The 72,089-nt window shown below is 36.7% G+C and overlaps 4 protein-coding genes across 6 annotated transcripts in view; 2 read left to right on the top strand and 2 right to left on the bottom strand.

The window, feature by feature from the left end:
* Positions 1 to 2,711, bottom strand: part of LOC135202729 (chymotrypsin-C-like) — a 5,960-nt gene extending 3,249 nt beyond the window's left edge. The window contains exons 1-7 of one of the 3 annotated variants that reach the window (XM_064232200.1): positions 2,534 to 2,711; positions 2,251 to 2,282; positions 1,965 to 2,092; positions 1,527 to 1,618; positions 1,219 to 1,349; positions 685 to 803; positions 130 to 313 (exon numbers count right to left, since the gene is read on the bottom strand). In XM_064232200.1, the coding sequence (XP_064088270.1) occupies positions 130 to 313; positions 685 to 803; positions 1,219 to 1,349; positions 1,527 to 1,618; positions 1,965 to 2,092; positions 2,251 to 2,282; positions 2,534 to 2,572 (725 nt within the window). In that variant the 5' untranslated portion in view covers positions 2,573 to 2,711. Of the gene's footprint in view, positions 1 to 129; positions 314 to 684; positions 804 to 1,218; positions 1,350 to 1,526; positions 1,619 to 1,964; positions 2,093 to 2,250; positions 2,283 to 2,533 lie in introns of those variants that run through there. The other 2 variants (XM_064232201.1, XM_064232202.1) reach the window with 2 other exon arrangements.
* A 23,919-nt stretch (positions 2,712 to 26,630) lies between these two features.
* Positions 26,631 to 32,785, top strand: LOC135202728 (chymotrypsinogen A-like). Its single transcript, XM_064232199.1, has 12 exons — positions 26,631 to 26,828; positions 27,015 to 27,046; positions 27,205 to 27,332; positions 27,686 to 27,777; positions 27,955 to 28,085; positions 29,422 to 29,540; positions 29,907 to 30,090; positions 30,381 to 30,468; positions 31,067 to 31,250; positions 31,833 to 31,987; positions 32,299 to 32,419; positions 32,595 to 32,785. Exons 1-12 carry the CDS (start codon positions 26,790 to 26,792, stop codon positions 32,633 to 32,635), a joined length of 1,314 nt encoding a protein of 437 aa, XP_064088269.1. The 5' UTR covers positions 26,631 to 26,789; the 3' UTR covers positions 32,636 to 32,785.
* Positions 32,786 to 40,327: 7,542 nt separating this feature from the next.
* On the top strand, positions 40,328 to 46,083 carry LOC135202727 (transmembrane protease serine 3-like). Its single transcript, XM_064232198.1, has 12 exons — positions 40,328 to 40,469; positions 40,690 to 40,720; positions 40,879 to 41,006; positions 41,377 to 41,468; positions 41,646 to 41,776; positions 42,731 to 42,847; positions 43,212 to 43,395; positions 43,687 to 43,774; positions 44,373 to 44,556; positions 45,178 to 45,329; positions 45,640 to 45,760; positions 45,936 to 46,083. The coding sequence occupies exons 7-12, from the start codon at positions 43,304 to 43,306 to the stop codon at positions 45,974 to 45,976; spliced, it is 678 nt and encodes a 225-aa protein (XP_064088268.1). The 5' UTR covers positions 40,328 to 40,469; positions 40,690 to 40,720; positions 40,879 to 41,006; positions 41,377 to 41,468; positions 41,646 to 41,776; positions 42,731 to 42,847; positions 43,212 to 43,303; the 3' UTR covers positions 45,977 to 46,083.
* Positions 46,084 to 59,391: 13,308 nt separating this feature from the next.
* LOC135203095 (adenosine receptor A2b-like) lies at positions 59,392 to 65,895 on the bottom strand. The gene is made up of 2 exons (XM_064232716.1): positions 64,855 to 65,895; positions 59,392 to 59,821 (listed from the first exon to the last, which is right to left on the bottom strand). The coding sequence occupies exons 1-2, from the start codon at positions 65,743 to 65,745 to the stop codon at positions 59,531 to 59,533; spliced, it is 1,182 nt and encodes a 393-aa protein (XP_064088786.1). The 5' UTR covers positions 65,746 to 65,895; the 3' UTR covers positions 59,392 to 59,530.
* Between the last annotated feature and the right edge of the window lie 6,194 nt (positions 65,896 to 72,089).

Genomic DNA, 72,089 nt, shown 5'->3' with positions numbered 1-72,089 from the left:
ACAAATTCCTCTTATAATTGCAACTTGTAAAGGTTTCAGCCATAGAAATATTATCTCTGAATTTAAATATCCTTTCTAAATGGAAAACTTTCTTGAAGAACCAATGACTATGACATCAGATATTCTTACTATTTGTAGTTTAGTACGTGGATGCAATGTGCAGCTGTAAGGATGTGATAAGGGCCAATGATTGATCCTCCACATATTAGTTCAGGATTCTCTTTACTGAAAAGAAGTCCCACTTGCCAGGGATACTCGTGGGGCAGCGTCTCTTTTCCTCCAATAATTCTTTTCGTGTTCCTTTTCCCACAGGCTGAAGATGAAACAAGAGAGAAATGCAAATTTGACAAGGGAAGTTATAGAGATCTAATTCATACATAATTATTAAATTTATTTAGCCTCTGAGTCTTAACACTGTATGTCAAAATATTTTTTCTCTGAGTTAATAAAAGTTTTGGTATATTCTATAAATGAAAAGAATTATCTGTGGGTTACTGGAAGCCTTGTTTTTTATCATTGTATCTTCAAAATATTTTTACCATATGGTTTGTAAGAAACGTTAATACTACGAAAAAAGAGGAATATTTCACCACAGACGTACATGAAGCGAAAATAATATTGATAAGGCATTAAAACAAACAGAGAACACAAAAAGGAAACAAGTACAGAAATAACTTGACTTACAATTAGCGTAAATTCTGCAGTGGATGTTTCCATGATGAGACGGCAGTTTATTCTTAGCCAAAATCTTCAGAAAGTCTCCAGCTTGTTCATCCTTCAGGGAATGAGCTTCACTGCAAAGTCTACCAAAATAAACCTTAATTATAATAGATAATATGACCTCTAAACAACTGAGGTTGTTTAGAGGTCATATTATCTAAACAACTGAGGTTACCAATTACCCCAATTTTTCTTGGAGAACAACTACCTATTAAAATGGTAACCCCAATATACTGACATCGGTGGGTTTAAATCCTACTACGTTTGGCAGAAAGTTTCGTGAATTTTTCCGTTCCTATGGTCATCACAAGATATATATATATATATATATATATATATATATATATATATATATATATATATATATATAACATTATTCTATGATAATCGTTAGTGGTAAATGAAACACTGGCCTTAGTTACATAGGAAAAAAAGGCTCCTTCCAAACCACAATCCTCCTTGATTCAAGACCCGAATCTTTGCCGAGTTGAAAATTACCTTAAGGTCTTCTGTCCGTAACCAACCGTCACTTTTCCATTGCTGCAGTCGGACGAATTCCACAGAGACTTCATGTCACAGCTGAATACCAGAGATGAATAAGAAGAAGAAAGAGTTCTAGCACCGGAGATCTGAAATGACGAAACATCAGTGAAGGGAAGATTGAATGTTGTTCCAGATGAATTCTTAACTGAACCATCCTTTACTTTCGCTTTCCATATGAAATTCGTCTTCCTTTGGTTAAGTCAAATAAACACATTGGGACATTTTTTCAGGACTACAAGAAAAGATTCTCCTCAGAGTCTCACCTTGTATTCCACGTACTTCGAAACTTGTTGGTTCCCAAAAGTGAAGGAGAAGGTTGCAGTCTCACCAGGCTCCAATAGAACTGTTTCCTTGTCTAGGATCAGACAAGAAATGGTGTAAATCCTTGCTTTGCAAGACTCATGAGGAATATTTGTAAATATAGAACACGCCTCTATATTAAGGTAGCGTTTCTCTGTAGTACAATGATCAATAGTTTACAATACAAGTTTTATTATCACAAGTTTCCATATAAACTGAAAGATTAAACAGTTATTTGGGATACTTTTTCAATAATCAATATTGACAACTTTCTCCTTGTATCTTTACCACTAATTAATATTGTAGAGACCCAGCTTAAAAAAAATGAAAAACTTCTTCATTTCTGCTCCGCTTTTCTAACTATCCTGTGGATATAAACATAACTGTTTCTCTAGACTCACCATTATACCAAGTATCACGCCAGTTGTCCTCTGACCACGACTGATCTACAGAAGGAGCTTCTAAATTGCTCCCATATCCCACCCAATCCACATCATAGCCTTCTTCTGTCAAAGATTCCTGGTCCCATCTATTTTGTAACAAGCGAAAAGTTTAGAATCAATCTACATGCAATAAATGCTAATAGAAATATTTAAAACCTTTTGAGTTACGCTTTCAGAATTTGAACTTAATATGTTTTATGAAGTATAAGCATTTAGAATTACGGAAATGATAGAATTTACTTACCCTAAGCTCATGGATTCTGCCTGAAGTACCATCTAGAAAGTGATAGAAATGTTACTGACTTAATCTCTCTCTCTCTCTCTCTCTCTCTCTCTCTCTCTCTCTCTCTCTCTCTCTCTCTCTCTCTCTCTCTCTCTGCTTCTAAACTAGACGTTCAACGGAGAATAATTAAAATTTCCAAATAATGCGCAATGAACCAACAAAGATTTCAGATGAATTCCTGTCCACAGCAAAAGAACAGGTTGTTGTGTGTGTGTGTTGCAAAATGCATCTCTTGATAACTTACGAGGAATAGAAGACCCAGAATCTGGCTAAGGATATCCATGTTGAATGACAAAGTTGGTTCTTTCTAGACTAAACCAGTCTTGTCCTGGCACGGGCTCTTACTCTAGGGCAGCCCCTGAATGGAATGAAGACAATGGAAGAAGCGTTTCCTTAATCTGCTTTAGTTCAAGACGACTCCTCTTCTGCAGCAGCCACGGGTCTCCCAGGTCTATTTATCCGACGTCATCCATGGTGCCTTCCCTGTCCAGGTGTTCCTGTCTAATGAGGCTTCAGAGTGATGCAAAGACTGAAATGAAACTGCCACTAACTTCCATGAGTTAAGCATCCCAGTCTTTCATAGCCGAGCATTTTGTTCTCGTATTTTGCTACTAATTGACAAGGTTTTTCAATTCTGTGAATAAGGAAGTGTGAATGTTGTGAGATATGGAACTGAGAACCTCATCTCACCTGAGCAGCTTGTCACGAGGGGTCGATGACTCCACGTTAGTAAATACGTTCACACATACTGACAAGTAGCAGTCACACACATGAATATATATAAATGCAATATGTATCATCATTTTTTTGTTACAACAGTCGTCTAAATGTGACGTTTACTCGTTTAGACTTGCCATTGTCCAGCCCGGGTCGAACCACTTAATCCTAAAGTGCATTTGGAGAGTGAGGGAACCTTGCTCTGAGCTTTGAGTGGTATGGAACGCCCATTCAGTTGGGACTTGACTTCTCAACCTTTAGGTTACCATTATTTTTGACAGTATACATCAGGACAGGTGAATGTGAGAAATTATATTCAGAAAGTAGAACAGGATAGAAAATGACTAACTTGGGAAGAACAGTGCTGACTGCGTTAAATAACAATCTGTTGGATTGTGTACTCATTTGAAACTGTGAAATGTTTGAAAGCACGAGGAAAATTGTGCACGTAGTGTACGTGGGATTCAGTTGTACAAACTCTCGAGTAGTGTATCAGAGAATGATAAGACATTGACAAAGACGCTCGGAAACTCTAACCCTTTTGCTTTTACCTACCAAAATACCTTAGCCAAATCCATCATTAACGTCCAACAAAAGCCAATCCCACAAGACACAGGAGCGTATGAAATCCCTTGCCTTGACTGCATTCAATTTTGCATTGGCTTTACGGGAAAATCACTCCCACAGAGATCAATACAACATAACCGTTGAATTAGGTATGAACAACAGAGCTCGGCTATTTTTAACCACATAAATAACCATAATCACATGATAAACTGAAATTTGTCATATAATTTATAGCAGCCATTGTCGGTTCAAAAGCCAGATGGTAGAATCAGCTTTGATTGAAGAAAGAAACAATGAATATCTAAAAGGGTGTTTGGGATTAAGATATTTTAGATAAAATCTTCCTCCAACCAGCAATTAAGAAGATTAAAGAGATATTGTCAACTGGGGTGACTTAACAGCTGACCTGTGACCTGTTGATATAAATAATGCTTTTTCTGTAACTTTTCTCATTCCTCCCCTGCCTGAAGAGAGAGACGGTTTGGTCTCTGAAATATTTACTTTCTGCATTTTGGCATTTTCATGGCCTCCTTTCATTAGATGGAATTCTGTTGTAACATAATATATTTCACAGTCATGTATACATACATAGATATATATATATATATATATATATATATATATATATATATATATATATCTATATATATATTATATATTGCTACTTTCAAAACGCATATATCCCCTCTTTGACTGTATAAAATGTTATATATAATTTTGCAACATTTTTTCAGATTCCTAGATAGCTTAGAGATAGGATGTTTAAAATGTGTGTTCAGATTCTTCATAACATAATTTAAAAAGTATATATAACGTAATATGAAAAGAGAGAGATTTGCTTTGTCCATTCGAAACTAGGATTGTTTCCCTATTATGTCAACGCCTTGCAATAAGAGACCTCGAGATTAAGGGAGCTCGAGTCTTCGTTGTGTTTTTAAAAACATGTCAATCTTAATTATCGCTCGACCTCCGTCTTGATCGGGTACGTGTCTTTGTTGAACTGGTATGTACATGAATGTATACTTGTTTCATACACGTTCATCTTTGCCGAAAACCACGTACAGATTTCACATTTTGTCTGTAAAGTTGCATCACTTTCGAAGCTTCTAGAAAGAATTGTGTCCCAAAACGTTTTGTGTTATCTCCACTGTCCAGCTTTCGTAAGGCAGAGATTTCATTCGGGCTTAGATTCTCAAAGCATTTACATCTCTCTCTCTCTCTCTCTCTCTCTCTCTCTCTCTCTCTCTCTGCCTCGACATAATTGATGTTAATGTAACGTAAAATGGTCACTCGTAACTTGTAGATTTCAGATTTGATATTTCTTATAGTTTATTTAGTGTTATTTAGTGCTTTTTGTGGAATCTGAACAAACATTGTGTGTGTAACGGCGCCTGATTTTGTGAAAGTGTGAAACAAGCTGCAGCAAAGAAAGAAAATTGATATACCAAGAAGGTAAAGTGTGTTATATTTTTATTAGTTGCAACTAATATATAATGGTTACAATGGTTTGGTAAAAACTAATAACTATTGGTTAAGATGGTTTAGAGAACTAATAACTAATGGTTTCAATGGTTTGAATGAAAAGATTTACATTTTTACACATTGCAAATCTTTGTTTTGTGTTTGTTTCATTTGAAGTGCATTTATCCATTTTCTTATTGAAGTGTTTATTTTTGGTGCATTTATCCATTTTCTTATTGAAGTGTGTGTTTTTATTTTATATTCGAGTGATTAATACTTTTTGCAATTTTGGTATTTTCCACATTTTTCTGTGTTTTCATTTGCATTCACAATTTAATTAACTTCGTTATTTTCATTACTTAATCGTTGCACAGTTAATTAAATTTAACACTTGTGAATTAATTTGCATTTACTTAGAATTCTTTTCAAGTTTTATTGTTGTTTAGCACTTGTGAATTAATTTCCAAATTTCAATTATTGCCTAACACTTTTGAATTTTGATTGAATTAATTTCTTGAATTTTGTGATAAATTAATTTTGATTTAATTTTATTAAATTTAATTCAAGAATTAATTAAACTTTACTTTGTTTTCAAGTAACAATAATTTTCCCTGATATAGTGAATTTCACTTATAATTTTGAGTTTAATACTAAATTTTTGTATTTAAAATTTTTATAAGTGTTTTCTTTATTTTACACCAGTATTTAATTATATTTATGTTAGGTAGAAGCATGGAGTGGTAATTGATCTGTTTTCCTTCAATTTATTTGAAGTACTTAGACTTCTGAAGTCAGGGAAATACTTAGACTTTTAAAGTTGTTGATGGAGTGATGCCCTTTAATTAATTTAATTACTTACAAGATTACCTCACACTTGTTTTGATGAACTTAGTCTGATTTTCTGCAATACTGGTAAGTTGTTAAGGGATCACTGTTGCCTTTAGAGTATTCAGTCGTTTAGTACCTGTGATGAGGGTTCAGGTGTCTGAATGGTAAGTGTAGTAACCAGATACTTGGCACTTCGTCACATCTGCATAGGTAAAATTAGGTTCCCGGCACCACTACGCAAAGCAATCACACTTCCTTATTCGCAGACTTGAAAAACCTTGTCAATTAGTCGCAAAATAAGAGAACAAACTGCTCGGCTCTGCAAGAACGGAGTGCTTAACACTCGGAAGTTCGTAGCAGTTTTAGTTCAGTGTTTTGTATCCCTCTGAAGCCTCATTAGACAGGGACACCTGAACAGGGAAGCCATCAGGGATGACCTTTGATAGTAACCGAGAGTTACAAGTGGCTGTTGCAGAAGAGGCATCGTTCTGAACTGAAGCTGTTAAACGTAACGCTTTTTCCATCGTCTTCATTTCATCCAGGGGCTGCCCTACAGCAAGATCTCCCGCGAGCACAAGGTTGGCTTCATCTACAAACGAAAGGACTTCATCCTTCAACATGGATATCCTTAGCAAGATCCTGGGTCTACTTTTCCTCGTAAGCTATTGGAATCAAGGCATTCGTTTCTACAACCATAGAACCTGTTCATTTGTACTGAATAAGACTATATCTGAAGTCTTTTGGTAATTCTAATCGCTGATCATTGCTCGGTCTTGGAGAGAGAGAGACAGAGAGGGGGCGGCTAACCAGACTAACATTGATTAATATTTCTGAAACTTTCCAGATCGGCCGGAGGACAGATTCCATGAGTGTAGGGTGCGTAATTCTCATTATTTCCATGGTTCCAAACACTTCTATTTCATCAAGCAGATTAATTTTGAGCTCTGAAATTGTAACTTATAAGGTTTTGAACAATTTTTGTCTCTCTTTCTTACATTTAGTAAATGAATGACGTCACTTACTTTTAACTTAGTTAAATTCACTGGAATATTTACCAAAAATGTATACAAGCTTTATCCCAATGTCACGTCTTCAAGGCCGTGGGAATCTTACTTGAATTTTCAAAGTCTGATGTAACAGGCAGGAAGAAAATACTGTGGCGTCATCCTTCATCTTATATTGATTCCAAACTCTTGTCTAATTATAAAACAGATGGGGCAAGGAATCTTTGACGGAAGAGGGTCTTAATGAGGATTGGGTGGGATATGGCAGTAATCTAGAAGCTCTTTCAGCAGACCAAGAAAAGGGACTCCCTTCCAGGCCTTGGTCAGAGGGGAACTGGATTGAAACTTGGCAAAATGGTAGGTTTAGAGAAACAGTTATGTTCATATCCACAGTGAAGTTCAAAAGAGGGCAGTAGAAATGAACCAGTTTTCCACATATTGTTAAAAAGTGGGTCTGCATTCATTAAGCAAGAAATCCCACATAATCAATTTGTGGTAGAGATTCTAGGGAACTGCTTTCAATAATGATTATTGAAATGTTATCCCAAATTACTTTTTAATCTTTGAGTTTAACTGGAAGCTAGTGTATATAATACTTGTGTTATAAACGAGTGATTATTATAGGACAGAGAAACTGCCTTAATATAGAGACGTGTTCAGTATTTACAAATGTTTCTCATGAGTCTGGCAAAGCAAGAATTCACACCATTTCTTGTCTGAACCTAGACAAGGAAACAGTTCTATTGGAGCCTGGTGAGACTGCAACCTTCTCCTTCACTTTTGGGGACCAACAAGCATCAAAGTACGTGGAATACAAGGTGTGACATTGAAGAGAAATTTTTCTTACAGTCCTAAAAAGATGCTCCAATGTGTTCATTTGACTCAAGCAGAGGAAGACGAATTTCATATGGGAAGCGAAAGCTAAAGATGGATAAGTTAATAGTACATCAGGAAGAACATTCGATCTTCCTTTCACTGATGTTTTGCCATTTCAGATCTCCAGTCCTAGAACTCTCTCTTCTTCTTATTCATCTCTGGTGTTCAGCTGTGACATGAAGTCTCTGTGGAATTCGTCAGACTGCAGCAGTGGAAAAGTGACGGTTGGTTACGGACAAAAGACCTTAAGGTAATTGCCAACTCAGCCATGATTCGGGTCTTGAATCAATGATGATTGTGGTTTGGGAGGAGACTTTTTTTTCTATGTAACTAAGGACAGTATTTCATCTATCACTAACGATTATCACAGAATAATATTATATATATATATATATATAGTATATAGATATATATATATATATATATATACATATATATAAATATGTATTATATATATATATATATATATATATCATATATATATATATATATATATCTTGTCATGAAACAGAAACGGAACAAATCGCGAAACTTTCTGCCAAACATGGTTGGATTCGAACTCACCGATGTCAGTATAATGGGGTTACCATTTCATTAGGTAGTTGTTCTCCAAGACAAATTGGAGTAATTGGTAACCTCAGTCGTACTTGTGTGGATGGGTTTAAAACCCACCTATGTGGGAGAAGGATTCTTTTTTTTATTTGTAATCTGGATTCAAAGCTTGTAGGAAAGTGGTGTGAAAAAATAGACTTGTTTAGAGTTCATAGTGTCTATTGCAATTAAGGTTTATTTTGGTAGACTTTGCAATAAGACTCATTCCCTAAGGGACGAACTGGCCGGAGACTTTCTGAGGATTTTGGCTGAGAATAAACTGCCGTCTCAACCTTGGAAACATCCACTGCAGAATTTGCGCTAATTGTAAGTAAAGTTATTTCTGTACTTATATCCTTTTCGTCTTCTCTGTTTGTATTAATGCCTTCTCAATATTTGTTCTGCTGCATGCTTGTCTATGGTAAAATACTGTTCTCTTTTCATAGTATTAACGTTTCTTACAAACCATATGCTGAAAATATTTTGAAGGTACAATGATAAAAGCAACGCTTTCAGGAACCCACAGAATAATTCTTTTGATTTATAGAGTAAATCAAAACTTTTATTAACTAACAGAATAGATATTTTGACATGCAGTGTTGAGACTCAGAGGCTAAAAGAATTTAATAATTATGTATAAATTAGTTCTCCATAACTTCCCATGTCAAATTCGCATTTCTCTCTTGCTTCATCATTAGCCTGTGGCAGGAATGTGAAAAGAATTATCGGAAGAACAGAGACGCTGCCCCACAAGTATCCCTGGCAAGTGGGACTTATTTTCAGTAAAGAGAATCCTACACTATTGTGTGGAGGATCCATCATTGGCCCTTATGACATCCTTATAGCTGTGCATCTCCGTATACAACAATACATAGTATGGTATCTGATGTTGTATTTGCATATATCAGTGTTCACTCTAGAATGTTTCCGATGTAGAAAGGATATTTCAATGCAGAGATCATATTTCTATGGCTGAACCCTTTACAAGTTGAAATTATAGGAGGACTTTGTTTTTATCAAATGTGTGATTCCTAGCAGAAGCTTACTATCTAATTGTCTCTCTCTATTAAGAAAAAGGAACTCAAGAAACAGCCCAAAAATCTTGGTCTTTACTGATAGATTGGTTTATCTACACATTACTTCATTCATTGAATATTTTTATTTTTTTGACAGCAGATCAAGATTTCGCCCACTGGTGGTTGTCGGGTTGCATGACTCCAGGAAGTCATCAGCTGCAACTAAGTACCTCAACATTGCTAAGGTGATCATGATGTGTCCAGTGTCGTTCGTTCACACATAACAGTTAAATTTTTTTTTTTTGTAGGAAGCACATCGTGGATTTATCCAAGCATGAACAGATCTGAATTTTGTTCAAGTTCCCTTCTTGCCATTTGCACTTTTGTCACCTATGTAAACAGGACTGTATTTCAAGAGTGAAGAAAAATGAGTCACTCATCAAGGCAAAGAATCTCATGATTACCAGATTATTTTAATGCTGTGGTGAAAAATATTCGAAATTCGATTTTATTTTAGAGTACCAAACAGTTAAGAACAGCATTATTTTGCCTAGCTCAAACCTTAGAGGAGGCGCCTTGATAATCAACTACGTATCTCAGAATAAGTAGACACTCCAGCTGTCTTCAATTTTGTTTATTAAGAAGCAAGTGAAGTGGAAAATTTGTGTGTAGATCTAGATGAGAATTATGGAAGAAGAGAACATTGTTAATGATGATGGTGATAGTAAAAGAGCACTTGTCTCAATTCCAAAACGAACTGGGACGGGCACCCGAACATCCTTTTCTACTGCGCCTCTGGAGAAAAGAAGAAAGTACTGCATGAGAACTAAGGCTGACAGTTCAGATGAAAACACCTTTGGACTTCGAATAACCACTGTAGTGACGAGAAACACTCTTAAAAAGGTTTAAGAAAGTTACCTGACATGCACAAAGTAGAGAAGCGAACAGGAAATGTGGATGGAGAAATGCTTACACTAGTAGTACCCTGTAGTGAATCAGACCAGATTATACAAGTGACAAAAATAGTACCTTCGTTATTGGTTGCCGTCCTTGCTGGCTAAACCAAGGTGCTGCAGTTGACCAGGGGTCTCCACAGATCCAGTCGACTCCTATCAAGTGTCTGGATAGGATTCAACAATGAGCGCCAAAACTGATTGGGAATATGCATGTCCTATTTTAAAATGCTTCGACTAATTTACCAATTCATTATTGTCACTTCCATATACAAAGTGAAGCTATTCATCTCTCTAATAAACCTTGTAATGTCAAAGACGTCATTCACAGATGACACTCCACCCAGTATATGTCAATAAGACCAATGCAAATGACATTGCAATTTTCAAAACGGAACAGCGAATTCCATTCGACATCAAGAACACTGTTTCGCCAATCTGCCTTCCTGAAGACCCAAACAATAAGTACGAAAACACTGAAGTCTTCGTCTGTGGATGGGGGAAAACGATTAGAAGTAAGTTGTCTGTACTCCTGATTATCATAGATTAAGCTAATGGTAGATTAACAGTTTAGAATTCTCAAGTGAATAAGCAATATACTTAAGGGTTTTACCTGCACAGTCTTAGCCTAAACAGTGAACTAATACAGTGTTCTGATTCAGAGGTATTCATACAAGATCTGCAGAGCAAGGGACGCAGGTTCATCAATCATGGCTCAATACTGTGATTATCAGGAATAATTAGCTAAAAGTCCAAGACGTGGACACCTTGGGCATTTTATACTAAATTATTAGCTGAAAAAACAGAAATAACGAAAAACTGTTTAGTGGGAGTGAACTGTGACACGCTCATTTTTCTAGGGGACAATCAAACTCAGATATGAGTTTGATTATTCCCTCAGAAAGATCCGTGCCTTCACTTACCTGAATCAGCCAGTTTTTATGCTCACAATAAAACTTCATTTTAACAAACAGTTAAGTTTACTTGGAATGAAGTTCCCTATACATGGGGACCTTTAATGAAAAAGAAAGCTAACCAATTTTCATTTTCAATGTAATGTGCAAAAAGATGCGCGGTCCTAAGTATTTCATTCCCAATGAGAAAATTTTTTGTCCTGTTCGGTAAGTATTTTGTCGTGCACATGCAATTGCAGCCTGAGTTTCTGCATGCACAAAGTATGTTTTATTTATAACCTCAGTCAATGCAACTTTCGTAAAGCTATTTCGCATAATAATATGCTTTTTATGAGGTTAGTTGTTGGTTATTTGTATCTGGGTTTTTTTAGACTCGTAACAGATAATTTAAAACTCCCACCGGACATCTCCTGAATTTCTGCACAAAGCAAATGAAAATGTCAACCTGGTCAGAGTTATGAGTCCTAAGTGCTAATGAATGGGATCATGTGGTCCAAAAGTGTCCAAAAGTACTTCTCACTGCAGGGAGACTCAGGAGGCCCACTGATGTACCAGCATGGAAGCCACGTGGATCAGATTGGAATAGTTTCTTCGGGGCCAAGAAGATGTCCTAGAGAATTTCCAGAAATATTCACTCGAGTTACCAGTAAGATATTAACCTCCAATGATCTTCATAAATGATGTCTTCCTTGGCCTTGAATATATATATATATATATATATATATATATATATATATATATATATATATATATATATATAGATATGATATAATGTTATATCAAACCCATATCAGTAATTATTGTGGAACTAACTGACGCAGCTTGTATGTGTGAATCCAGGAATCATGTCAATTCATGACCATTTCTTTCCGCTTTCCAGGTTTCTTGGACTGGATCAGGCACGAGATGGAACAACCATGAATTCCACATTGTCCTCGCTGATGCAGTGTAACAATTTTCTCCTATGCAATGATGTAAAACCTTCCTGAATTCCAAATTGTTTTTACTGATGTACTGTAATAATTTTCTGCTATGCAATGAAGAAGTAAAATCTTCCTGAATAAATTTATCAGCATTTTGAATTGCATCATTTTCCATAATTCAGTTTGTTGGTAAAATATCTGCTTATCAAACATAAAAACGTAGCTGTTTCATTAATTAATCAATGACTTATGCAAACTAGCCAGAGGTTTCAATGAATATTCTAAGGCTGTTGTGTCTCAAATCATGACACATTTCGTAACTTGAAATTATTACATTTGCAAAGTAGTGGCAATTACATACTTGAAGAATGCCAATAATTCCAATTATGTATGTAAGATATATATATATATATATTTATATATATATATATATATATATAAAATATATACTAGACTATATATATATTATATATATATATATATATAAATATATATAATAAAAATATATAATATATAATTAATTATAATATAGATATAACCTTTTATATATCATATTAATTAATAATAAATAAATGGATACCATGCGTTGTTTGTACGCGCGAGAGAGAGAGACACTCCTCCTGGTATTGTTTACTTATTTGTATACATTTAAGCTAAACGGTTTTGGAAAATTTAATACATCATTTTAAGTTAAATAATAATACGAAAAACCATTAGTCTAAATTAGCCATTTTACCTACCCATTGACCTAAAAGGCCATTTTACTTAATGGTTACAACATATATAGATATATATAAATATGGATATATATAGATATATATATATAAATATATATATCTAAATAATATAGATATATATATATATATATATATTATATATATATATATATATATATATATATATGTATATAATATATAAATATATCTCTATATTGATATTATCACCTGGATAACATCAACGTCTGGATATGGTAAAATCAGATAACTGAATGATTACTGTAAATATATATATATATATATATAATATATATATATATATATATATATATATATATATATATGTGTGTGTGTGTGTGTGTGTGTGTGTGTGTGTATAACTGAATCACGAAAGTTTGGAACGTGATAACTCCATAAATAAAGGTATAAGCCACGAGGGAAAGATAAACAACGGAATTTCTGCAAGATCTTTCGACTCAACGTCCTTTACCTAGTAGACAAACTGACTTACATGAGAAATTGAGAGTACAGGAAAGGTCATATAAGTGACAGATAGGGATTATAAGAAGATTAGTACCTAGAATCCAACACACCTGGAGCATGAGTAGCCTTTCCAAACAAGCATAAATATGGGTACAATTTAAGAACATAAAGATTAAGTCCAATTGCTCAGACACAGGGACAAGACAATTAAAGTATTATACAGAGCAGCAGCTGACTACATTCAGATCTTTGGTAAACAAAAACTAATTCACAAAACATATCAAACATACTTATACAAAGAAAATATTTCTAAGGCAACTAATTTGTATTTAAGTCTGTAATTATATCTTTGAGGTCATTCTTAAACATGTTACAAATACAAGGGTCTAAATGAAACAGGCCACGACTATTATTAAAATTACAATGGGAAGTAAGTCGTATTATGGCAGATTCTAAAAGATTTCATGATAAGACATCTTTTGATCTTGCCATTACTGAACTACCAATCCAATTTATCTGGTGGTTGTTTTCACTTAAATGAATGAATATTGCATTAGATGTTTGCCCAGTTTTGACAAAATATTTATGCCGTTTTAATCTTACTTCTAAGCCCTTGCTCGACAGTCTGAGATAAAAGGAGGGGCAGTTTATACATGGAATTTTATACATTATGTTGTTGCTTTCCCTGGGGCCATTTTTTATTAACATTCCTTTTAGTGTGTTATTATAGGAAAAAACATGGTTGACCTTAAAGGCTTTTAACAATGATATAATGGTTTCAAATCCGTTAAAATATGGCAAACTGAGAATTTTCTTAGAATTTTCTTTCTCTGTGTTACTTACACTATAAAACTTTTTGTGGGCTTTATTACAGCAACTATCTAATATATGTGAAGGATAGCATAAATCTTTCCCTATTTTTCTTATGTATTATGTATTCAATTTCTTGATCCAAATATTGGGGACTGACAATGCGCAATGCTCGTAAAAACATAGAAGAAAAAATTGACATTTTGATGTTAAGATGGTAGCCTAAATAGAAATGAACATAAGTTAAGTTGTTGGTTGGTTTCCTATAAATACTGAATTTACATTGAAATGGTTCTCTATGTATCAAAACATCTAAGAAAGGGAGGCAATTGTCTTTTTCCAATTCTAGAGTAAACTTAATCGTTGGTACCTGGTTATTTAACTTAGAGAGTAAATCATTTACATCAGTATTAGCAGGCAGAACAGTTAAGAGAGATTTTCTTTGTATATGTATGACTAATATGCTTTGTGAATAAGTTTTTGTTTACCAAAGATCTGAATTGTGGTCAGCTGTCGCCCTGTATAATCCTTTAATTGTCTTGTCCCTGTGTCTGAGCAATTAAACTTAATCTTTTTGTTCTTAAATTGTACCTATGTTTATGCTTGTTTGGAAAGGTTACCCATTCTCCAGGTGTGTTGGATTCTAGGTACTAATCTCCTTATAATCCCTATCTGTCACTTATATGACCTTTCCTGTACTCTCAATTTCTCATGTAAGTCAGTTTGTCTGCTAAGAAAAGGACGTTGAGTCGATAGATCTTGCAGAAATTCCATTGTTTATCTTTCCTTTGTTGCTTATACCTTTATATATATATATATATATATATATATATATATATATATATATATATATATATATATATATATAACAGAATTCCATCTAATAAAAGGAGCCCATAAAAACACCAAAATACAGAGAGAGAAATACTATATTTCAGAGACTGGTGTCTCCCTCTTCAGGTAGATGAATGAGAAAAGTTACAGAAAAGGTGGTATTTATACCAAGAGGTCCATCCACAGGTAAGCCAATTTAGGTCACTCCCGCTGATAATCTTCCTTTAATCTTCTTAAGCGTCGGTTGAATGAACCCCTTGTCGATGACATCTGAGTCCCATTCTCCCTTGGAGATATTCATTACCTGCCTCTCTTTAATCAAGGCTGATTCCATCATTTGACTCTTGTACCGGCAGTTGCTGCTATACATTATGAGTGACAAATTCCAGTTTATACAATGGTTATGTTCATTTATATGGTTGAAAATAGCTGAGTTCTTTTGTCCATACCTAACTGACCGTTTGTGCTGTATTAATCTCTGGAGAAGTGATTTTTCTGTAAATCCGATGTAAGATATCGTAAACCCCTGTGTCCTTGGGGGATGTATTTTGTTGGACGTTAATCAGGGGTTTGGCTAAGGTGTTTGGGTAAGTAAATGCAAAAGGGTTAGATTTTCTGAGGGTCTGAGTCACCGTCTTAATCCTGTCCAGGTGTGGAATTTTTATTTTATTGTTGGGTGTATCTCTGGTCTTGCCTTGAGGGGGGTCAGTAGAAAATTACGTTTGTTTTGTGAATTGCTTTCTCAATTATATGGTCAGGATACTTTAAAGACGAAAGTTGCTTATGAATTAGTTCAAATTCTTTTTCCAGGAAATCTGGGGAACAAATTCGTAAGGCTCTTAAGAACAGGTTGCTGGCTACACCTATCTTGATAGCAATGTCGTGATAGCTAAAGTAGTGAATGTATGTAAGTGAGAACATTGGTTTTCTGTATATGGTAAATTTGTGTTCTGTTGTGTCTCTGATTATTAAAACATCAAGAAAAGGAATTTTTTTTGTCTGTTTCCCATTCAACTTTAAATTTGATGCTGGGCACGAATGCGTTTAATTTTGAAAGGAATTCATTAAAATTACCCCACCTATTATCCCAAAATGTTAGAATATCATCTACATATCTCATCCACAGCATGTTTTTGGGTTTTATTGCATTTATTACTGTAGTTTCAAAGTATTCCATGTACAGATTGGTTAAAACAGGACTTAAAGGACTACACATACTACACCCGAATTTTTGCTTATAGAATGATTCCCCGAATGAAAATACGTTATTAGATGCACATAATTCAACTAACTTTATTATTTTGTCAAGCGCCAATAGGAAATTATCTGAATAGGGGGATAATTTTTCCCTCAAAAACTGAAGAACGTCCTGTACTGGTACTTTTGTGAATAGCGAATCTACGTCAAGTCTTAAAAGTTTTATGTTGTGAAGTGGTATATGTGCTTCTCTGAATTTGTGACAAAAATCTTCCGAATGTTTAATCTGACTGGGAGGAAAAGTGCCTAAAAAGGGGGAAAGGAGGCCAGCTAACCATTTGGAAATTTTGTAATTGAAAGCTCCGGCACATGAAATGATGGGTCTGAATGAAAGATTTTTCTTTGTGAGTTTTGGGAAGGCCATAAAAGTAGGGAAGTTTAGGATTAATTACTTTAAATTTCTGTAATAGTTCAATACTCTTTTTTTTTTTTTGTTGTCTTGGCCAATTAATCTTACTTTCCAAAAAAAAATTCTGTGGGGACGGTTTGGAAGGGATTTTTCGTCAGTTTGTCGTAAGTGTTTGTATCGCTAAGGAGTTGGTTGATTTTATCGAGGTAGAAGTCTTTGTCCACTATTACGATTTTGCCATCTTTGTCGGATCTACTTATTATTACATCTAACTTTTTTAGCGAGCGCATGGCTATCATAAATCTACGGGGAACAGGATATTTCTTATTTAGGTCAGTTAAAGCATTTAGCAACACTCCTTTTAAACATCTCTTCACGGCTGTAGTTTTTGTCCGATATGAATTTATCAAAAGCCACTATGAAGCCTAGGTTGCTTTTACGGTCTGGTATAAGAGCAAAGGATAAGCCTAGATTTAAAACTAAATGTTGGTTTACAGTCGGGGGGTGTTTCATAAATTTAAAACTTTGTCTTGTTACTCAAGATTATTCCATGCGCTATTGTTTATTAAGTTATTTAACTTGAGTAAAAGTCTGTTGGAATGAGTCGCGCTATTATAGGCAGCAATGTCGGAACAGAATGAAATCAGATACCTGTACATGTGAATTTATATACGTCTATATAAATTCACACAGTGATCCTTCAGTTTTCTGGTTTTATCTTATCCGGACATTGATAAAAAATGCTGCACGAGCATAAGGAAGTGTTTGCAATGCTGCTTGCAAGCATAAACAGATCAAGAAAAGGTTAACGTGAGGGCATTAGACTGGCGAAAGAGTATTTTTGGTGGGAGGGGGGAAATAGAAATGCTTAGCGGGAACGGTGGGTGGATGATGTGTGTGTGTGTGTGTGTGTGTGTGTGTGTGTGTGTAGGTGGGCACTTAACCTCTTGAAAGCTTTCGTGACTACTGGCAACTCGAGTCGAGTATAAATGCTAGGGAATTATTGTAAACAGCTTCCAGATGCCAAAGAAACTATTCCGATCAGATCCATGTGGCTGTCGTGAGTCCCCCTGCAATAAGAAATAGGTACGTCTGGACACTATAGTGGGGCAGATAACAGAAAAATGGTACAAATGATGATACAAGCATCAAATTTGGCACAAGTGTCCTCCAAGGTATACTAATCAAATCTGCCCGATTGGCCGATTAAAAATCCAAGATGGCGGCCATTTTCAAGATGGCCACCAAAATAACCACCCGAACTATATTTTCTGGTTTAAAAAGCACTCTGAGACATATTTCTCAAGATGACCACCAAGATGTTTGTCTTTCTTTACATAAGATTTGTCCCGGCTAGTACATTTTCAAAGTTATGCCTGTGCTGCTGTTTCTCAATCTGCTACTGTTCACATATGCAACTGCAGAGTGATGTGCAGGGAAGCTCTGCCTGAGAGCACTTGCATCTTCCTTTGCAAACCTTCTTACAGGAGCACTGTCAATTCTAGACAGCTTGCTGCAATCAGTGATAGTGTTGTCAAATGTATCTGCCACGCTTCTCCTTTCTGTGTCCACCCCCATTCAGCTGGACTGCTCATGTGTGGATTACAGTGGGTTGCCTGGCCCCAGATGATCCCAGCCTGGTAGACTGCATGCTTTGCATGTTCTCTGAGGGCTGCCTGTGTTGGTGGAATTGAGTTGTACGGCCTCTGCTTGCGGGCAAACAGATCTAGTCTTGCTTCACCCACACTGATGGCTGTGCTTGATCTGTCATACATGAAGACAACGAATCTTTCCAGCCTCTGCATGTCAAAATCACAAATCAATGTTGGATGTTGGCTGAGATTGATGAATGTTTCAGTAATATCATCAAGTACATTCCAAGTCTGCCATGCAGATTCCTTTGCTTTCCCACGGAAGGCAGACACAATGTCACATCCAGTGAATGCATGAAAGTAGGAGATCCCTCTAGCTTTCTCAAGCCCAATTTCAGAAACTTACCTCATGGACTGGAGCCCATCGCATGTGGGCTCCTTGGCCAAAGGCAATCCACACGTCCTGAAGACCTAGTTTCTGGAAGAATGGCAGTACAGATATTGCTATGACTAGCACATCTGTGTCATTAGCCTTGATGATTATAGGCTTGCTCCCGTCAGTCGTTGCATCCCTAGCGTGAACAAATATTCGACTGTCAGCTCTACGTGACAACATGAGGACACAGCATCCAGAGACTTCATTGTGTTGCTAATGGCATCCTCTCCCTTTGTGATGATGATTGTGCTCTCTGAGGGCTGCCTGTGTTGGTGGAATTGAGTTTTACGGCCTCTGCTTGCGGGCAAACAGATCTAGTCTTGCTTCACCCACACTGATGGCTGTGCTTGATCTGTCATACATGAAGACAACGAATCTTTCCAGCCTCTGCATGTCAAAATCACAAATCAATGTTGGATGTTGGCTGAGATTGATGAATGTTTCAGTAATATCATCAAGTACATTCCAAGTCTGCCATGCAGATTCCTTTGCTTTCCCACGGAAGGCAGACACAATGTCACATCCAGTGAATGCATGAAAGTAGGAGATCCCTCTAGCTTTCTCAAGCCCAATTTCAGAAACTTACCTCATGGACTGGAGCCCATCGCATGTGGGCTCCTTGGCCAAAGGCAATCCACACGTCCTGAAGACCTAGTTTCTGGAAGAATGGCAGTACAGATATTGCTATGACTAGCACATCTGTGTCATTAGCCTTGATGATTATAGACTTGCTCCCATCAGTCGTTGCATCCCTAGCATGAACAAATATTCGACTGTCAGCTCTATGTGACAACATGAGGACACAGCATCCAGAGACTTCACTATGTTGCTAATGGCATCCTCTCCTTTTGTGATGATGATTGTGCTTCTTGTTTCTGCTTCACACATCTTTTCGGCTAGGAAGTGAAACAGTTCAGTCTTGTTGCTGGGGTCTTGCTTGTTCCTGTCACTTTTCTTCTGACTCCTTTCCCCCTTTTTGACCTCGTCTCTGATTTCAGACTTGATTTCTTGTATACATCGAAGACTATTTCCACCTGCTCATATGATATGCTGAGCCCATTCTCATGGAGCATTTCAATTATTTGTCTCCTCCTCGTCTTGGCAAACACATACAGGCCCAAGTAGACTGCAAAATGTGGCTCCTAGTCTTTGGAATGCCTCTGGACATCCTTGTATTTGGCGAAGCAGTTGTACTGTATAAGTTGTGATGAAGCAGAGTCTGATTTCTACACTCTATGATGGCGTTTGGACTTGATGTCTGCACCATGTTCGATCATGCATACAAACTGAAGCAGTGATGGTGGTACAGTCTGTTCTAAGTCTTTGTCATGAAAATAGCTGCTGAAATTCAACTTCTGATGGAGAAAATAGCTGCTGAAATTCAACTTCTGCCAGAACATGTCTTGTCTTATTATCCCAGCGGCTTTTGCTAAATGGATCGCTTCACCATAACAGGATGCTTCTGATAGGATTGAACCTACATCAGTTTCAACAGCCAACAGAACTTCTCGTCCTTAGCAATTAGCTTGCAGCTGTGGAATGTGCAAAAGCAGCTGATCCTTGAGTCAAGTAGGATGAACATCAGGCTAGTCAACACCAAGCTGTTTCAGCCTATGCTTGTAAAGCTTGGTCAAATCAGCAAGCTTTAAAATCGGTGGCCTCTCACTGGCATTTTTCATCTCGCAGATGTAGGTGACTAGTTCAGAGAAAGCAATTGGATATGCATCCTTCTAGCGTTCCTGTGCTTTTTATTGCTCCCAAACCTTTAGGTATGCCTGTTCTTGGTTATACAATGCCACCAAACTGACAGGGTGATATTTCACTTCTTGGGCTACGACATCTCCGGTACTTAGTTTGGCGAGAAGTTTTGTATCACTGAATGTTTTGGCACATTCATTCATTCTCTTATTCACTTGCATTGTCATTGCTTCTCTAAGCTCCAATCCTCCAGTTTTACAGAAGAAGCATTCTTTTGTTTTAGTTTCTTGGAGCTTTCGTAGAATCTTACTTCTACTGCCCTCATCACTAGTACTTACATGACTTGCTCTTTTTTCAGCTCAGTGTAACTTTGTGTTGTTGAACAGAAGCACGCAACTCTCATGATATTGTGCCTTATTTTTTCTCAATGGTTCCTCTATTCCAGAACCTTCGTCAAGTCTTGCAGGGTGTAGCTTGATTGGTTGCGCATTGGGAGCGCATAGGGAGATTTTTATCTTCTTTCTTAACCTCCTGACATAGGGAACACTTGGTCCAGTCTGTTTTCCATGATCATCCAGTAGAGTTCGCATCCATGATTATGATGACGTTCAGGGTCGAGGATTTATCCTTTTACCACCCTGTACATGTAATAGTATAATAGGCCTCTTATGTCCTGTAATATACAATAGGCGCTTTCCTGAATGGGATACAACTAGGTTCTTGCACTGTGCCATACACCTAGTCCAGTCATTCATTCAGTGTCATAAGTCCTGTGCGATCTGTACACCATCCACATAACTAAAACCCTGTTATCCTTGGTTCGGCTCTCCTGGGCTGGCACGTCCTGTCCATTCAGGAGCGGCTGCCTAACTAATTTGGGGTTGATTAGGCAGCATTTGGGATACTAGTAGGATGTTGAAGCATGATGCCAACATAGATTTGTACTTAGCTGACAATGAACCCCATGCTGAGTTTTACATCAGTGATGTCACCAATGTGCCTTGGTAGTGCCCAACAATCACTCCTTTAATACAGTGCCTTAACCATGTTATAAACTAGAAAATATACATCAGCACTTAGATCATGCAGTTCAGACACTACAAATATTTCTAAACAAAACATGAACCTCGGGTGGTTATTTTGGCGGCCATTTTGAATTTTCAATTAGCCAGTCAGACAAATTTGATTAGTATCCCTTGGAGAACAATTGTGCCAAATTTGATGCTTGTATCATCATATGCACGATTCTTCAAAAAAATTACTCTTATATGCCCCACTGCTAATGACTTTTTATGAACTTAGGCCCTGTCCACACAACCGGGTACTGCCCAATGGGCAAACACTGTTCCCATAACTGGCAGAGTATGGAGCCAGAACGATGAAATTGTCTGGTAACACTGCTTCAGAATTGAGAGAAAATAAAAACAGCTCGAAATACCCGATGTGCATGCCTGCTAGTGTGGACAGGTCCTCATTCATTAACTCTCGGGATTCATAACTGTTACCTACGTGACATTTCCATTCCCTTTCTGCAAGAATTCAGAAGGTACCTCTGGTGAGAATTTCACTGACTAAGTTATCTGTTATAAGTCTAATAAATCTCGGATACAGATACCCTTATCAGGGACGCTGATTATTATGCAAATTAGCTATTAGAAAGTTGCATTGACAAAGATCATCAAATATACTTAATACATGAGGAAATTCATGCTGAGTCAAGCTGCCATTTCATGTGCACAGGAAAATTCTTACCCTACAGGCCATGCTTTGGCTCTGATCAGAAGGTTGAGCACAAATCTGCTTATCATGAACGACATCAGGAGGAGGAATCAGCTTATTGCACTTGGGAATCGTCATTGTTATTATCGCAGTATGAAGAACAGGTGTCCCAGTGCTTTCAATACCTAAGAAAAATAGGACAGTGATAAGCTTCTGTTTTTATGAAATGCATCCATGTAAAGGGAACTATACTTACATATCTTTTTTTGTTTTTTATTATTTACAAACAAGAAGTTTTGATTTAAGAATAAATATTGACCCTTTATGGTATGTGAACCTCAGGATCTTTCTAATCCAATATGCTTCTAGCCAATACTATGTTTCACACAAATTTGGAGTATCTTGTACCACCTTCAGTGATAACTGATTCTTCCTTAGAAAACCAAAATGGTTGCCACAATTCCTGCCCACCAGCTGGTCTGTTAATAAAGTGATTAGGGTCCATTACTGCTGCAATGTAGAGGATGTTATGGAGGATTGGGGAAACCTGGCTAACTGGCACTGGATGTTGTCGAGGATTGAGGAAACATGGCTGACTTGAGTGGAGAACTGAAACAACCAACTTTCACTTTCGTTTTCACTTTAAGTGCTAAGCAGAAACTTGCTGGTTCCTAGTGATCAGCAGTGACCAGTCAACACTAAAATTCTGTCACCTTTCTCATTTTTTCTGCTGATAGTATAATAAAAATGGCACTATTTCTCTCGATGTTTCGGTTTTTTAGCTCATCGTTCCAGTTAATCTCTGTTTAACTCTATTGATTGATCAACCTACGTCCTCTTTCTCTGTAGATCTTGTATAAGTACCTCAGAATCACAACATTATTGATTCACTACTCAGCCTAAAACTGCACATGTTCTGAAACTTGTTATAAATTCTGTAAAACTCAAAGTATATTGTTTCCTGACTCGAGCATTCTTTACTGTTAAGTTACATTTATCTTAACACGAAACATTCAGGTGGAGAACGCCTGCTCAGTTGGGACTAGATTTCTCATTTTTTATATTACCGTTAATCTTAACAGTAATATTATTTTTATCATTATTGTTATTCAGAAGATGAACACTATGGGCTATTGATTTGAATTCAAGGTTCCAAACTATGTGGTGTCCATTTGGAAGAAGCAAGAGAAGGTGAAGGGAAATACTGAAAGAAAGAGATCTCACTTATTAAAAACAAAAAAGAAGTAAATTAATAAATAGTTAAGACTATTAAAATAAAAAGAGAACACTATTTGGGTAGCAATGAATAACATTTATGCTTGAACTTCTGAAGTTCCAATTGAATGACCTGTACTTTTAACTCAACGCAAAAGACCTTTTTCAGACTTTTTAGGCTCTTAAATACACCTTTCCTACGCCCCTAATAAGAACAACAACAACAGCAACAATAACAACGTCAACAACAACAAAGTACTGTGTAGGCAACTCCCCGAGTAAGCGAAAATAGCAGTGGACCAAGAATACTACCCTGTGGAATTTGAGATACAATAGATCTTGGTTCACTAAAGATCCCATCAACAGCAGCTCTCTGCTACCTACCGTAAGGGTATTTTGAAGTAATAATAAAACATATCCACCCACTCCACGATTCTGTGATTTACTCAATCGAGAGCAGCACTAAAATCTATTTGAACTACTCTGCACTCAAACCCCATATCAAAAGGCATGTCAAGTCTAAAAGAGCATCACAGGTACCTAACGCCTTAGCTGACAATGAACCCCATGCTGAGTTTCACAGCAGTGATGTCACCAATGTGCCTTGATAGTGCCTGACAATCACTTCTTAAATACAGTGCCCTCACCATGTTATAAACTAGAAAATATACATCAGCAGGTTTAAAAACATAGGAATCCACACTTAGATCATGCAATTCGGACAACTACAAATATTTCTAAGTAAAACATCAACTTCGGGTGGTTATTTTGGCGGCTATTTTGGATTTGCAATTGGCTAATCGGACAGATTTGATTAGTATCCCTTGTAGAACAATTGTGCCAAATTTGATGCTTGTATCATCATATGCACGATTTTTCTAAAAAATTACTCCTATCTGCCACGCTACTAACGGCTTATTCATTAACTCTTGGGATTCATAACTGTTACCTAGGTGACATTTTCATTCTCTTTCTGCAAGAATTCAAAAGGTACCTCTGGTGAGAATTTTACAGTTATCTGTTATAAGTCTAATAAATCTCGGATACAGATACCCTTATCAGGGACGATGATTATTATGCAAATTAGCTTTTAGAAAGTTGCATTGACAAAGATCATCAAATATACTTAATACATGAGGAAATTCATGCTTAGTCAAGCTGCTGTTTCATGTGCACAAGAAAATACCTAGTCTACAGGCCATGCTTTGGCTCTGATCAGAAGGTTGAACACAAATCTGCTTATCATGAACGACATCAGGAGGAGGAATCAGCTTATTGCACTTGGGAATCGTCATTGTTCTTATCGCAGTATGAAGAACAGGTGCGCCATTGCTTTCATTACCTAAGGACAGTGATCAGCTTCTATGTTTATGAAATGCATCTATGTAAAGAGAACTATACCTACATTTCTTATTTTGTTTTTTTATTATTTACAAAAACGAAAGTTTGGATTTAAGTCAAAATGCTGCCCCATTATGGTAAGTGAACCTCAGGATGTGTCTAATTCCATATGCTTCTAGCCAATACTATGGTTCACACAAATTTGGAGTATTTTTTACCATCTTAAATGAGAACTGATACTTCCTTAGAAAACAAAAATGGTTGCCACAATTCCTTCCCATCAGCTGGTATGTTAATAAAGTGATTAGGGTCAATTACTGATGTAGTGCGAAGGATATTGTGGAGGATTGGGGAAACATGGCTGACTTGAATGGAGAACTGAAACAACCAACTTTCACTTTCGTCTTCACTTTAAGTGCTAAGCAGAAACTTGCTGGTGGCTAGTGATCAGCAGTGACCAGTCAACACTAAAATTCTGTCACCTTTCTCATTTTTTCTGCTGATAGTATGATAAAAACGGCACTATTTCTCTCGATTTTTCGGTTTTTTAGCTCATCGTTCCAGTTAATCTCTGTTTAACTCCATTAATTGATCAACCTACGTCCTCTGCTCTGTAGATCTTGTATAAGTACCTCTGAATGACAACATTATTGATTCACTACTCAGCCTAAAACTGCGCATGTTCTGAAACTTGTTATAAATTCTGTAAAACTCAAAGTATATTGTTTCCTGACTCGAGTATTCTTTACTGTTGAGCTACATTTAGCTTAACACAAAACATTCAGGTGGAGAACGTCTGCTCAGTTGGGACTTGATTTCTCAGCTCTTATATTACCGTTAATCTTAACATTAATATTATTTTTATTATTATTGTTATTCAGTAGATTAACACTATCCCATATGGAACAAGCAAACGTAGGCTATTGACTTGAAATTCAAGCTTCCAAAGTATGTAATGTCCATTTGGAAGAAGTAAGAGAAGGTGAAAGAAAATACAGAAAGAAAGAGATCTCACTTATTAAAAAAAAAGTAAATTAATAAATATATAAGACTATTAAAATGAAAGGCGAACGGTATTTGGGTAGTGATGAATAACGTCTATGATTTCAAAACACTGTCTTCCATGAATCTAAACTGTACATTCTAAATTCCCTCCATATTATATCACTTTCAGTTTAGTCATAAGTTTCATGTATGGAATGTAATCAATTTTCCTCCCGCTTTCAAACGCTCCACAGTTTCAGATGTGTAGGTTATTCAACAGATTGTTATTTATCTCAGTCTGCACTGTTCTTCCCGATTCAGTCATTCTATCTCCTGTTCTACTTTCTGATTCGAATTTCTCACATTCACCTGTCCTTTCATTCTTCCAATTTCCAAATATCACTTTCACCTCATGAAGACGAACGTTCCTTCTTCAATATACAATACGTATTTATACTGTCAAAAATAATGGTAACCTAAATGTTGAGAAGTCAAGTCCCAACTGAACGGGCGTTCCATACCACTCAAAGCTCAGAGCAGGGTTCCCTCACTCTCCAGATGCACTTTAGGACAAAGCGGTTGGACTCGGGCTGGACAATGGCAAGTCTAAATGTGTAAACGTCACATTTAGACGACTGTTGTAACAAAATAAATTATGATACATATTGCATTTATATATATATATATATATATATATATATATATATATTATATATATATATATATAAATGTGTGTAACTGCTACTTGTCAGTATGTGTGAACATTATACACTAACGCGGAGTCATCGACCCCTCGTGACAAGCTGCTCAGGTGAAATGAGGTTCTTGGTTCCATATATCACAGCATTCACACTTCCTTATTCACAGAATTGAAAAATCTTGTCAATTAGTAGCAAAATACGAGAACAAACAGGTCGGCTCTGAAAGAAGCGAATGCTTAACTCGCGGAGGTTGGTGGCAGTTTCATTTCTGTCTTTGGTATCAGTCAGAAGCCTCATTAGACAGGAACACCTGGGCATGGAAGCCTTCAGGGATGACCTCGGATAAATAGACCTGGGAGACCCGTTGCTGCTGCAGAAGAGGAGTCGTCCTGAAATAAAACAGATTAAGGAAACGCTTCTTCCATCGACTTCATTCCAACCAAGAGCTGCTCTAGAGAAAGATTCCTTGCCAGGCCAAGACTAGTTTGTTCTAGAAAGAACCAACTTCATTCAGCATGGATATCCCTAGCCAATTTCTGGGTCTACTTTTCCTCGTAAGTTATCAAGACATGCATTTGTACACACAAACACACAACCTGTTCTTTTGCTGTGGACAGGAATTCATCTGAAATCTTTGTTGGTTCATTGTGCTTTATTTAGAGATTCTAATTATTGAGTGTTCATTGTCTAGTTCAGAAGTAGAGAAAGATTAACTTAGTAACATTTCCATCACTTTCCAGATGGTACTTAAGGCAGAATCCATGAGATTGGGGTAAGTAAATTCTATCATTTCCGTAATTCTAAATACTTCTACTTCACCAAACATATCAAGTTCAAGTTATGAAATCGTAATTCAAGGGTATTGAATAATTTTTAATTGCGTTTCTTGCATATAGATTGATTCTAAACTTGTCTCCTGTTATAAAATAGATGTGACCAGGAATCTTTGACAGAAGAAGGCCATGATGTGGATTGGGGGGGATATGGCAGCAATTTAGAAGCTCCTTCTGTAGATCAGTCGTGGTCAGAGGACAACTGGAGTGATACTTGGTATAATGGTGAGTTTAGAGAAACAGTTATGTTTATATCCACAGGATAGTTAGAAAAGCGGAGCAGAAATGAAGAAGTTTTTCATTTTTTTTTTAACTGGGTCTCTACGATATTAATTAGTGGTAATGGTAAAGATACAAGGAGAAAGTTGTCAATATTGATGATTGAAAAAGTATCCCAAATTACTGTTTAATCTTTCAGTTTATATGGAAACTTGTGATAATAAAACTTGTACTGTAAACTATTGATCATTGTACTACAGAGAAACTCTGCCTTAATACAGAGACGTGTTCAGTATTTACAAATGTCCCTCATGAGTCTTACAAAGCAAGGATTTACACCATTTCTTGTCTGATCCTAGACAAGGAAACAGTTCTACTGGAGCCTGGTGAGACTGCAACCTTCTCCTTCACTTTTGGGGACCAACAAGCATCGAAGTACGTGGAATACAAGGTGAGACTTTGAAGAGAATCTTTTCTTGCAGTCCTGAAAAAATGTCCGAATGTGTTCAGTTGATTTATCCAAAGGAAGATGAATTTCATATGGAAAGGGAAAGTTAAAGATGGTTCCGTGAAGAGTCCATCTGGAACAACATTCAATCTTCCCTTCACTGATGTTTCGTCGTTTCAGATCTCCAGTCCTAGAACTCTTTCTTCTTCTTATTCATCTCTGGTGTTCAGCTGTGACATGAAGTCTCTGTGGAATTCGTCAGACTGCAGCAGTGGAAAACTGACGGTTGGTTACGGACAAAAGACCTTAAGGTAATTTTCAACTCGGCAATAATACGGGTCTTGAATCAAGGAGGATTGTGGTTTGGAAGGAGCCTTTTTTTTTCTAAGTAACTAAGGCCAGTGTTTCATTTACCACTAACGATTATCATAGAATAAAGCTACACACACATTCACACACACACACACACATACACACACACAGACACACACACACACACACACATATATATATATTTATATATATATATATATTATATTTATAATGTAAACACTTTCGCCATATATATATATATATATATATATATATATATATATATATATATCTATATATATATATATATATATATATATATATATATATATATATATAAATATCTATATGATATATCTATAGATATAGATATAGATATATATATATATATATATATATATATATATATATATATATATATCTATATCTATATATATAGATATATATATATATAGATATATATATCATATATATATATATATATATATATATATATATATATATATATCTATATATATATAGAGAGAGATTATATATTAATATATATATTATAATATTATATATATATAGATATATATAATTATATATCTTATAGATATTATATAATATATTTATGTAATCTATATATATAATATAACATATATATATATATATATATAGAGATATATTATATATTATATATATAATCTATATTATATATATATATATAGATATCATATATTATTTATAATACTATAATAGATATATATATACTATATATTATATGTATAAGATATATAGATATATATCTATTATATATAGAATCTATATTATATTAATATATATATATATATATTATATCTATCTATATAAGACTTATATAAATAATAGATATATAGATAATAATCTATATTTTATATAGATATATATATGTATATATATATATATAGATATCTATATATTTATATTATAATAGTTATATATATAATATATCGTATTTATATATATATATATAGATATAGATATATATATATATATATATATATATATTCTATATATCTTGTCATGAAAACAGAAACGGAACACATGACAAAACTTTCTGCCAAACGTAGTAGGATTCGAACCCAATGATGTCGGTATATCGGGGTTACCATTTTATTGGGTAGTTCTCCAATACAAACTGGAGTAATTGATAACCTGCCGTACTCGTGTGGATGGTTCAAAACCAACCTATGTGGGAGAAGGACTCTTTATTTATTTGTAATCTGGATTCATAGCTTGTAGTGAAAGTGGAGTGAAAAAATAGACTTATTTAGAGGTCATATTGTCTATTACAATTAAGGTTTGTTTTGGTAGACTTTGCAGTGAGGCTCATTCCTTGAAGGACGAACAGGCCGGAGGCTTTCTGAAGATTTTAGCTGAGAATAAACTGCCGTCTTATCATGGAAACATCCACTGCAGAATTTACGCTAATTGTAAGTCAAGTTATTTCTGTACATATTTCCTTTTCGTCTTCTCTGTTTGTTTTAATGCCTTCTCAATATTATTGTTTACGTCTGCGGTAATATACTCTTATTTTTTTTTATAGTATTAACGTTTCTTACAAACCATATGCTGAAAATATTTTGAAGGTACAGTGATGAAAAACAACGCTTTCAGTAACCCACAGAATAATTCTTTTGACCTATAGAGTAAAACAAAACTTTTATGAACTCAGAGAATAAATATTTTGACATACAGTGTTGAGACTCAGAGGCTAAAAGAATTCAATAATTATGTATGAATTAGTTCTCCATAACTTCCCTTATCAAATTCACATTTCTCTCTTACTTCATCTTCAGCCTGTGGGAAAAGGAACACGAAAAGAATTATTGGAGGAAAAGAGACGCTGCCCCACGAGTATCCCTGGCAAGTGGGACTTTTTTCCAGTAAAATGTCGCCTAATATATTTTGTGGTGGATCCATCATTGGCCCTTATCACATCCTTACAGCTGCGCATTGCATCTACATACCAAACCAAATATAGTAAGAGTATCTGATGTCATAGTCACTGTTCCTTCTAGAAAGTATTCCATTTAGAAAGGCTATTTCAATTCAGAGATCATATTGCTATGGCTGAACCGTTTACAAGTTGCAATTATAGGAGGACTTTGTTTTGATCAGTTGTGTGATACCTTTCAGAAGCCTACTATCTAATTGTGTCTCTCTGTTGAGAAAAAGAACCCAAGACACGGCCCACAAATTTTGGTCTTTACCAATGGATTGATTTATCTGCACATTACTTCATTCACTGATTGCTTTTATTGTTTTGACAGCGGGTCAAGTTTTCGCCCAATGGCGGTTTTCGGGTTGCATGACTACAGGAAGCCATCAGCTGCAACCAAGTACCTCAACATTGCTAAGGTAATTATGATGTGTGTCCGGTGTCGTTCATGCACACATAACAGCTAGATCTGTGTTGTTTGTAGTCAGCACATTGGGAATTTATCTAAACACGCATAGATCTGCCTGGCTTAAACCTTAGAGGAGGCACCTTCATAATCAACGACAAATCTCAACTTAAGTAGACATTCCAAGTTTCTCTAGTTTTGTTTCTTAATGATCTAGCAAAGGGAATCCAGAGTTCACCACTATATTTTCAAGAACTGATCCGCTTTGGATGCAGTTTGTTGATGGAGAAGTGGTTGCAAAAGTAATGCCCTGTGGAGAGTTAGACTAGGTTATACAAGTCACATAAAAAGTGCCTTCGTTATTGGTTGCCAACCTTGCCAGCTAAACCAAGGGTTCTGCAATTGATCATGGGTCTCAATGGATCCAGTTGACTCCTATCTAGTGTCTGCATAGGATTCAATGGTGAGGGCCAAAACTGAACGGCTATATGCATGCTGTATTTTAAAATCGCTCTTCTAATTTTCCAATTCATTATTGTCACCTGCATATTCAAAACTGAAGCCATTCATCTCTCTAATAAACCTTGTAATGTCAAAGGCGTCTTTCACAGATGACACTTCACCCAGCATATGGCAACGAAACCCTTCAAAATGACATTGCAATTCTCAAAACGGAACAGCCAATCCCTTTCGATGTCAAGAACACAGTTTCACCAATATGCCTACCCGAAGACCCAAACAATAAGTACGACAACACTGAGGTCTCCATCTCTGGATGGGGAATAACGATTGGAAGTAAGTTGTCTGTACTCCTGAATATCATATATTAAGCTAATGGTATATTAATAGTTCAGAATTCTCAAGTGAAGAAACAATATACTTAGAAGATAAACAGAATTTACTTTCCATAACCTTGCACAGGCTTAGCCTAAACAGTGAACTGATACAGTGTACTGATTCAGAAAAGCAGAGCAAGGGACACGACACAAGTTCATCAGTCATGGCTCATTACTGGGATTACCTGGAATAATTAGTTAAAAATCCAAGACATGGACACCTTGGGCATTTTTTACTAAACTATTAGCTGAAACCAATAAATTACAAACAATTGATTAGGGGGAAGGACACTCAAACACATGTCTTGGGAGAACCAGAGGCTTCAATTAGTTATAAAACTTAGCACATATTTACTAATAATATAAAATCTCAGAAAGATCCGTGTCTTCACTTAGCTTAATCAGCCAGTTTTTATGCTCAGAGTAAAAATTCATATAAGCAAACAATAAACAAAGTAAGCAGTTATAAATTAAATGAAATTCCCTATATATGGGGACGTTTAATGAAAAAGATAGGTAACAATTTTCCTTTTCCTCTTAGGTAATAATACCTCTCACTCACCTGTTCTTCTTCATGCTGTGACGACAACAATCACCAATGTAATGTGCAAAAAGATGCTCGGTCCAAAGTATTTCATTTCTAATGAGAAAATTTGTACTCTAGCCTCTGGAAAAGGACAAGGTTTGTCCTGCTCGGTAAGTATTTTTTCGTGCACATGTAGTTGCAGCCTGAGTTTCTGCATGCACAGAGTAACGTTTTATTTATAACCTCAGTCAATACAACATTCGTAAAGCTAATTTGCATAATAATATGCTTCTTTTGAGGTTATTTGTATCTGTGCTTTTTTAGACTTGTAACAGATAACTTCATAAAACTCCCACCAGACGTCTCCTGAATTTCTGGACAAAGCAAATGAAAATGTTAACTTGGTCAGAGTTATGAATCCTAATTATTAATGAATGGGATCCTGTAGTCCAATAACGACCAAATGTACTTCTCACTGCAGGGAGACTCAGGAGGCCCACTGATGTACCAGCATGGAAGCCACGTGGATCTGATTGGAATAAATTCTTCGGGGCCAGGAGGATGTCCTAGAGAATTTCCAGAATTATTCACTCGAGTTACGAGTAAGATATTAACCTCCAATGATTTTCATAAATGATTTCTTCTTTATCCCATATGTGTATGATAGAATGACATATCAAACCCATGTCAGTAATTATTGTAGAACTAACTGACGCAGCTTGCATGGGTGAATCCAGGAATCGTGTCAATTCATGACCATTTCTTTCCACTTTCCAGGTTACTTGGATTGGATCAGGCACGAGATGGAACAACCATGAATTCCACATTGTCCTCACTGATGCAGTGTAACAATTTTCTGCTATGCAATGAAGATGTAAAATCTTCCTGAATTCCACATTGTTTTCACGTCTGCACTATAACAATTTTCTGCTACGCAATGAAGATTTAAAATCTTCCTGAATAAATTTATCAGCATTTTGAATTGCATCATTTTCCATGATTCAGTTTTTTGGTAAAATATCAGTTTATCAAACATAAAAACATGGCTGGTTTCATTAATTAATCAATGACTTATGCAAACTAGCCAGAGGTTTCAATGAATATTCTAAGGCTGTTGTGTCTCAAATCATGACATTTCGAAACTTTAAATCATTACGTTTCCACAGTAGTGATAATTACATACTTTAAGAATGCCAATAATTCCAATTATGTATGTATTCATATATATATATATATATATATATATATATATATATATATATATATATATATATATATATATATATATATATATATATATATATATATTGATGTCATCACCTGGATAACATCAACGTCTGGATATGGTAAAATCAGATAACTAAAAGATTACTGTGTATATATATATATATATATATATATATATATAATATATATATATATATAATATATTTGTTTATATATATATATATATATATATATATATATATATATATATATATATAATTCACACAGTGATTCTTCAGTTTTCTAGTTTTATCTTATCCAGACATCGATAGTGTCCAGAGGATCATAAAGAAATGCTGCACGAGCATAAGGAAGCATTTGCAATGCTGCTTCCAGGCATAGACAAATCAAGAAAAGGTTAATGTGAGGGTATTTGACTGACGAAAGAGTTTTATTTGGGGGAGGGGGGAAATGGAAATGCTTATGAAGTACGGTCAGGGGATGGTGTGTGTGTGTGTAGGTGGGCACTTGACCTCTTGAAAGCTTTCGTGACTACCGGCAACTCGAGTATAAATGCTAGGGAATTATTGTAAACAGCTTCCAAATGCCAAAGAAACTATTCTGATCAGATCAATATGGCTCCTGAGGGTCCCCATGCAATAATAAATACGTCTGGACATTATAATGGGGCAGATAACAGAAAAATCGTGCAAATGATGATACAAGTATCAAATTTGGCACAAGTGTCCTCCAAGGTGTACTAATCAAATCTGCCCCGGTGACCAATTCAAAATCCAAGATGGCGTCCATTTTCAAGATGGCCACAAAATTAACCACCCGAAGTAAATGTTTTGCTTAGAAACATTTGTAGTTGTCTGAGTTGCATGATATATGCATGGATTCCTGTAATTTAAAGCCTGGTGAACTATATTTCCCTATTTAAAAGGCACTCTGAGACATATTTCTCAAGATGACCAACAAGATGTTTGTCTTTTTTTACATAAGTTTTGTCCCGGCTAGTACATTTTCAAAGTTATGCCGTGCTGCTGTTTCTTGATCTGCTACTGTTCACATATGCAGCTGCAGAGTGATGTGCAGGGAAGCTCTGCCTGAGAGCACTGGTATCTTCCTTTGCAAACCTTCTTACAACAGCACTTTGTCAATTCTTGACAGCTGGCTGTAAACAGTGGTAGTGTTGTCCAATGCATCAGCTGGACTACTCATGTGTGGATTACAGTGGGTTGCCTGGCCCCAGATGATCCCAGCCTGGTAGGTTGCACGATTTGCATGTTCTCTGAGGTCTGCCTGTGTTGGTGGAATTGAGTTGTACGGCCTCTGCTTGCAGGCAAACAGATCAAGTCTTGCTTTGTCCACACCAGTGGCTGTGCTTGATCTGCCGTACATGAGGACAACGAATCTTTCCAGCCTCTGCATCTCAAGATCACGAATCATTGTTGGATGCTGGCTGAGATTCATGAATGTTTCAGTAATATCATCAAATACATTCCAAGTCTGCCATGCAGATTTCTTCGCTTAACTGCGGAAAGCAGACACAATGTCACATCCAGTGAATGTGTGAAAGTAGAGGATCCCTCTAGTTTTCTCAAGCCCAATTGCAGGAACTTACCTCATGGACTGGAATCCATCGCATATGGGTACCTTGGCCAAAGGCAATCCACATTTCCTGAAGACCTAGTTTCTGGAGGGATGGCAGTACAGATATTGCTATGACTAGCACATCTGTGTCATTAGCCTGGATGATTTTAGACTTGCTCCTATCAGTCGTTGTATCCCTAGCATGAAAACAAATATTCGACTCTCAGCTCTTCATGACATGAGGACACAGCATCCAGAGACTTCACTATGTTGCTAATGGCATCCTCTCCTTTTGTGATGAATGTGCTTGTCGTTTCTGCTTCACGAATCTTTTCGGCCAGGAATTGAAACAGTTCGGTCATGTTGCTGGAGTCATGAAGGAAGCTTTGCCTGTTTCCCGGTGTCTTGCTTGTTCCTGTTACTTTTCTTCTGATTCCTTTCCCTTTTTTGACCTCGTCTCTGATTTCAGACTTGATTTCTTGTATACATCAAAGACTATTTCCACCCACTCATATGATATGCTGAGCCCATTCTCATGAAGCATTTCAATTATGTGTCTCTTCCTTATCTTGGCAAACACATACAGGCCCATGTAGACTGCAAAATATGGCTCCCGGTCCATGGAATACCTGTGGACATCCGTTCCTTCCTTGTATTTGGCGAAGCATTTGTTCTGTATAAGTTGTGATGAAGCAAAGTCGGATTTCGATGCTGCATGATGGAGTTTAGACTTGATGTCTGCACCATGTTTGATCATGCATACAAACTGAAGCAGTGATGGTGGCACAGCCTGTTCTAAGTCTTTGTCATGCTGCTAAAATTCAACTTCTGACGGAGCATGTCTTGTCTCATTATCCCAGCAGCTTTTGCTAGATGGATTGCTTCCCATAACAGGATGTTTCTGATAGGACTGAACCTACATCAGTTTCAACAGCCAACAGAACTTCTCGTCCTTGGCAATTAGCTTGCAGCTGTGGAATGTGCAAAAGCAGCTGATCCTTGAGTCGAGTAGCATGAATATCAGGCGAGTCAACACCAAGCTGTTCCAACCTCTACTTGTAAAGCTTGGTCAAATCAGCAAGCTTGAAAATCAGTGGCCTCTCACTGGCATTTTTCATCTCACAGATGTAGGTGACTAGTTCAGAGAAAGCAATTGGATATGCATCTTTCCAGTGTTCCTGTGTTTTTTCTTGCTCCTGCACCTTTAGGTATGCCCATTCTTGGTAATACAATGCCACCAAACAGACAGGGATATTTCGCTTCTTGGGCTACGATATCTCCTGCACTTAGTTTGGCAAGAAGATTTGTATCACTGAGTGTTTTGGCACATTCATTTATTCTCCTATTCACTTGCATTTTCATTGCTTCTCTAAGCTCCCCTCCTTCAGTTTTGCAGAAAAAGCATTCTTTGTTTTAGTTTCTTGGAGCTTTCGTGGAATCTTACTTCTACTGCCCTCATCACTAGTACTTACATGACTTGCTCTTTTTTCAGCTCAGTGTAACTTTGTGTTGTTGAACAGAAGCCTGCAACTCTCATGATATTGTGCCTTAATTTTTCTCAATTTTTCCTCTATCCCAGAACCTTTGTCAAGTCTTGCAGGGTCTAGCTTGATTGGTACCGCATTGAGTGAGTGAAACAGAGGAATATTCTTTGCTAGGTTCATATATCCATCATCCCCTCTTCTGGCAGGATTTGCTTGGGGAGATTTTAGGTCTTCTTTCTTAGCCTCCTGACATAGGCAACACTTGTTCTAGTCTGTTTTCCATGATCATCCAGTGGAGTTCGCATCCATGATTACGATGACATTCAGGGTCGAGGGTTTATCCTTTTACCACCCTGTACATGTAATAGTATAATAGGCCTCTAATGGCCTGTAATATACAATGGGCACTTTCCCGTATGGGATACAGCTAGGTTCTTGCACTGTGCCATTCACCTAGTCTGATCATTCATCCAGTGTCATAAATCCTGTTTGATCTTTATACTATCCAGATAACTAAAACCCTGTTATCCTTAGTTCGGCTCTCCCGGGCTGGCACATCCTGTCCATTCAGGTGCGGCTGCCTAACTGATTTGGGGTTGATTAGGCAGTATTTGGGAAACAAGTACATTGTTGCAGTATTATGCCAACATAAATTTTGTACTTAGCTGTCAATGACCCCATGCTGAGTTTCACAGCAGTGATGTCACCAATGTGCCTTGGTAGTGCCCAACAATCACTCCTTTAATACAGTGCCCTCACCATGTTATAAACTAGAAAATATACATCAGCAGGCTTAAAAATATAGGCATCCACACTTATAGATCATGCAATTCGGAAAACTACAAATATTTCTAAGCAAAACATCAACTACGGGTGGTTATTTTGGCGGCTATTTTAGATTTTCAATTGGCCAATCGAACAGATTTGATTGATATCCCTTGGAGAACAATTGTGCCAAATTTGTTGCTTGTATCATCATTTGCACGATTCTTTTAAACAATTACTCTTATCTGCTCCACTACTAATGGCTTTTAGGATCTTAGGCCCTGTCCACACTACCGGGCACTGGCCGATGGGCAAACGCTGTTCCCATAACTGGCAGAGTATGGAGCCAGAACAATGAGATTGTCTGGTAACACTGCTTCAGAAGTGAGAGAAAATAAAAACAGCTCGAAATGCCTGATATGCATGCACGCTAGTGTGGACAGGCCCTTATTCATTAACTCTTGGGATTCATAACTGTTACCTAGGTGACTTTTCCATTCCCTTTCTGCAAGAATTCAAAAGGTACCGCTGGTGAGAATTTTACTGACAAAGTTATCTATTATTTAAATTAGGTATTAGAAAGTTGCATTGACAAAGATCATCAAATATACTTAATACATGAGGAAACTATTGCTAAGCCAGGCTGCTATTTCATGTTCACAAGAAAACACTTACCCTACAGGCCAAGCTTTGGCTCTCATCAGAAGGTTGAGCACAAATCTGCTTATCATGAACGACATAAGGAGGAATCAGTTTATTGCACTTGGGAATCGTCATTGTTGTTATTGCAGTATGAAGAAAAATAGGTGCGCCATTGTTTTCATTACTTAAGAAAAATAGGACCGTGATAAGCTTCCGTTTTTATGAAATGCATCTATGTAAAGAGAACTACCTACATATCTTATTTTGTTTTTTTATTATTTACAAACAAGAAGTTTGGATTTAAGTCTAAATGCTCCCCATTATGGTAAATGAACCCCAGGATGCTTTTACCCAATACTATGGTTCACACAGATTTGGAGTATCTTGTACCACCTTCGATGGTAACTGGTTGTTCATCAGAAAACAAAAATGGTTGCCACAATTCCTTCCCACCAGCTGGTCTGTTAATAAAGTGATTGGAGTCAATTAGTGATGCAGTGTAGAGGCCGTTGTGGAGGATTGGAGAAACCTGGCTGACTGGCACTGGATGTAGTGGAGGACTGTGGAAACCTGGCTGACTTGAGTGGCGAACTGAAACAAACAACTTTCACTTTCATTTTCACTTTCAAATGCTAAGCAGAAACTTGCTGGTGGCTAGTGATCAGCAGTGACCAGTCAACACTAAAATTCTGTCACCTTTCTCATTTTTTCTGCTGATAGTATAATAAAAACGGCACTAATTCTCCCGATGTTTCGGTTTTTTAGCTCATTGTTCCCGTTAATCCCCGTTTAATTCTACTGATTGATCAACCTACGTCCCCTGCTCAGTAGATCTTGTATAAGTACCTCAGAATCACATTATTGATAAACTACTCAGCCTAAGACTGCGCATGTTCTGAAACTTGTTTTAAATTCTGTAAAACTTAAAATATATTAGTTCCTGACTCGAGTATTGCCAACTATTAAGCTAAATTTAGCTTAGCACAAAACATTCATGTGGAGAACGCCTGCTCAGTTGGTACTTGATTTCTCAGCTTATATATTACCTTTAATCTTAACAGTAATATTTTTTTATTATTATTGTTATTCAGAAGATGAACACTATTCATATGGAACATGCCCACATGGGCTATTTACTTGAAATTCAAGCTTCCAAACTATGTGGTGTCCATTTGCAAGAAGTAAGAGAAGGTGAAGGGAAATACAGAAAGAAGAGATCTCACTTATTAAAAACAAAAAAGAAGTAAGACTATTAAAATGAAAGGAGGACAGTATTTTGGTAGTAATAAATAGCATCTATGCGTGAACTTCTGAAGTTCCAATTGAATGACCTGTACCTTTAACTCAACGCAAAACACCTTTTTCAGACTTTTTAGGCTCTTACATACCACTTTCCTATACCCCTGATAAGAACAACAACAACAGCAACAAAGTACTGTGTAGGCAACTCCCCGATTAAGCAAAAATAGCAGTGGACCAAGAATACTACCCTGTGGAATTCGAGATAAAATAGGTGTTGGTTCACTAAAGGTCCCATCATCAGCAGCTCTCTGCTACCTACCAGTAAGGGTATCTTGAAGTAATCCTAAAACATACCCACCCACTCCACGATTCTGAAGTGTATAAATAAGTACCTTGTGATTTACTCAGTCGAAAGCAGAACTAAAATTTGTTTGAACTACTCTGCACTCAAGGTTCTCTTGCAAATGGCAGTTCTAGTCTAAAATAGCATCGCAGGTGCCTAACTGCCTCCTTTATGCAGTGTTTATTATCTAACAATCCTGTAGATTCCACATACTTATAGAGCGGTTAAAAGATAATTTTTTCTGCAACTTTACACCAAACTAGCCACTCTTCAATCTACATATTCCAATATAAACCTTTAGTCCTTTAAATGATCTTAGAACACTGTCTTCCATGAATCTAAACTGTACATTTTATATTCCCACCATCTTACATCACTTTCAGTTCTATCATAAGCTTCATCATGGTCCATGTATGGAATGTAATCAATTTTCCTCCCGCTTTCAAACACTGCACAGTTTTGAATGAGTGGGTGATTCAACAGATTGTTATTTGTCACAGTGTACACTGTTCTTCCTGAGTCAGTTATTCTATTTCCTGTTCTACTTCCGAACTGAATTTCTCGCATTCATCCGTCCTGTCATTCTTCCAATTTCCAAATATTACTTATCACCTCATAAATACGAACGTTCCTTGTTCAATATACAATATATATTTATACTGTCAAAAATAATGGTAACCTAAATGTTGAGAAGTCAAGTCCCAACTGAACGGGCGTTCCATACCACTCAAAGCTCAGAGCAGGGTTCCCTCACTCTCCAGATGCACTTTAGGACTAAGTGGTTCGACCCGGGCTGGACAATGGCAAGTCTAAATGTGTAAACATCACATTTAGACGACTGTTGTAACAAAAAAATGATACATATTGCATTTAAATATATTCATGTGTATGACTGCTACTTGTCAGTCTGTGTGAACGTTATTCACTAACGTGGAGTCATCGACCCCTCGAGACAAGCTGCTCAGGTGAGATAAGGCTCTCAGTTCCATATCTCACAGCATTCTTACTTCCTGATTCACAGAATCTAAAAACCTTGTCAATTAGTCGCAAAATACGAGAACAAACTGCTCGGCTCTGAAAGAAACGAATGCTTAACTCACGGAGGTTGGTGGCAGTTTCATTTCAGTCTTTGGTATCACTCTGAAGCCTCATTAGACAGGAACACCTGGGCAAGGAAGCCATCAGGCATGACCTCGGATAAATAGACCTGGGAGACCCGTGGCTACTGCAGAAGAGGAATCGTCCTGAACTAATCAAGATTCTAGACTCTAGAGCAAGATTCTTTGCCAGGCCAAAGCTAGTTTGGTCTAGAAATAACCAACTTTGTCATTCAGCATGGATATCCTTAGCCAGGTTCTGGGTCTTCTATTCCTCGTAAGTTATCAAGACATGCATTTGTACACACACAACCTGTTCTTTTGCTGTGGACAGGAATTCATCTGAAATCTTTGTTGGTTCATTTTGCATTATTTAGAGATTCTAATTATTGAGTGTTCATTGTCTAGTTCAGAAGTAGAGAGAGAGAGAGAGAGAGAGAGAGAGAGAGAGAGAGAGAGAGAAAGATTAACTCAGTAACATTTCCATCACATTCCAGATGGTACTTAAGGCGAATCCATGAGATTGGGGTAAGTAAATTCTATCATTTCCGTAATTCTAAATACTTCCACTTCCCAAAACATATCAAGTTCATGTTATGAAATCGAAATTCAAAGGTTTTGAATAATTCTTAATTGCGTTTCTTCCATATAGATTCATTCTAAACTTTTTTCCTGTTATAAAAAAGATGGAAGGAGGAATCATTGGCAGAAGGAGGCCATGATGTGGATTGGGTGGGATATGGCAGCAATTTAGAAGCTCCTTATGTAGACCAGCAATGGTCAGAGGACAACTGGAGTGATACTTGGCATAATGGTAAGTCTAGAGAAACAGTTATGTTTATATCCACAAGGAAGTTAAAAGAGCAGAGCAGAAATAATCAATTTTACCGGTTTTTGTTAAAAACTGGATCTCTGTTCATTATGCAAGAGAGCCTACAAAATTAACTATAGGTAAAGATACAACGAGAAAGTTGTCAATATTGATTATTGAAAAATTATCCCAAATTACTGGTTCATCTTTAAGACTAAGTAGAAACTTGTGATAATAAAACTTGTATTGTAAATTATTGATCATTGTACCTGTGAGAAACTCTTTCTTAATATAGAGACGTGTTTAGTATTTACAAATGTTTCTCATGAGTCTTGCAAAACAAGGATTTACACCATTTCTTGTCTGATCCTAGACAAGGAAACAGTTCTATTGGAGCCTGGTGAGACTGCAACCTTCTCCTTCACTTTTGGGGACCAACAAGCATCGAAGTACGTGGAATACAAGGTGAGACTTTGAGGAGAATCTTTTCTTGTAGTTATGAAAAAATGCCCCAATATGTTCATTTGACTTAACCAAAGGAAGATGTATTTCATATGGAAAGCGAAAGTAAAAGATGGTTCCGTGAAGAGTCCATCTGGAACAACATTCAATCTTCCCTTCACTGATGTTTCTTCATTTCAGATCTCCAGTGCTAGAACTCTTTCTTCTTCTTATTCATCTCTGGTGTTCAGCTGTGACATGAAGTCTCTGTGGAATCCGTCAGACTGCAGCAGTGGAAAAGTGACGGTTGGTTACGGACAAAAGACCTTAAGGTAATTGCCAACTCGGCAAAGATTTGGGTCTTGAATTATTGAGGATTGTAGTTTGGAAGCAGTCTTTTTTTTCAATGTAACTAAAGCCAGTGTTTCTTTACATCTAACGATTATCATAGAATAACATTAAACACACACACACACGCACACACACACACACACACACACACACATATATAATATTACCTATATAATAATATTTAATAAAAAGTAATATAAATATATATATATAAATATTAATATATAATATTATATATTATATATTATAATCTAATAATATTATAATAATAATAATCTATTATTAATAATATATATCTATATTATATATATATATATATAAATATATATATATATATATATAACATATATATATATATAGATATATATATATATATATTATATATATATATATATATATATATATCTATATATATTATATATATATATATATATATATATATCTATATATATATATCTATCTTATTATATATACATATCTATATAATATACATATTATATATATATATATATATATATGATATATATATACATATATATATATATATATATATATATATAGTATATATTTGTATGTATTATATATATATACTATATATATACTATATATATATATATATATATATATATATATATATTATATATATCTTTTCATGAATACCGAAATGGAACAAATCACGAAACTTTTTGCCAAACGTAGTAGGATTCGAACTCACCTATGTCAGTATATCATTAGGTAGTTGTTCTCCAAGACAAACTGGAGTAAATGGTAACTTCAGTCGTACTTGTTTGGATGTGTTCCAAACCCACCTAAGTGGGAAAAGAATTCTTTATTTATTTGTAATCAGGATTCAAAGCTTGTAGTGAAAGTGGAGTGAAAAAATAGACTTGTTTAGAGGTCATATTGTCTATTACAATTAAGGTTTATTTTGGTAGACTGCAGTGAGGCTCATTCCTTGAAGGACGAACAGGCCGGAGGCTTTCTGAAGATTTTAGCTGAGAATAAACTGCCGTCTTATCATGGAAACATCAACTGCAGAATTTATGCTAATTGTAAGTCAAGTTATTTCTGTACATATTTCCTTTTCGTCTTCTCTGTTTGTTTTAATGCCTTCTCAATATTATTGTTTACGTCTGCGGTAATATACTCTTATTTTTTCAGAGTATTAACGTTTCTTACAAACCATATGCTGAAAATATTTTGAAGGTACAATGATGAAAAACAACACTTTCAGTAACCCACAGAATAATTCTTTTGACCTATAGAGTAAAACAAAACTTTTATTAACTCAAAGAATAAATATTTGGACATACAGTGTTGAGACTCAGAGGCTAAAAGAATTCAATAATTATGTATGAATTAGTTCTCCATAACTTCCCTTATCAAATTCGCATTTCTCTATTACTTCATCTTCAGCCTGTGGGAAAAGGAACACGAAAAGAATTATTGGAGGAAAAGAGACGCTGCCCCACGAGTATCCCTGGCAAGTGGGACTTTTTTCCAGTAAAATGTCTCCTAATATATTTTGTGGAGGATCCATCATTGGCCCTTATCACATCCTTACAGCTGCGCATTGCATCTACATACCAAACTACGTATAGTAAGAGTATCTGATGTCATAGTCACTGTTCCTTCTAGAAAGTATTCCATTTAGAAAGGCTATTTCAATTCAGAGATCATATTGCTATGGCTGAACCATTTACAAGTTGCAATTATAGGAGGACTTTGTTTTGATCAGTTGTGTGATACCTTTCAGAAGCCTACCATCTAATTGTGTCTCTCTGTTGAGAAAAAGGAACTCAAGACACGGCCCACAAATTTTGGTCCTTACTAATGGATTGATTTATCTGCACATTACTTCATTCACTGATTGCTTTGATTGTTTTGACAGCGGGTCAAGTTTTCGCCCACTGGCAGTTGTCGGGTTGCATGACTACAGGAAGCCATCAGCTGCAACCAAGTACCTCAACATTGCTAAGGTAATTATGATGTGTGTCCAGTGTCGTTCATGCACACATAACAGCTAGATCTTTGTTGTTTGTAGTCAGCACATCGGGATTTTATCTAAACACGAATAGATCTGCCTGGCTTAAACCTTAGAGGAGGCACCTTCATAATCAACGACAAATCTCAACTTAAGTAGACATTCCAAGTTTCTCTAGTTTTGTTTCTTAAGGATCTAGCAAAAGGAATCCAGAGTTCACCACTATATTTTCAAGAACTGATCCACTTTGGATGCAGTTTGTTGATGTAGAAGTGCTTACACAAGTAATACCCTGTGGTGAGTCAGACCAGGTTATACAAGTCACATAAAAAGTACCTTCGTTATTGGTTGCTAACCTTGCCAACTAAACCAAGGTTCTGCAATTGATCAGGGGGTCTCAATGGATCCAGTCGATTCCTATCCAGTGACTGGATTGATTTTCAATAGTGAGGACCAAAACTGAACGGCTATGTGCGTGCTCTATTTTAAAATTGCTCTTCTAATTTTCCAATTCATTATTGTCACCTGCATATACAAAGTGAAGCTATCTATCTCTCTAATAAACCTTGTAATGCCAAAGACGTCTTTCACAGATTACACTTCACCCAGCATATGTCAACGAAACCCTTCGAAATGACATTGCAATTCTCAAAACGGAACAGCCAATGCCTTTCGATGTCAAGAACACAGTTTCACCTATCTGCCTTCCCGAAGACGCAAACAATAAGTACGACAACACTGAGGTCTCCATCTGTGGATGGGGAAAAACGATTGGAAGTAAGTTGTCTGTACTCCTGATTATCATATATTAAGCTACTGGTAGGTTATCAGTTTAGAATTCCCAAGTGAAGAAGTAATAAACTAATATACTTAGGAGATTTACAGAATTTACTTTCCATAACCTGCACAGTCTTAGCCTAAACAGTGAACTGATACACTGTACTGATTCAGAGGTATTTAAACAAGAATAGCAGAGCAAGGGACACAGGTTCATCAGTCATGGCTCAATACTGCGATTATCAGGAATAATTAGCGATAAGTCCAAGACATGGACACCTTGGGCCTTCATTACTAAAGTATTAGCTGAAAAAATGAAATAAACAATTGATTAGTGGGCGGGAACTGTGACACACTCATTTTTCTAATGGACAATCAAACACAGATATGCCTTTGCAGAACCAGAGACTTCTCATAGGTATAAAATATAGTATGCACTAATGACATACAATCTCGAAAAGATCTGTGCCTTCACTTACCTTCATCAGGCAGTTTTGATATTCAGAATAAAACGTCATTTACGCAAACAATAAACAAAGCAAGTTATACATGAAATGAAATTCACTATACATGGGGACATCTTATGAAAAAGATAGCTAACCATTTGTCTTGTTCTCTTAGGTGATGATAACTCTTACTCACCTGTTCTTCTTCATGCTGTAGCAACAACAATGACCAATGTAATCTGCAAAAAGATGTTTCCTTGGTTTTTCGTTACTGATGACAGTATTTGTACTCAGGCCTCTAAAAAAAGCCAAGGTTCGACCTGTTCAGTAAGTATTTTTTCGTGCACATGAAATAGCAGCCTGGGTTTCTGTATGCATAAAGTATGTTTTATGTGCGACCTCTATCAATGCAACTTTCGTAAAATTAATTGGTATAATGATATGCTTCATATAAGGTTATTTGTATCTGGGCTTTTTTAGACTTGTAAAGGATAACTTAATAATACTCCCTCCGGAAGTCTTATGAATTTCTGGATGAAGCGAATGAAAATGTCACCTTGATCAGAATTGTGAATCCTCAGTGTTAATGCATGGGATCCTGTAGTCCAAAAGTGTCCAAAAGTACTTCCCACTGCAGGGAGACTCAGGAGGCCCACTGATGTACCAGCATGGAAGCCATATGGATCTGATCGGAATAACTTCTTTGGTGCCAGAAGGATGTTCAAGAGAAAGTCCAAGAATATTCACTCGAGTTACCAGTAAGATATTAACCTCCAATGATTTTCATAACTGATTTCTTCCTTATCCCATATGTGTATGATAGAATGCCATATCAAACCCATGTCAGTAATTATTGTTGAACTAATTAATGCAGCTGGCATGGGTGAATCCACGAATCGTGACAATTCATGACCATTTCTTTCCACTTTCCAGGTTTCTTGGATTGGATCAAGCACCAGATGGAACAACCATGAATTCCACATTGTCTCCACTGATACACTGTAACAATTTTCTCCTATGCAATGAAGATGTAAATTCTTTCTGAATACCACATTGTTTTCACAACTGCACTATAACAATTTTCTGCTATCCAATGAAGTAAAATCTTCCTGAATAAATTTATCTGCATTTTGAATTGCATCATTTTCCATCATTCAGTTTGTTGGTAAAATATCAGTTTATCAAACAGAAAAACATAGCCTTATACATTAATTAATAAATGACTTATCCAGACTAGTCATAGGTTTCAATGAATATTCCAAGGCTGTTGTGTCTCAAATCATGACGCATTCCATAACTTGAAATTATTATGGCTGCAAAGTAATGGCAATTACATACTTAAAGAATGCCAATAATTCTAGGCGTATGTAAATATATGTATATATACACAAATTGATTTTATCACCTGGATAACATCAATGTGTGAATATAGTAAAATCAGATAATTGAAGGAATACTGTAAATATATCTTAAAGGCACGGTAGTGAGTTGTCAACCTCAGCTCTTGCCAGTTAGAGACAAGCGCAAAACGCTGGATTCCTCGAAGATGCTGAAATGAAAAACAGACAGGATAGCTTACCAGTGCACTTTGTGGTCAATGACGCCTCGAAGATCACAAGTTTCAGCCCTGAAGCATTCATGCTTATTGTGTGCCCATCGGGGTATGTGTGTGTGTTTGTAACGGACAGAAAATGACATTTATTCTGGAGAATAAGTGCTAAGGGGGGACTCACTGATTGTGTTTGACAGAGTGTGGAACACGCCTGGAAGAGGTGTTGCAGGTCCATCGGACAAGGTAACGTAAGAGAGAACTTTGGAAAAGTTAACCTTTGAAGTGACAATTATTTGTCTCTAGAGAAAGAAAAGTGGGGTGCAGTACACATTCTTTTTTCGACTAACTTTAATGGTTAAGTGATGTCATAATTGTGGTCTCTTTATTTCAGATGGATTTGAAGTCACCATATAGAAAAATGGATTTCTCTAAACTTGTATTGACTTATTGAAAGATTATGATTAGTCAGACAGAATGAGATAGGAGGGGGGTACTTACTTAAAAATTATTTTGAGAGGAATATGACAGTTTAATGTTTCTTTTGAGCCAGAGTTAATTAATTTCATTCCATTTTAATGTTAGCTAATTACGGGAAATAAAAAGTATATTTTTGTAACTATGGGAATTTATTTTTGCCTAGCTTGGACTTTCAGCCAACTCCCAAGAGGGATATGCAATGGAACAAGGGTAGGTTAAGTTGCCAGTTAGTTGTTTTGTTTCATTTTTTTAAATGAGTGTCATTTGACCTTAAAATTCCCTAATAGATTTGGTGGCAGCGGTTAAAAGGTACATTAATGCCTATAGGAAGCACCTCCGAAGAGACTATATAGGTTAGGCATGTTTTGGGGAGGGTGATTATAATTACTATGTATAGGGCAACTGACTCTGTTGCTGACTTAAGGGGAAGGTACCTACTATGAGATTCAGGGTCTCTGTAACACGGTTTTTTGGACTTTGCTCCCTGTCAAAGCATCGGATGTAGCTGAAAGTTGACATATGTATATTTTACAACCACACACAAATTTTGTCAGCATTATCAATAACCTAAACCCGATAGTTTTGATTTTTATAGAGTAAAAATGAACTAGCCGACGCCATGGCCAATGATTACGAGCCAAGAGTCGAAAAACATTCATTACGTAAGCAAGGTAAACAAACACCTCTTGACTAAATGTTGTCCCGCCCATCCACCAGACAGAAATGCCATCGGCTCTGAAACCCAAAGACTTTATGAATGGTGGAAATATACATAGATGTGGGTGGGGTATCAGTGCTAGCGTAGTAATACTACTGTAGCAGTAGTGCCGCAACAGTATAGCAGTAATATACATGAATTAAACGTTTAGACCAACTGCTGGGATCCTTGAGAATCATTTAGCACTTCTTACAACTACTCGAGAAATTAGTTTTTATAGCCACAAGTTAAATTTTCTAATCCAACAATGCCCATGGTAGCCTTCAGTGTTATCCTGAATTATAACGAGGCGAAAGTGGGTGGAGCCTCATGAAGTCACCATTCTGACGATAATTATTGGTGAAGGTTTAAAGCCAATATACGGTACCGGCTATTTTTTTTCAGTAAATAGGTAGATAGCCAATAAATAAAAATTGCTTGACATTGGTTATAGCAGTTATCAAATCAAGCTTGTCTACTATGTTTTTTGGTAATTACCAACTATTCCCTACATCTTGTCAATCTGATTGTGACCTATAAAGCAGACTGTAATTTCTTTGGAAACTTATTTTGGGAGTTAGACTAATAATCGAAATGTTTTTGTATTTATTATCATATTTTGTTGGTTTGTTCATTATGACAATTATCAGTGGGGAGGTTCCAGAGTTCATAAAGGTGTACTGCTTTGCTTGTATTTAAATTTGTATGTCATTGTTGCCAGAGGTTTAGCCTTCGTTACGTATAGCCAATCATCCTTCGAGAAAGAGGGAAGAAATGATGTCATAAGTTACGTAAGGAGTGCGTTCGAAACCTTTTCTCTGAGTAAGTTGGCCCGTCTTCAAGAAAGGTCACTTTTACATTATAAGTACCAAATTTATTCAACCTACGTAGTGCAGAATGCACTCAAAATTTATGTGTTGATATAATATGTATTCTGAATAAGCGTTATATTTATGAAATGCATAGATAAAAAGTTATTACGAAAAAACCGTTTTACAGAGCCCCTGAATCTCATAGTAGTTTGGGTAGTCTTCTTAGCTGTGGTTTAGTGTAAAGACGTGTTCTTGTGTTTTGGGGGGGGTAAAATGAATTTATGTCATAACGGGAATTGATTACAAGCGGTTGCAAGTGTAGACAGGTACTGACTTCGGTTCTATGAAGACGTGAGTGTATAATTTTTTGTTTTCTTTTTTTTCTCTTTTTATTGGTATTGATTTACTCAAAAGTGTGTTTTATTTTGATGTCCCTCGAGATACGGTGGACATTAGTGGTTTTGTGGTTTTATGATACATTAGAAAAGTATTGTAAGTTTCGTTTTTGTGCTTGGCATGAGAGAGAGAGAGAGAGAGAGAGAGAGAGAGAGAGAGAGAGAGAGAGAGAGTGGACAGACGCTGATCTAGGGAATTAAGGGTTCAACATACGTTTTCTTTCTTGAACTATTTTCTTCCCGTTTTTTGTATACTAGCGTGACCTTGTACCAGTTAAATCAGCTGATTAACCTTGAACCTGAGAAGCGGCGAGTTCATATGGCAGTTTATTGGGGTGGTGCATGTTTATTTTATCTTTTATTGGTGGATGGATATGTTATTAATTTTTGTGTTGGGTTTTGTGTGTGCATAATATATCAATGTTACTGAGGTCGGGGCAGATCTTAAAGTATAAGAGTTTTCATAAAGAAATACGGTGCAAAAGTGTCCAAAAGTGGAACATAATAGAGGATTGATCGATCAAAGGCAACAGCAGTTGCATTGCTACAATTGTAATAAACCAGGGCACACAAAGAAAGTATTTAGTCAAATATTGTGGGATGTGTAATAGTGTGGATCACTGTTGGCAAGCCTGTCCATCTCAGATATGGAGAGAGATGCGAGAAATTAGGGAGTTACAATACGAGAACTTCCCAGGCAGGTCACTTAAGAGGGCAAAGGGATCGGCTAAATTTTTGGAAAGCCGATCAACAAAAAGGGTACAGATGATTTGTACGTGCCATTGTGGTCTCGTTGGGGACGCCCCAGAGCCCAGGCCTATAGTATATGGAACAGTGGAGGATGTGGACATCCCGGTCTTTATTGACACCGGTGCATCTACAATTTAATGGATCATAATTTGTATCAATCCGTGCATCTACAATTTAATTTGTATCAATCCATGTTCTCCCATTACCCTTTGAAACCCTCAACGGAGACGGTGTGTGATGTGAAGCCCATAGATTAAACACCCTGGGTTTTGTTAGAATACGGTTTACTCTGGGTGATAGAGTGTTAATAGAATCATTTTTGGTTATAAAAGGGGTTGCGTTGGGCAACAGACTTTTGCTGGGCCATCCTGCATGTAGAAGACACAAGATATCAGTCCATGCAGGTGTTAGTGGTATAACGGTTGAAATACCCGGTGTTTTTATCCCGGACGCAAGTGAAACCGAGGATATGGAAATTATTGAAAATGGGGGTGCGTTTGGCGGTGCTAATGGTAATGATACCGGGGATATGGGGAGTGGTGATACCAAAACCCACACTGATGATATGGGGAATAACTGCAGTGATGTTAAACGCGATATTGGAGCCACGGTGGTAACAATTTTGGTGGGTTTGACAATGGCGTTATGGGTGGTGATACTGATACTAATACTGGTATAATTACTGATACTAACAATGGGGTCGTGGTGGATGCAATGAGAACCACGGGTGGTGGTATTTATGGGATCGTGGAACGGGGAGGTACTAACCACAAATATAAATGTGTTTTATCAGAGGATGTTATTTTAAGGCCAGGTTCAAAGACTATGGTAAACGTCAAATTGAGGGTAGTGAAAAAACCCACAGAAGTATGCGTAATTGAGGGTAGCGAGAAACTAAGAGGGGTTATTAGCACAGCATCAGTAAACAGTGTATCAAACACTGGTCATGGATAGAATTACTGAACTGTACTGATACAGTTAGGAAATACCAGAAGAATACATATGTGGTAGATCTCCAAGATTGGAGTAATGACAGTGGTTCGTGGCTATTGTAGAGGGGAAAACTTTTTTCAGAGGCAGAAATGCAATCAAGGAAACAAATAATCAGAGAACATTTAGCTAATACGGATTATAATGAACATATAGAAGCGGTAAGCGAGCTCTTGGCAGAATTTGGGGACACGGTCGTTTTACAAGGGGATAAACTGGGATTAACTAATGTTTTAGAACATAAGGTTAACTTAGAGAAAGGTACAAAACCCATTTTTATTCCTGCATACCGCATACCTTTCAAAATCAGAGAACAGGTAGAAAAAGAGGTCAATAAATGGGAAGAGGAAGGAATCATTAGACCTAGTGTGTCTCCATACAACTTTCCTCTGTTAGCAGTGCCTAAGAAGGACGGTTCTGTCCGAGTATGTGTCGATTTTAGATGTTTGAATGAAAAAAAAACAATTCCTGACCGGTACCCAGTCGCATGCATACCAGATCTTTTTGTAGAAATCGGGGGACATAATATTTATAGCTCAATTGATTTATCGCAAGGTTTTCTGCAGGTCCCTCTTAGTGAAAATAGTAAGGAATATACGGCCTTTTCAGTGCCCAAGGGACACTATGAATTTACATGGATGCCGTTCAGTTTATCAGGCAGTCTGATGACCTTTACCATGTTGGTAAACAGTTTTGCACGGGTTATTGGGTAAAAATGTTTTTGTGTACATGGATGATATATTAATTGCAACAGACTCGATCGTGCAACACCTGGAAATGCTTAAGGAAGTACTTAGGAGACTTAGGTTAGCAGGATTGAAAATTAAGCTAGCTAAGTGTTCCTTCTTGAAAAAGCAAATCACATATTTAGGTCATGTCATATCCAAGGAAGGGGTTAGGTTAGAGTAAACGATGATAAAGTCAAAGCAATAGCGGATTTTCGCCCCCCGAAATCAAAGAAAGAAATTAAGTCATTCCTGGGGATGGCGGGGTTTTTTCGTAGGTTTGTGAAAGGATTTTCTAACATAGCAGCTCCTCAAATGGATGCATTGCGGGAAGACATTCAATTTCGTTGGGGAAAACCCCAGGAAGAAAGTTTTCAAAAACTTAATTAAGGACGCGTTAATGAATCCCCCAGTTCTGAAATTTCCAGATTTCAGCAAACCATTCACATTAGTGACCGATGCCAGTCAGGAGGGTATAGGTGCTTGCCTTATGCAAAAGTTTGATGGGACATTCAATCCCATAGCTTTTTATAGCAGGAAGTTTAGGACAAAGGGCAGCAATGAAAGATTAATGGCTACCATAGATAAAGAAGCCTTTGCAATAGTATCAAGTTTGGTTCATTTTAAAATGCTACTGATGAGGAATGAAGTAGAAGTCCTTACAGACCACAGGCCATTATTGGATCTTTTTAATAAGCCCGATTTGTCACCTAAAAGAGCTTGATGGCTCTTAACTATCAGGGACTTCGATGCAAAGCTCAAATATATAGAAGGCAAATTAAATTAATCGCGGATGCCCTTAGTAGAAAATTTTATGACACTGAAGGATCTCAAGTTACACTAGTTACTAGTGATTCTAAACAATGGGATATGGGTCTCATAGAGCAAAGGCAAAATGAAGATGAAATTTTGGCAGACAAAAAGCATTTCTTAGAGGGGAATTAGTCAGGAAAAGTTATAAGTTACCTTTTTCGGGTTTAGAATTAGAAGGTAATCTGTTGGTCAGGAAAATTAAACCTAAATTAAGGACTAGTGAAAGTAAAGGAGACGTGACACAGATTGTAATTTTGAAAGTCCTAATTCCAGTGGTTTTGGATATAGTACATTGCAGGTTCGGATAGAAAAAACGTATGAGGTGTGTGCTAAATATATTTGGAAAAATATGGGGAAAGATGTGGAAAATTTTGTGAAAACTGTACAGTATGCTTGCAAACCTGCAAGGATAACTTCCTGCAAATTATGGCCATATCCGATACCAAGTAGACTTTTCAGAGAATACATATGGATATCCTTCGAAATTTTTGTGAATCTAGATATGCGAATAAGTACCTGTTAGTGATAATAGATGAACTTACGAGGATAGTAGAAATTCTTCCACTTAAGCATAAAACGGCTGAAGAAGTAGCTATAGCATTTTTCAATGGTATCATTTGTAGATATGGCTCACCCGAGGTTTTATTGACCGACAATGGCAGAGAATTTGTAAACAAAATTTTAGAATGTTTGGCAGAAGTCATGGGGATACAGAAAGTAACAATTACTCCATACAGACCTGAAGCTAACGGGTTATATGAATGAGCAAACAGGAAAGTGCTCGAAGCTCTCAGGAAGACTGTAGGAGGAAATGATAAAAACTGGGATAGATATATAGATGTTGTTAGACATAACATCAACACTGTGGTTAGTGATTCCATTAAAATGTCTCCATTTGAAGCATTGTTTGGTTGCCAAGCACGAGGCACATTTGATCTGCTAACCATACCTCATCATGGAGAAGATACAATCGAAGCATTAATTTCCACAGCAAAGGAGAGACATGCTTGTCTCAGCCATAATCTCGAGGCTGCAACCCGAGAAATGGTGGAAAGAAGTAATAAAAAAACATTCAATGTTAAAATCACTGTTGGAGACAATGTATTTTTAAAAATCAATATGAGGAATGAACTAAATTTAAATTACAAATTTGGTCCGAAATTTGAAGGTCCTTTTAGAGTCATTGAGGAAAAGACAGGAAACAGATTTATAGACTTAGATGAAAAGACAGGTCGGTCGAAATTAACTCATAAATCTAAACTGAAAAGAGTTGGTTGTAGTAACTAAAAATAATATTGCGCAGTTGCCTTTTTTTCTGATTTTGCAAATTGATGATGAAATGTGATTAGTCAGTTTAATGTAACGTTTTTTTCATTTTCAATTCTTCTACTATTTTTCTTATTATGCGCAAACTGCGGAGATTTGGTGTAAAAACCAGAGGTAATTATTTTACGAGGAAAAACGGAGTGGAAAGTACGGGAAATTTTTAAGTTGAGAAATATTATAAGAGATCCATGTGGTGATTCCTGGCGGTATTGGTTTATTGGGGCTGAATTTTTTGTGGCTATAATTTTTTATGGTGAATTTTTAGCAGCTATAATTTTTGGTGGTGAATTTTTTGTGGCTATAATTTTTGGAGGAGATCTGTGGTTTTACGAGCCAAAGAGGTGGGGATTGTGGTTCTTTTGGTATTATGGCTCTTGGGGGTGGCACTAGTGCATTGTGGTTTTATGGGACCCTATAAAGGCGTTGTATTTTATATTCACCAGTGGTTATATTTGGCGGTATATAATTGTCGAATTGGTTTTCTGTGATTTATATCCCGACTTGGTGATTATTGGGGTTTTATATACATGTGGCAGTATCATGAATGCGTTATGTTTTCGAGAACAATTTTTGGGTAACCTTTAGGTGACAATGAGGATGTCCTGAGGATAATATTTGAGGAATGTAGTTCTATAGTATCAGTAAAGATTTTTTGGGCCATTTGAAGGAATGATGATTTCTGAGTTTACGAGTCTGACTAGACAAGTCCATAGTGAGGTTTGAGCACATGCTGTATACACAGGTGGCTTAATGCTGCGATGAGACCGGTTGCTGATATTTTCTTTTGGAGTTGATTACTCGGAGATTTGCACCGTTTTTAGGAATCTCGATGATAACATTCCATGGGGAAGAATTTAAGGGGTCAATTCGGGTCGATAGGATATGCTGCGGCAGCAAATTCCGTAACAATACATACTACGTTTTATATGGAAAAGCGCTGGGTTATATATATATATTATTTTCTCTCCTTATACATTTTGTAATGGGAAAAGTTGAATTTTTTTTTTCTTTTCTCCTACAAGGGAAACTTGTAATCGGGGTTAAGCTTTACATAGGATTTCTATTATAGAAAGGAGGTAGAATTTATCTTGGTATATGTAAATTAGAAGAGATATTCGGCATTATGTTTGATGGAGGTTAGCTGTATAAACATTACAGGGGTTTTGCTGTATAGACATTATGGGGGTTTTTGATAGTATATTTGTCAGACATAGGATTAGTTATGAGGATTCAGTGGGTAAAGATCATATTTTAGTTTAGTGAGGAATTTTTAAAAATTGACTATGAGATTGGGTATATTAGTTGATGACAGATTCGTGTGTTAAAGCAAGACTTTATTTGCTCTAAGATCATGTAGACTTTTCAAATACGGACACACGATGACTTTAGAGAATTCCCAACTTCATGCGAGGGTGACAACGGAAACAACTTGGATCTACAACACCAGAGGTCGGATCTTTACATGGTCGACGATGTTACGGATCACCTTTGCAATGGACGAGGTGTCGTCGGTGGATCGTCTCAGGATACATTCTGGGACAAATCAGGAGTCTACAATCTTCTACAAGGCGGGTGCAAGACACTTGCATGAGAGTCACGGGATATTTCAAGTTGACAACGAGGTGGCGGATACGATTCCTTCATCGGAAGACGTCGAATCTACAATTCAGTAACGAGGGTGTTAGGATACACCTACAGGTGTTGCAGACGCTTAATAATGGTGCATGCTGAGTTGTTTCGAGATGGTTCATGAGCTCAGCCAGGATCTACAATTATTCAACAAAGGTGGTCGTGAAACACTTACATGGGACCACGAGGTAGTTCAAGTTCCACTTACATTGGAGACGGTTACAGTTCCACCAATAGATGATAATGATAGGGACGAATTTTTCTTCGATGAACGCTACATTCCAGTGATCACAGTTATAATAGCTATAATGATAGTCGAAATATGTGTTATAGGGGCTGTCTTGCAAATATTATGAACTAGTATATACCAGTAGCCAATGTGGTGTGCGACAAGGGTGCACAAAAGACATAGGTGGCGGAGCCATCTTAAAGGCAAGGTAGTGAGTTGTCAACCTCAGCTTTTGCCACTTAGAGACAAGCGCAAAACGCTGGATTCCTCGAAGATGCTGAAATGAAAAACAGACAGGATAGCTTACCCGTGCACTTTGTGGTCAATGACGCCTCGAAGATCACAAGTTTCAGCCCTGAAGCATTCATGCTTATTGTGTGCCCATCGGGGTATGTGTGTGTGTTTGTAACGGACAGAAAATGACATTTATTCTGGAGAGTAAGGGCTAAGGGGGGACTCACTGATTGTGTTTGACAGAGTGTGGAGCACGCCTGGAAGAGGTGTTGCAGGTCCATCGAACAAGGTAACGTAAGAGAGAACTTTGGAAAAGTTAACCTTTGAAGTGACAATTATTTGTGTCTGGAGAAAGAAAAGTGGGGTGTGGTACACATTTTTTTTTTTATTAAATTTAATGGTTAAGTGATGTCATAATTGTGGTCTCTTTATTTCAGATAGATTCGAAGTCACCATATAGAAAAATGGATTTCTCTAGACTTGTATTGACTTATGGAAAGATTATGATTAGTTAGACAGAATGAGATAAGAGGGGGGTACTTACTTAAATATGATTTTGAGAAGAATATGACATTTTAACGTTTCTTTTGAGTCAGAGTTAGTTAATTTTATTCCATTTTAATGTTAGCTAATTTTGGGAAATAAAAAGTACATTTTTGTAAGTACAGGAAATTATTTTTGCCCAGATTGGACTTTCAGCCAACTCCCAAGAGGGATATGCAACGGAACAAGGGTAGGTTAAGTTGCCAGTTAGTTGTTTTGTTTCATTTTGTTTAAACAAGTGTCATTTGACCTTAAAATTCACACATATATATATATATGATATATATATATATATATATATACATACATGTATAAATACGTATTTATATATGTATACATAAATTCACACAGTGATCCTTCAGTTATCTGGTTTTATCTTATCCAGACATTGATGTTATCTAGAGGTTCATCAAAAACACAGTTATGTAAAGTGTATACACGATTCTTAGAAACAAAATTTTTAAAAAAGGCACTAAGATGGTTGGCAATGCTGCACGAGCATAAAGGAGTGTTTGTAACGCTGCTTGCTTGCATAAACAGACCAAGAAAAGGTTATTGTGAGGGCATTAGACAGGCGAAAGAGTTTTTATGTTGGAGGGGACCAGATGGAAATCCTTGGCAGGAAAGGTGGAGAGGGGTAGGTGGGCAATTGACTTCTTGAAAGCTTTCGTGACTGCTGTTGGTTTAATACCACTATGTCATTGATGTTCATCACATGCCACTTTGTTTATCAATTTTAATTGGCTGGTTACTGAGACATTAGTAGTATAACAAGTGGTAAAAGGTGCTTAGGTGAGCGAGAACTCTTGTTCTTTGTAGACTTTCGTCCCATTGGCAGAAACTTATACATCATTACAAATCATTGTGGATTTTCACTTTTCAATGGCTGACTGAGTACGCGTAGTGATAACGTCACAATAATTTCTCTCTGTAACTGGCTGCTTGTGAAGAGCAACGATGCAATTTGCAGGAAAGGGTCCTTCTCTCCTTCGTCTTGTTCCACATCAGTTCTGAACAGGTGCTGTGATAAGGAGAGCTGCATTCCTTTCCCCTTAACACTGCTTTTCTTGCTTTGCCTTCTGCAGGTGTTGTTCAGCAGGTGCTGTTATTGCTGTCTGTGCTGTGCATGGTCTCGCCATCTCGTATGAGAGCCAAAGAATTGCACTGAAAGCTCCAAATTGTCTGCATCAACCATTAATTAGTTATTGTTTTAATATTCCGTTTGTTAAAGTATTCAACATTTAACAACAAAACATGGAAAATAACGCCATTCAAAATGCTGATAAAGGTCTAGAGTCCATCTATACGTAAGAAATAAAAGTGGGAAATATCCAGAGCCTCGGGGAAACGAACTCCAAACTCAAACTTGATATGTTTCATGAACTTGAAGTATTTAGAATTATGAAAGTTGTCGAAATGACATACCCTAGACTCGTGGATTCCACCCTCCGTCCCATCTGGAAAGTGATAGGAATGCTGTTTAGTTAATGTCCCCCCCTCTCTCTCTCTCTCTTCTCCAAAATTCAACAATAAAAATTCAGTAATTAGAGAAACCTCAGGTTATGTGGTTAGAGTGGAGATGATTGTATTTACATGATGCTCAGTCCCCATCAAGTGGGTTTGGCTTACCATTTAACTGCACTATTCACATCGGGCTAGGGTATATATATATATATATATATATATATATATATATATATATATATATATATATATATATATATATATTATATATATATATATATATATAATGGCTTGTCTTTTCAATTTTCAGAGGGTCGTTTTTCTTCTTAGACTACGTGATTACACCAGTCATTCTTTCACCTTTTTTTTATTAAATTATTTGGCACAAAACAAAAATGCAAAAGGTCTCTAACCGTCTGATATTGAACTATCTACCTTCGTATTTGTTTCCTCTATCGTAAAATATCCCTTCGGTGTCCTAAGACTTCTCGGGTTATTCTTTAGAACAAAAAAATTGCTCTAAAACAAAACAAAACAAAAAAGAATAGTTAATGGAACAATCCTAATTATCACTGAGGATTGAATAGATTTCCAGTAAAAGGAATTAAGAACAAACTGATTATATAATCTTTTTATTATTGATATATGTATTTGTCAAAGAAATCTCTTTATTTATAAAATACACTCCATTGTTTAAAAAAAAATAAGGAAATTTTACCAAGGACCTAAGGAAATTTAGATAGGTGTTGAATGGGTCTGCCCACTTTTTTCCCACTTCCGCTTTTCATTTAGTTGGAATATTAACTGTATCTATGTTTGCCAAGCTGAAGTTTAAGAAAAATATGACCACTGTTCTTGCAACTCCAGTTTATAAGAGAAATTCAACCTTTCAATCCAACATGGAGACGCTAAGTTGATATTTTGTTTTGAAAATCAGACATACAGAATGACACTAGGAGTTTTGTTTCATCTTTAGTATTTGTTAACAAGATGGTAGATTCTTTTATTCTGTCAAATTCTCTTTGGGTTATTTTAGGATAATGATAATAATGTATGAGGTAGGATTTTTTATTATTATTTTTATGGGACTTAGAAATTCAACTGGTTCTCTAAAACAGAGGTTAAAATACTGTGGGGATCAGTAAATGCTTCTTACAAACAAGTGTAGATATACACATATACACACAATCGCAAAAACTGTCCAATTTGGTCTCAGACTTGACAATCAATTCTTTACATCCATAATGGAAACAGAAGAACCTAATACTCATACGATGCAGTTCTCAAAGATGACTTCTGTAGTTGGGTAGAAAGATTCAACATTCTTAAAATCTAACTAGAAAATCAGGTACGTTTCAATCCTTGAAGAGACTCCAACTTTTCTGAGTCATTTCAACTCTTAAAGAAGTTCCACCTTTTCCGAGCCGTTACAACTCATGAAGAAGCTCCACCATTTCCAAGTCGTTTCAACTCATGAAGAAGCTCCACCTTTTCCAAGTCGTCTCAACCCTTGAGGAAGCTCCACCTTTCCCAAGTCTTTTCAACCGATGAAGAAGCTCCACCTTTTCTAAGCCGATTTAACCCTTGAGGAAGCTCCACCTTTTCCATGTCGTTTTAACCCTTGAGGAAGCTCCACCTTTTCCGAGTCGTTTCAACCCTTGAAGAAGCTCCGAGTCGTTTCAACCTTTGAGGAAGCTCCACCTTTTCCGAGTAGTCTCAACCCTTGAAGTAGCTCTGAGTCGATTCAACTCTTGAGGAAGCTCCATCTTTTCCGAGTCGTTTCAACCCTAGAAAAAGCTCCACCTTTTCCAAGTCGTTTTAACCCTTGAGGAAGCTCCACCATTTCCAAGTCGTTTTAACCCTTGAGGAAACTCCATGTTTTCCAAGTTGAATTACACACACAACGCCTGAGACGTGGCCGTGCTGGTGGACGCTGATGCTTTGAGTGACCAGGAAGGACTGTCCACCGAAGGGCACTGCTCTCCAAATGCCTCGCCACAGGGCCAGGCACAGGACTTCCAGAATCTCTTGGAGCACAGTTCCTTCCGGAACTCGGGGAACCTCCAGGCATACAGGGGCAAGAAGAGGATTTGGTGGATGACCGCCAGGAAGATCGTTACCTGGTGGGTGTTCTTCAAGTAGTCCACTGGCGTCCATTCGATTGTACTGACCTTGAGTATGACCTGGATGGGAACAGAAGAAGGAATGTGTGAGTGATGTCATCAGTTCATGAAAGAAATTCAAGCAAACGTTTCATAGCTACTATATATATATATATATATATATATATATATATATATATATATATATATATGTATGTATATATAGTACTAGCAGGACCTAATTTTACCTGGATGGTATTTAGTGGAGATAATAATCAGGAAAAGTTAATTTAGTCCTGCAAAACTTAAATAAATATCTCCACAATACACCATTCAGTTCAGTTCAAATGAGGTCCTGTTATTCATTGTGTTAATGCGCAGATTAATTGTGTAAGTGATGACGGGGGTTGTATATATATAATTATATATTATATATTATATTAGATATATATATTTATATTTATATATATATAATTCTATGTATGTGCTGTGTTTTTAATATATATATATTATATCTATATATATATATATATTTAATTATTATATATATATAGATATATATAATATATATTATATGTGTGTGTGTATGCGTATATATGTGAGATATATATATAATTATATATATATATATATTATATTATAGATAATTTAGATGTGGTGTTATATACATAATGTTATGTAGTTTATTTATTATATATTATATATACATATAATCACATAGGAGTAAACATTGGCGTTTATAGTGAATAAGTAGATATATAGATAAATTCCTAAATAAAGCACTGGATCAGTTTAAAATAAGTATGGTCCGCCCTCAACAGCCAAGTATACTTTACACAGTAAATGTTTTAGGATTTTGTTGATATATAAAACCAAATAAGTTTTAAGAACAAAATACACCTGAGGTTAGAAACTTCAGTTAGTGAATTGTCAGGTTTTTTTTTTTTTTTTTTTTTTTTTGCAGAATAAATGTGTTTTAAGATTTTGTTGATGTAAATCCAAATACGTTTTAGGTACAAAATACAATGAAGTTAGAAACCTGAAAATAGTGATTTGTCAATTTTTTTCCTTGTTTTATCAGTATGACCAGATAAAAATTCTACAGCAACCTTCACTGATGTCATAGCCCGTGAGATCTGCGCACCTCGCCTTGGGGAAGCCTCGATTATGACGTCATACGCAATTGTATACCTGATCTGCTGACGTCACGCGTTAGAATGTTGTCCACTAAGTAGGTTTTGTCCTTACATAACTTTCGTCATTTTTCGTCTTGTTTATGTTGTTTTCGGTTTTTCCTATTTTTGTGGGGGGGATGGGGGCAAGGGTGGGGGGTACTTTTTCGGAAACTCGTAGACTTGGGCAACATTGCCAGGATTTTTTGTAGAATGATTTATATAATGAGATTGTACAGATATGCTAGTTTTACACATACCCCTGTATATATTATATATATATATATATATTATATATATATATATATATATATATATATATGTGTGTGTATATATATATATATGTATATGTATATACTATATATATATATATATATATATATATATATATATATATATATATATACTAGCAAACTTACCCATCTACGATGGGTGATAAAATACGGGTGCAGAAGTGAAAAATTTATATGTACTATTTGTTCAGCAGTATTAAAATAAGGGCGATTACACAAATAATAGTCTCTCTCTCTCTCTCTCTCTCTCTCTCTCTCTCTCGTAATGTAATTCAAGGGACGATCACTGAACGCAGAGAAATTCTTATTCATTGTTGTTTCCCCTCTTTTAATGATATTCTCTCTCTCTCTCTCTCTTAAAGTAAGTGAAGGGACGATCAATGAACGTAAAGAAGTTCGTATTCATTATTGTTTACCCTCTTTTAATGATTCTCTCTCTCTCTCTCTCTCTCTCTCTCTCTCTCTCTCTCTCTCTCAATGTAAGTCAAGTAACGAAGACGGTGATGGGATTATCGGATTACTTAGCTCTCAAATCACAAATTATCTCCTCTCTTTCTCTCACATTTTTCGATAGCAAGATAAAATTATAAAATTGTAGATCATTAATGTCGTTAAATGGCTCTCTCTCTCTCTCTCTCTCTCTCTTCTCTTGTCGGTGACTTTCATTTAACGGAACAGGGATCTTGATTGGTTCGTTTCTTTGTCAATTACTTTGCATGGTGATACAAATAATAAAGTATCTTTCTTTTCATTATGTTACTGCAAAGACGCAACTTGTATGTTAGTGCGTTATGGCTACTGATAAATGCTCTTATGATCCTGTGTCTTCCAAAAAAGAGTAGAAAGTAAAGAACTTGTCAGTTTCCTTTTTATTATGTCCATTGGCAGGATCGAAATTCCGAAGCAACATTACCGGGCAGGGCAGTACTTCTTAAACGTTATTTTGGGCACTGGCAGTCCTGATGGATTAAAGTTATTCAAAAAATCTTGCGGATATTGATGATAATTTTCATCTTCTATTGTGTCCGAGCTGAAATATTCGCGACTTTCTCCGGGGAAGTTGTACAGAAATTATGTATGAAAAATCGTGACGTAACTAAGTCTACGGGAATAACCAGCCTCGTTTCACGGCCAGAAACAGCTCCGTTTCAGGGAATCCCTTCTCACCCCCACCCCCTACAAAGGAGGGGGGTAGGTTGGATGAAACCCCATTACAAACCATCTTAGGGGTCCCTACCATAACGCTGCCAAGTTTCATGCCCATCTGACCAGCCGTTTGGCCGTGATTGAATGACAGACAGACAGACATTACGCCCATTATAGTATGATATATATATGTGTGTGTGCGTAGTATACATGTATATTTATTTATATATATAAATTATATATATACATACACATACATACATATACACGCATACATATATATATATATATATATATATATATGTGTGTGTGTGTGTGTGTGTGTGTGTATGTATGTATGTATATACTATATATATGTGTATATATATATAGTGTGTGTCTGTGTCGTAATACTATCTATTTATCAAACGGCGGAATGTGGACAGGTTTTCGTTTTGAGCCTACCGCCCCCCCCCCCCCTCTCCCCGATAAAAAGTCTTACGTAACGAAATGTCACAAACATCCGAAAGAGGCCGTAAGAACTTTAGCAATAAAATAAAACCGTCCATATTTAAGTCGAGAGTGTTGTTGTCATGAGCAGGCGTGATGTAGTGTCTCCAATCTTGAAGGATTTTTTTATCTATATTTCTTGCAGGAGATGTGATTATAAAAACGGATGCTGCTTCATCTTATCTCGTCAGGATATCCTAGGATGCATCGAGACGGCGGACTCTTTGTAGCAAATATGGCGGCTGGCAATTCCACACCATTAATTAATTTTAAATATCCGCTGCAAAATTAGCTCTCTGTAGGTTATATCGATAAATAATTACCCAAGTTTTCATTAAATTAACGCCCTTGAAAATCTTCGGTCTTCGTTGAAAATATTTGTAAAGTTCCCTTAACTTGCGCTGCTTCGAAATGCAAACCTGATTTTATCCCTCATTAATCGTATCTACGAATTTTATCATTTAATTTTAAAAGAATATTTTCCATCGATCATTTTCCTCCTGCTGTCATCAGGTCGGCTCCGTTCATGCGAGGCAAAGTGTTGACAGAAAACCGATTCGGTTCAGGTTACGCGCCATTCAGTGTTCAATCGGAGTTCTGTTCCTCGTCATCGCTGATGTTAGTTTTGCCGTGGTTAAAGTCTCTCTCTCTCTCTCTCTCTCTCTCTCTCTCTAAATATAGATTGTGGATAGTAGAGGATAAAGCTTTTATGTATACATACATTCATTGTAGCATAGATAGTGTAACTACTAGCACTCTCTCTCTCTCTCTGTCTCTCTCTCTCTCTCTCTCTCTCTCCAGGCATGCCGGGAAAAATATGGAAATAAAACCAATAAAATTCGGTTAAATAATTTTCATAAATGTTCTATAAGTAGCGGAAATTCTAGTGAAATGTTAGAAGGGAAGGAATACAATTGTATAAATATTACTTATCAGCAGCTCACAATATTCATGCCTTATATATATATATATATATATATATATATATATATATAATATATATATGTGTGTGTGTGTGTGTGTGTGTGTGTGTGTGTGTGTGTAATGTTAATTGTTGTTATTGTAATTACTATTACAAAAACAGGAAAGGATAAGGAGGGGGTGGAAATGTATGCATATACTGAATAGGAACAAATTTATTGGAGCATGCTCCGTAATAAATGAATAAATAGGCTAAATAAAAATGTGCCCGACTTTAGAAGGCCATGAGAGACGTTGTAAAAGTTCCTCCTTACTAACATCACTACTACTACTACTACTACTATACTCTGTTTGTGTGTCCCACCCGTCTGCTGGGTGTTTGAGTTACAAAGGTAACCCACTGGTCCCGGGCTTGTTAGGAGCGTTAAATTCAGCTTACATTCAAGAATTAATAACAATATCCTATTTCGAATATTAACGGTGTAATTCGCATACTGTAAATTATTAAAACACTTTTCAGTTGCAAATGTACACCCAGATATCGTTTTATTTACCTAAAATTTTATATATAGTGTAACTGTATAAAGCCCAGGACGCAGTGTTACCATATGCAAACACCACGGGCGGGTGGACAGATGGAAAAAAACCGAGCATAGTACTCGCACAGAGTCTATGGGCACAAGACATAGCCGTGTTCTTTCACGGGACAAATAAATGCACTAGGAACCCAAAATAAGCCAGTAGTCATAAACAAAGCAGCGTTGAAAGGAGCTATAATCATTTGTAAATACATTTATAATATACCAATGGTTCCCAAACTTTTCCAGTAGTGATCCCTTGCAGTAGTACCAAACCTACTATAACCCCCAACCCCACCTTTATAAGCCTACTGAAAATGTACTCATTTCCAATGGCGCAGATACATTTTAAATATTAAATTAAAGATGAATCATGGCATTGAGAGTAAATAACAACGAACAAAAATGCTTATTAAAGTTTAGGCATGAAAATGGTCGTACGACAAAAACTAAACATAAACAAACTGACAACAATCACTAAATGTCATAAAAAATATATATCTGCAGACACTTACATGCGGCAGTGACAACGTGAGATACAGCGTAGCCACGAGTATGAGATCCCTGGTGCTCTTGATCCTGGCCCTCTGGTCCTCCTCCTTCATGGAGGTCGTGGCGTGCATCCTGCTCTTGAGCAGGCAGAACTCCCTCATGACGAGGCCGTACATACACAGGATAAGGAACAGGGAGAAGAAGTAGCTCACCCCGAAGCTGATGGTGAACGTTCTGCGACACGTCAGCCACAGTTCCATCTCTCGGGTCGTCCTGTTCGCCCTCGCCTGACAGTCCGTGGCCACTGGGCTCCTCATGATGATGGAGAAGTCGCTGGAGGAAGTAAGAACCTTGTTCTGGAAAGCTACGAGATTGATGTATCTCGACAGCGTCGGTACGAGCAGACACGCCAGCGATAGAATCCAGCAGGCCGCGGCCATGTTCCTGCAGCGCGCGTTCGTCAGGAACTCGTGGTAGCGCAGCGGCCAGCAGATGGCCAGGTACCTGTCGAAGGACAGGCACAAGAGGGACGTGACGGATACCATGTGGAAGTAGGTCAGCGTCCAGTAGAAAGGCAGTATCTCCAGGTTGCAAGAAACCGCAATGTCTCGGAAGCTGTCTATGACGAAGAACGTCACGACGAAGGACACTAGGCCTATGAAGCTCCCGCTGATGGCCAGGTTGTTGACGAAGATTCTGGAGCACCTCTTCTTGAGCTCGGGGTTCCTGCCGTTGATGAGGATGGTGACCACGGACTCGAAGATGAGGATGGCCGGGACGAGAAGGCCGTAGCCGAATCGGGTGGCGATGCCGAGGGCTCTGTTCTCCTCGTCAGGCCCCAGAACTGTCGGATCTCTGCTCCCTCCAGAGAGCATCCATTCTTCGGTCGGGTTAATCGAGTATTGGCTCACCATTTTGACCTTAACATGAACACTTAATGGGAGAAGAAGTCTGATGTTCTTTTCAGATCGAACAGCAAAGCTTTTAAATATTAACGCTCCTCAAAACAAAGAACTGTCAGTTTTTAAATATTAATGCTCCATAAAACAAAGAACTGTCAGTTTTTAAATATTAATGCTCCATAAAACAAAGAACTGTCAGTTTTTACTAAATTAAACCTTCGGTCAAACAAATAGTACTACAGGTCACTGGAAATTTATCACGACACATTTTAAGAAATGCACTACTAGTCTCGTAATTGCAAAAATAAGACTCGTAGACAATATTCGCCGGACATTTCACCGTCATTCAGAACACGATTATAAACTTGAAGGACTGGGGAAGGAGAGATAGAGAGAAAGAGAGTGAGTGAGAGAGACGAGGAAATACAAGACCAGCACAAGCTCCTCGCCTTTCTGCGCCTCGTAAGTAACTGGCCGAGCGTCGAGTGAAGGATATTTGTTTTGAGGCTGATGGCGGGACGGACGGGGTGTTACTAAATCTATTTTTAGGGGTGATGCACGAGCGCTAACGAAAGCAGGCCTGTTTCCGACGGGAGAGATGTCTTCTTCGGTCGGCGGGTTTGCCTCATTTTCTGCCACTTGGTTCCCACGGAAATGACAGAGAAGAAGAAGAGTCTTCTTAGGATTTATTTGCCTGAACGGAAGACCCTTGTCGTGAACGTTTAGCTCACGGTTTTTATTGCATCGAATAGCAGCCGCGTGAACGCGCACCTTTTTCGTTCGGATAAACAACTTCGTGAACGCACACCACCTCCTCATGAAATGGACAGAGGAACACCTTCGTGAACGCAACCACCTCATTATGAAATGGACAGAGGAACACCTTAACACACACTATCTCATCATGACATAGACAGAGGAACACCTTCATGAACGTAACCACCTCATCATGATATGGACAGAGGAACACCCTCATGAACGCGCCCCTCCTAAACAAGGCACAAACGAATCCCGCTCGTAAGCTTTTCAAATAAATCTCTCAAGAACGAACCCTAATCTACTTGAACGCGTGCTCTTCGCGTGTTCAGGAAAATATACTGAAAAGTGATACTTCAACCCCTCCACCCGACCCCGCAACTTCCCAGGGCCCGTCGTGTTATCTAGAATTGGATGCCCCCCATGGCAACTGATGGGAATCGTTAGTCACTTGTTTATCTAATGACGATGGCAATATTTCTTTTGGGGGGATTTTCATTAGACTTTCTGTTTATTTGTTTATACGTCAGTTTTAATGTTCTGTCATTTTTTGTTTGCATGGATGGATTTTCATTCTCTCTCTCTCTCTCTCTCTCTCTCTCTCTCTCTCTCTCTCTCTCTCTCTCATTCTAAGCGTTTATGTAAGTTTATCTGTTAGTTTATTTATTCACCTTTTCCACGAGTTTGTTTAGTGATATTATCACCTTATTCTAATATATATATATATATATATATATATATATATATATATATATATATATATTATACATATATATATATGTATATATAATATATAACATATATATATATATATATATATATATATATATATGTATGTATGATGTATGTATGTTTATTGTATGTTATGTATATATATAACATATATGTATATATATGTATATATATATAAACTGCCAACATCAACAATACGATCGCTGTAACAATGGTTGTTCCATCAGTGGAGCAAAACAGCGCTGGGTCTGGTCAGTGCTTGAATGGGTGACCGCCGAGGAAGCCAGTTACCGTCGATATGTAAAGACTGTCGTGACATCACACCCAAAATATGAGACTTAAATATGTAGAATTATGCATGTACTATGTAATGTAAGTGCGACAATCACTCAGATACATATTATATGCTTTTGTTGATAATTTTTAAGGCTATAAATATTCCACATTAAAAAATAATGGTGTTTGTATATATGTATGTATGTAATATAAGTGCGATAATTATTCAGATACATTCCATATGCTTTTGTAGACAATTTCCAAGACTAAAACTGTCCCACTATAAAAATTGCGTTTTGTATGTATGTATGTGTGTGTGTATGTATGTATGTAAGTAATGTAAGTTCGATACTCACTCAGATACATTTCATGTGCTTTTGTTGACAATTTCTAAGACTAAAAATGTTCCACATTAAAAGATAATTGCGTTTAGTATGTATGTATGTTTGTATGTATGTATGTATGCAATGTAAGCCCTCGGCTACATTCCACAAACTTGCATGAATCAGAGACACGTTGTTTGTCTGCGCTGATAAAGCCATCCTGTTTTTTGATCGAGTCGGTCACTTTAGTACATCCTGCAGCAGTTCAGAGAAGCCCCTTTCAATTTTCTCGTTCTCCGAAGTCATGATAAGTGCAACTTAGACGGAAAGCTTTCTGAAGCTTTTTCTTTTATTTCAGACTGCCGTGGACTGAGAAGGGTTAGACCAGTGTTTCTTAAACTTTCTTTTGCCCTTTTATTGAAATTACTCTATGTAGCGGACTCCTTATTATGATCATTTCCCTCATGGGTATGATATATAGTACTACTAAAATAGCTACTGAATTATTTATGACTGGCTTATCTTTAACAGAAATGTTTACGTTTTACTTAAAATAACTTTCACAACATTGTCAATTTTGCCATTTTGCACACAAATTTTAGTGAACTTAACAGCAACGCTTCCTCCTCACATTATCCTGAGGACCCCTTGGAACATTCCACGGGTCCGCGGGCCACACTTTTAGAAACACTGGGTTAGATTGACTCTTGCGCACACGACAGTCGTGTTTGTAAGCTGATGGAAAAGATAATTGATAACACCAGACTTGTACTATGTATGGCGCTTAGAAACAAATAAATTGCTTTCTCCATTCCCGTTTTGTCTTCAGAAAAACAAGATCTACTTTTATAAGATCCCTTTCTCAGACTCTGGAACCAAATACAAGGTTTTGCTAACAGAGCCCAACGTGGATTGAAGAATGTAGTTGAAGCTCTGTAGCTGGTCTGGCTTCAGGAAAACGAGATCTACTTTATAAGATCCCTTGCTCAGGCTCTGGAACCAAATACGACAAGGTTTTGCTAAACTGAGCCAAACGTAGATTGAAGAATGTAGTAGAAGCTCTGTAGCTGGTCTGGCTTCAGGAAAACGAGATCTACTTTATAAGATCCCTTGCTCAGGCTCTGGAACCAAATACGAAAAGGTTTTGTTAAACAGAGCCCAACGTGGACTGAAGAATGTAGTTTGAAGCTCTGTAGCTGGTCTGGCTTCAGGAAAACGAGATCTACTTTATAAGATCCCTTGCTCAGGCTCTGGAATCAAATACGACAAGGTTTTGCTAAACTGAGCCAAACGTAAATAGATTGAAGAATGTAGAATCAGCTCTGTAGCTGTGTTCTATTTACCCAACTGCCTTACACCGAATGGTTAGATTGACTCTTATGTACACGACTGTCGCGGATTGAACGATGAAACCAGACACTTACTAACTGTTGACAGCGCCTCAGTGGCGTGATCGGTATGGTCTTGGCCTGCCGCCTCGGTGGCCGCGAGTTCGATTCTCGGGCATTCCACTGAGGGGTAAGATATGTGTGTATTTCTGGTGATAGAAGTTCACTCTCGACGTGGTTTTCGGAAGTCACGTAAAGCCGTTGCTCCCGTTGCTGAATAACCACTGGTTCCATGCAACGTAAAAACACCACACAAACAAACAGGCAAACTATAACTGTTGACCTCCTTAGCAGGAAAACTTCTTGTTAGTCCTGGCTAGGAGGGAGGAAGTATACTTACAAACGGAATAAATAAGACATTATATATTTTACTGATGTCCTTCAACGGGACAAATATACGTCTGTCGGGTAAATAAATGATCACTTTTCCTGTATATTACAAAGATGGATTTTTATTGATAGCATTCTAAAGGCGTTCAACTCTGAAATGAATTCTCTCTCTCTCTCTCTCTCTCTCTCTCTCTCTCTCTCTCTCTCTCTCTCTCTGTTGTGTGTGTGTGTGTTTGATTTTGAATCACGGAGAGGTAAAAATATGATGGCATTTACAAGCACACACACACACAGTGGAGAGAGAGAGAGAGAGAGAGAGAATGGTAAAGTGAATGAGGCAAAATAATATTCTCTACCTTTGGGAGAGAGAGACAGACAGACAGAGAGAGAGAATGGTAAAATGAATGAGACAAAGTAAAATTCTCTACCTCTGGAGAGAGAGAGAGAGAGAAAGGTTAAATGAATGAGACAAAATAATATTCTCTACCTCTGCAGAGAAAAATGTAGAAAAGTGAATATTATCTATCAGGAAGACAAAATATTTAAAATGCTCTTTTGTGTGGGAGAGAGAGAGAGAGAGAGAGAGAACTAGATATAAAAAACGTGAGACAAAGAGGAGAGAGATTAGGAAATAATCCAAAAAGAGTAAAAGGACGAAAGAAAACGAAGCGATAAAATCACACAAGAGAAAGAGAAAACACACACAAAAAATAAATAAATAATGATCAAAATAATGGTGTCTGCTCAGACGCAGCTAATATATTTCCTGATTGGGGCCAAAGCACTTGACACTTTGCTCACTGATGGAGATGCTTTGATAAATGGAGCTCCATCTTCGACCACGAAGCCAGCGGAAGACATAGGCTGATAAACAGGCTGCGAGCACATCCTCTCTCTCTCTCTCTCTCTCTCTCTCTCTCTCTCTCTCTCTCTCTCGTCTTTTATATTTTGACCGATTTGGACGTTTTTCTCTTTGTTTTACCCCACCCTTCTCTCTCTCTTTCGATTTAGACCTCTCTCTCTCTCTCTCTCTCTCTCTCTCTCTCTCTCTCTCTCTCTCGCCTTTTATATTTTGTCCGATTTTGACGTTTTTCTCTTTACTTTACCCCCACCCTTCTCTCTCTCTCTCTCTCTCTCTCTTGTCTTTGAGTTATTACTTGTATTTTTACGTCTCTCTCTCTCTCTCTCTCTCTCTCTCTCTCTCTCTCTCTCTCTCTCTCTCTCTCTCCTGTGATTTCCGATCTGTCTGATCAGGTCGTTTGAATGCCTTGCACAGAAAGAGAGAGAGAGAGAGAGATTACGATAATTCTATTGATACCAGAAGGAACAATGAAATGGTAATCATATATTGAAAGACAGACAGACAGACAAACAGACAGAGATATTAAAAATGAAAAACATTTGGGACGGGGAGAGAGAGAGAGAACAAAAGTAAAGATTGTCTATCAGAAGGACTGAAGATTTAAAAAAAAAAAGTTAAAATGCTCTTTTGGAGAGAGAGAGACAAAGACAGAGACAGAGATTAGAATCGAAGCTCATTATTTTTCAGAGAAAAACAGAGATATGAACAAAAATAAATATTATATGTTAAATGAAAGGTTTAAAATGCTCTTTTGTTAAGGAGAGAGAGAGAGAATATCATAAAAAATATCTTTAAACTTCCAGAAACCTCTAAATAATTAACTTTGCTATATTCTGTTATTTAGTTACATAGGGCGAACCCGGACTGGACGACGGTAAATCAAACGTACATTATATTTCCCGACATTTATCTAACATAGAGATAATATAATTAAGAATAAAATTACATTAATTTAATATTACAGAAAACTACAAATTCTTCACACATTCCATCTTTCGTCATTTTAGAGATATTGTCTGGAAGAGTGTTACCTTCCATAAACAGGAAGTATAGTCTTATAAACACACACAAGCAGCGCCAGAGGCCTTATACGTCTGTTTATTTGATCTGGGCTGCGACGGTTTAAAGAAACCAGATAAATAACGTGTTATGAAAATATTAATAGTTGGATGTATATATATACATATATATATATATATATATATATATATATATATATATAATAATAATAATATAGATAGATAGATAAATATATATTAATAGCATATAATATATAAATATATATATGTGTGTGCATGTCTGTGTGTGTTTGTGTATATTATACGTATATATATAGTATATACTATTTACTATATATATACAATATATATATTATATATATATGTTATATATTATTATATCTATATCCTATATTATTTAGTGAGTTATTGTATGTATAATATTTCGATATCTCGATATATATTTATTTATCATTTACTAGATATACTACTATTACTATGATGAGTATATATATATATATATATATTATATCATATATATTTTTATATATCTCAGTTATATGATATATATATAAGTAAGGTAAGTATGTATGTGTGACACATATATATATATACACATACATATATATATTGCCTAAGTAGAATGAGAGCAATGGGAAAGCAACCTCGCAATTGCATCGTCAGCATGTAT

This window comes from Macrobrachium nipponense, chromosome 33 (assembly GCF_015104395.2).
Source record: "Macrobrachium nipponense isolate FS-2020 chromosome 33, ASM1510439v2, whole genome shotgun sequence".
Taxonomy (NCBI): Eukaryota; Metazoa; Arthropoda; class Malacostraca; order Decapoda; family Palaemonidae; genus Macrobrachium; species Macrobrachium nipponense.
The sequence above is the reverse complement of the archived record's forward strand: the minus strand, read 5'-3'. Positions and strand labels throughout refer to the sequence as shown.

What these genes read in the sequence shown, in the direction of transcription:
- LOC135202728 (XM_064232199.1), top strand. Translation starts at nt 26,790, where the DNA reads ATGGATATCCCTAGCCAATTTCTGGGTCTACTTTTCCTC. An exon ending in CTGCAGAATTTACGCTAATT is followed by an intron (nt 29,541 to 29,906) that starts GTAAGTCAAGTT and finishes CTTCATCTTCAG; the next exon opens with CCTGTGGGAAAAGGAACACG. An exon ending in ATTATTCACTCGAGTTACGA is followed by an intron (nt 32,420 to 32,594) that starts GTAAGATATTAA and finishes TCCACTTTCCAG; the next exon opens with GTTACTTGGATTGGATCAGG.
- LOC135202727 (XM_064232198.1), top strand. Translation starts at nt 43,304, where the DNA reads ATGTCTCCTAATATATTTTGTGGAGGATCCATCATTGGCCCTTATCAC. An exon ending in AGTACCTCAACATTGCTAAG is followed by an intron (nt 43,775 to 44,372) that starts GTAATTATGATG and finishes CGTCTTTCACAG; the next exon opens with ATTACACTTCACCCAGCATA. An exon ending in AATATTCACTCGAGTTACCA is followed by an intron (nt 45,761 to 45,935) that starts GTAAGATATTAA and finishes TCCACTTTCCAG; the next exon opens with GTTTCTTGGATTGGATCAAG.
- LOC135203095 (XM_064232716.1), bottom strand. Translation starts at nt 65,745, where the DNA reads ATGGTGAGCCAATACTCGATTAACCCGACCGAAGAATGGATGCTCTCT. An exon ending in TCACGTTGTCACTGCCGCAT is followed by an intron (nt 59,822 to 64,854) that starts GTAAGTGTCTGC and finishes GTTCCCATCCAG; the next exon opens with GTCATACTCAAGGTCAGTAC.